Source organism: Poeciliopsis prolifica, unplaced genomic scaffold (assembly GCF_027474105.1).
Source record: "Poeciliopsis prolifica strain line A6 unplaced genomic scaffold, Auburn_PproV2 SCAFFOLD083, whole genome shotgun sequence".
Classification (NCBI taxonomy): Eukaryota; Metazoa; Chordata; class Actinopteri; order Cyprinodontiformes; family Poeciliidae; genus Poeciliopsis; species Poeciliopsis prolifica.
The window spans coordinates 1,008,951-1,081,039 of record NW_026562458.1 but is presented as its reverse complement, the minus strand read 5'-3'; the positions used below and the strand labels follow the sequence as shown (position 1 = coordinate 1,081,039).

Sequence of the window (72,089 nt, the reverse complement as noted above, 5' to 3'; positions counted from 1 at the left end):
GTTGTAACACAGTATCAACAAAGTATCAATACTTTTGCTCTGGGTCGAAATGCTTCGTGACGCTTCATTTAGCCAACACTCAAACTAAGTCTGGACCCAAAGTGGTTCTGGTAGTTTTGGTAAAATAAAAGAGAGACGAACAAATAAAGCAGCAGTTGGTCATCAGATTCAGGCTGTGGGGCTCAAACTGATAAAATGTAATAAACAGAAATCTGGTTTCACCAGGATGTAGAACATTTTACCTGAGAGTTTCCAGGTTGCAGTTTGGACTCTTCAGTCCAGCAGAGAGAAGCTTCACTCCTGAATCCTGCAGGTTGTTGTTACTCAGGTCCAGTTCTCTGAGACTGGAGGACTGGGAGCTGAGAACTGAGGACAGAGCTTCACAGCTTCTCTCTGAGAGGTTACAGCCACTCAGTCTGAGGAGACAGGGAGGAAAATATTAAATAATTCTTCAAATTATGCTTTTTATTCCAGTCAACAATATTTTTTACACAGGTTGAAAAAAATATCATATTTTCCACATCATTAAGATACATGTACTATGAAATGGTTTATTCTATATTTGGGCCTCCAGTCTTAAAAGACTGCAATACAGCAGACATCAAGGAGGCTGGCAAGAAAAACATACATTTATATAATGAGCTGCATTAATCCAGTGTCAGCTTCAATAGGAAAAATAATTTCTGTTGCTTGAACATGTAGCCTTATGAATAATCACCTATGAGAGACAGTCTCTCTTTTACTCAGCATCTGCTAGCAGCCAACATTGAGGAGACAATGCACGAGTAAACAAACTGATAAATCATGACTCAATATTTATCTCATCATTGACAGATTTTTATCAATAAATAACTACAGTAACAATTTGTGTCCTTACAGAACTTTGTTGGAGGCTTTAACCACTGGCAGCAGCCTCAGAAGAACCTCCTCTGAAGCAGAGTATTTCTTCAGGTCAAACACATCCAGATCTTTTCCTGATGACACTAAGATGAAACCCAGAGCTGACCACTGAGCAGGAGACACTTTATCTGTGGAGAGACTTCCTGAACTCAGAGACTGTTGGATCTCCTCCACTAGAGAACGATCATTCAGTTCATTCAGACAGTGGAACAGATTGATGCTTTTCTCTGCAGACACATTCTCACTGATCTTCTTCTTGATGTACTGAACTGTTTCCTGATTGGTCTGTGAGCTACTTCCTGTCATTGTCAACAGACCTTGTAGGAGTCTCTGATTGGTCTGCAGTGAAAGTCCCAGGAGGAACCGGAGGAACAAGTCCAGGTGTCCATTTGGACTCTGTAAGGCCTGGTCAACAGCTCTCTGATGGAGAGACTTCATATTTGAAATATTAAAAAACATAGAGAAAAACGATGGTGGATTTTCTTCCATCAGGTTGACTCCAGAGTTGATGAAGGTCAGATGAACATGAAGAGCAGCCAGAAACTCCTGAACACTCAGATGGACGAAGCAGAACACCTTGTCCTGGTACAGACCTCTCTCCTCTTTAAAGATCTGTGTGAACACTCCTGAGTACACTGAGGCTGCTCTGATATCGATGCCACACTCTGTCAGGTCTGATTCATAGAAGATCAGGTTTCCTTTCTGCAGCTGATCAAAAGCCAGTTTTCCCAGAGACTTGATCATCTTCCTGCTCTCTGGACTCCAGTGTGGATCTGTTTCAGCTCCTCCATCATACTTGACCTTCTTCACTTTGGTCTGAACCACCAGGAAGTGGATGTACATCTCAGTCAGGGTTCTGGGCAGCTCTCCTCCCTCTCTGGTCTCCAACACATCCTCCAGAACTGTAGCAGTGATCCAGCAGAAGACTGGGATGTGGCACATGACGTGGAGGCTTCGTGATGTCTTCATGTGGGAGATGATCCTGCTGGCCTGCTCCTCATCTCTGAATCTCTTCCTGAAGTACTCCTCCTTCTGAGGTCATTGAACCCTCTGACCTCTGTCACCATGCCAACACACTGAGGAGGGATCTGATTGGCTGCTGCAGGTCGTGTGGTTATCCAGAGGAGAGCAGAGGGAAGCAGTTTCCCCTGATGAGGTTTGTCAGCAGAACATCCACTGAGGTGGACTCTGTAGCATCAGTCAGGATCTCCTTGTTGTGGAAGTCCAGTGGAAGTCGACTCTCATCCAAGCCATCAAAGATGAACAGAACCTGGAAGTGTTGAAAGCTGCAGATTTCTTTGGTTTCACTAAAGAAATGATGAACAAGTTCCACCAAGCTGAACTTTTCTCTTTCAGCACATTCAGCTCTCTGAAGGTGAATGGAAATATGAACTGATGTTCTGGTGGGCTTTGTCTTCAGCCCAGTCCAGAGTGAACTTCTGTGTTAGGACTGTTTTCCCAATGCCAGCCACTCCCTTTGTCATCACTGTTCTGATTGGTTGATCTCTTCCAGGTGGGACTTTAAGATGTCTTCTTGTCTGATTGTTGTTTCTGGTCTGTGTTTTCCTGGATGCTGTTTCATCTGTCTGACCTCATGCTCATCATTGACCTCTCCAGTCCCTCCCTCTGTGATGTAGAGCTCTGTGTAGATCTGGTTCAGAGGTTGGACTTCCTGCTTTAGCAATCCCCTCAAACACAGACTGGAACTTCTTCTTCAGACCAGATTTAAGTTGATGTTGACAAACTGCAGCAAGACGGTCTAAATAAATATTAAAAATAAAATCAGGAACAAATAAATATTATACTTTGAAGAGGTTTGAGTAAATGTGATTCCATGTCTTCATACATCAGTAAATGTCTGATTTATCCATCTGGTCAAATCTTTTTAGAAATCCTCTTACTTCTCTGCAGACGGTCAGCCAGCTCCTCCTGCTTCATCATCCTCAGGAAGTTCAGTGTGATCTTCATCACTGCCTCTCTGCTCCTCCTCTGCTCTTCATCATCACCTTCCAACACCTCATCATCTCTCTGAATCTCTGAGCATTCTGGGTAATCTGGACTCAGAACCTTTTTAATCTTCTTCAACTCGTTCTTCACAAAAGTGACAATGTTTTCCTCCAGCAGCTGGAACAGAATAATAGATGGACACATGGGACTGAAATCATGGAGCCAAACACCAGATGGATGTTGGACAGACTGACAGTCCTCTGGTCTACAAAGTGCAGCATGGAGATGAATGTGAACAGAACCCATAACAAAATAGTTGTACATTTACAGACCATAAATATGGAGTCCAGCTGTGTTTGATGGTGCTGGGCAGATGGACCACTGGGAACCTCAGAGCTCTGCTGGTCCACTCTGTGGAGGAACCAGGAACAATTAGGAAGTCAGGAAATATTCATCCAGCAGTTTTCACAGAGGAAATCACCAAGAGTTTCACACTAAAAATACTTGAATCAGAAAAAACAGAGCATGACATGAACACAATACAAAGGAGTTAGAAACAGGAGATGAATTACAGCAGGAGTCTCAAACTCCAGTCCTTAAGGGCCGATGTCCTGCAACTTTTAGATGTGCCTCTGCTGCACCACATCTGAATGGAATAATGAGTCATGAGCAAGGCTCTGGAGAACTGATCTACACAAGGAGGTAATTTAGACATTTCATTTTAGTGTTTTGTACCTGTGGCACATCTAAAAACTGCAGATATAATTCACATGTCTGTGAATTACAGTAAAACCAGAATCAGTCAGTAAACGTAAAAAGTTGATGTTGCACTTTAAACAGTAGAAACTGTCAGCAGATCTGATGCTGGTGGAGACAAGTCCCAGAGCTTGGGGACAGTGGAAGTGAAGGCTCTGTCCACACAGGTCTTCAGGATAATGTGGGACATCAATCATGTTCTGATGATTAGATCTGAGTTGATGTGGATAATAAGGAGGACTGAGCACTTTGAGCTGCTTTCAATATGAAGGTGCTTTAGAAATAAAATAGATTGATTATAATATGTGGGTGTGTGTCAATATGCGGTCCTCTACTGAGTGTTATAGTGAGAGTTTTTATAATGTATCCTGGAAATCCTGTTGAAAATAAATAATTCTGAGTTTTCCTCCATCTCTTAGCTATTTGTATGTTTGTATTTACATAAATACACACATAGAGTTACACACATGCAAAGCTAAGGTTAAAAGAAATGACATACTAGGGATCGCCCTATTTCAGGTGTAACTTAGATAGATAGATCAAACTGGGATATTCATACTGGTTCAGTTACAGCAGTTAGAAACATCTCACCTCTCTGATGGTGGAGATCCAGGAGATATAAAGTTAATGTTCTCAAACTTTGACCTGTCACTCTTAAAGGAGACACAGCTGGGTTCTGGTTCTGGTTCTGGTTTGAGTCTCTGATGGATCCTGACAGAAACATGATGATTAAAACTTAATCAGCAAAGAGGAGCAGCAGCAGCTTCATCACCACGTCTGTTCTGGCCTGATATAGTGAACGCTGTGTGAAAAGGGCTGTGGACAGTTAGAGATGGTGACCTCACCTCTGACCTTTGCTCTGGCTCTCATCTTCCCCACACAGAGTGGTTTTAGAGGGAGGGACTCCCTCCTCTCTGTCCTCACACTGATCCATGCTGCTGAATCCACATCAGCTCACACACACTTTCTAGCTTCACCTGCAGAGGAAACACACATCATTCATCTGCACATCAACTCTGATCATCCTTTACATCATTAGTGCTGGAAAAAGATCAGCTGCTCCTCCTCTGATTGGCTCTTCTTCTCTGCTTCATATCAGTGTCAGGTGAATGCAGTCAGACAGCAGAGAGGCAGAGGAAGCTGCCATCAGCTGCTGCACTTCTACTATCAGTCCACTAGATGGAGACATGGAGCAACATTTACATTCACTGATTCAACCTGAACAGGAAGTGTTTTAGTTAATTATTAATCTCTACAAGTGGATTAAATGCAACCAGAAATTTTAACTATTCAATAATCTGACTGAACTGAACACATTTCTACATTAATAGTTTTTAATAATAGTATATTTTTTTTTATTTTGAAAGGATGCAGCAGGAAACTGTTCTGATCAAAGTTTGATTCCTGAAAATAAAATCATGAAGCAGTTTGTTCAGAGAAAACAAAGAAACATCAGATATTCATCATGTTGTTTGATTTCAGTTAATTTGTAATCTAATGATCCTGCAGATTAACTTTCAAACAGCAGAAATGAAACTTTGAGCTGAAACCAGAAGTGAATCTTCCACAGATTAGACAGAAATATTAAAGTTCCGACCAAAAATAAAACAAAAACTTACAGTTTGTTGAAATGATCTAAAGAGTTGATGAAGAAAATCTAAACAACAAATTGACTAAGGAACCGCACTGGAGTCATACTTAAGCAAATGAATTCAAATTGAAAGTAAATGTGACGGGTGTTGCGTGACTAATGACGTCAAAGGTCACTTGAATTGTAGTTTTTTCTTTCAGAGCAACAGAACCAGGAAGTAGAAACTCTGCAGTGAAATCAGAGGCAGGTTGTAAAGTTTTCATGAGGATGTTGTGAAGATTTACTTAGTTTTGACCATGAATGTAGTAATTATTGTTAAAAAAATATATCAATATTTTAGTTTATTTAGCATTTTAAACAGAAAATAATGTGGAAATGCATACAAACTAGGTATTTGTAAACACAATTTTTCAATAACTAAATATTTAGCTTAAAAAATCTTTTACAAATTATCATTTGATATTTAAATGTGATATTTATTTTAAAAACTACATATTAATGATCTTTTTCATGTCTAGTTGTTCAGTCAGACGCTCCATCATGTTGTCATGTTTCAGTTTTTCCTCCATTCAGCAACAGTTGGTGAACTGGGTTTAATCCAGTTTAGTCTAATTGTCTTTCTTGCTACCAGCAGCAGAAGGTGCAACAATATGTAACATTGATGTTTAGTGAGTAAATCCTTGGTGTTTATGTCCAGCAGAAACAGAAGAGGCTCCATGTGGAGATCTGTCCTCAGAATGTCCTCAGTCTCCTGTTTCATTTCCTCCCAGAACGTCTTTATTTGTGGTCACAACCAGAAGACGTGTGTGATGACCGACCATTCAACACATTCCTCCAACATCCATCTGTGGTTGGAATCCTGGAAATGAACGTTTTGAAAGTACCAGCTGGTGCAGGAGGCGCTGTAGTGAAAACACTGTAATATAAATGCACACCACACTTTTCAGATTTGTATTTGTACATTTAAAAACAATATTATTTCCCCAAAGTAATTTCTTATTAGTTTTCGTATTCGCTTTTATTATTGTTACGGCCCGGCTCGGAAAGCCGCAACAAAATTAGGAGGACACGGCAACCAGTCAGTGTTAAGCCCATGAGAGACGTTTATTTTTAAAAGAATGAAGTTGTCTAGGAGACATCAATAGACGGCCCAAGAGGTGATCAGTCCGCGCCCCTCCAGTCTGGACTCATCCTGTCCTGGATCTCTGGGTCGTCTGCACATGGTGGCTTCTGACAGTCACACACATGAATGGAACGGCGCTCCTTATAAACCATCCAGGTGTCTGATGGAAGCGCCTCCACATTGAGGACCTTAATTGATAGTAAATCACATGACACACATAGGACTGCACAGCAGGGCCGTCACAACCCCACCCATAAAAAAGCAGGTTCCTACACCACTCACCAGGTTATACTTAGCCAAGTTGTTTAATGTAGATATTTCCTCCTCAGCTCTCTCTCCAGACCAGCAACTGATGCACTCAGAAGCTCTTTAAGGAACATAGAAAGGGAACAGAGAGAAAAAACACAAAAAAACAAACCTGCTACAAAAGTGGAGCACGAGAAAATGCCTCGGCCATGATATTATCTCTTCCTTTAATATAATGAATATCCAGGTTATAGGACTGCAGAAACAATGACCAGCGAATCAAACTCTGATTTGGGCATTTCAGTGAAGCAAGAAACGTCAGCGGATTATGGTCTGTAAAAACCACAATGTTAGCACCACCACTTAAATAAACATCGAAATGTTTCAGGGCTAAATTCAACGTCTCCTTCTCGACCACGGAGTAGTTCAACTGATGCTTATTGAATGTTTTGGAAAAATAACTCACCGGCCTGCCAATACCCAGATCATCAGTCTGTGTAAGGACAGCTCCAGCACCACCTGACTAGCACCAACATAAAGTTGGAACAGATGTTGAAAACGTGGTGCAGCCAATACCGGAGCAGCACAGAGGAGTCTTTTCACCTGTTCAAAAGCCTGTTGACAAAGGGGAGACCACTCAAACTTGACATCTTTACGCAGCAAATCCGTCAGAGGAACCACCACAGATGAAACGTTTCAACAAAAACTTCTGTAATATCCCCAGCCCAAGAAAACGCATTAGCTTCTTCTTTGTAGCTGGAACAGGAAACTGCTCTACCGGCTGAACCTTTGCTGCAACAGGGCGGACCTCACCTTGGCCAACCACACGGCCTAAATAGGTAACTGTAGCCCTTCCAAACTCACATCTGGCCAGGTTGACCGTTAACCTCGCCCCCGCCAAACGAGTGAAAAGCTCCCGAATGCGCTCCACATGCTCTCCCCAGGTGTCAGAATACACCACCACGTCACCCAAATAGACCGCACAACCAGTCATGTCACCAACCACTCTGTTCATTAGTCTCTGAAACGTGGCTGGCGCATTTCTCAGACCAAATGGCATGACTGTATAAGAATACAAGCCTGTAGGCGTAACAAACGCAGACACTTCACGTGCGCGTTCAGTCAGTGGTACCTGCCAGTAACCCTTTAAAAGGTCAAATTTACTAACAAAGTTAGCAGAACCCACTCGATCGATGCAATCATTCATTCTCGGCAGGGGGAAACAATCTGGTTTAGTAACAGCGTTAAGCTTACAAAAATCTGAGCAGAAACGCAGCGTATTGTCCGACTTAGGGACCAAAATACACAGAGATGCCCAACTGGACCTACTCGGTTCTGCAATCCCAGTACGAAGCATATAATCTACTTCCGCATCCAAGTGCTGACGCTTCTCCAGATTCACTCTGTAAAACCGTTGCTTGATTGGTTTAGCGTCTCCCACATCCACATTGTGTTCGATCAAATGCTTGAGACCTGGAGTGTCTGAAAATAGACATGGAAATTCACTTATCAACTCTTCCAACTGTTTAGCACAACCTGCAGGTAAGTGAGCCAACAACGTGTCCAGCTTACCCAAAGTTTTTAAGACGCCCATGAATCAGAGCGCTGTCCAACCCATCCGTACCGCTGTCATCTCCCACAGGTGACAGTGCGCTGTCCGTGGTGCTGAAAGTCTCGCTCCCCCAGCAAGGCTGTTTATGGCACATGCAGGCGTGGCATCATAAACTGTGGCTGAAATAAATCATCACGAGCATGAAATGGTTTTAATGTGTTGACATGACACAACTGGGTTATATTAAATAGTTCTGATCGTCACAGGTCACTTGAATTGTAGTTTTTTTCTTTCAGAGCAACACAACCAGGAAGTAGAAACTCTGCAGTGAAATCAGAGGCAGGTTGAAAAGTTTTCATGAGGATGTTGTGAAGATTTACTTAGTTTTGACAATGAATGTAGTAATTATTGTTAAAAAAATATATCAATATTTTAGTTTATTTAGCATTTTAAACAGAAAATAATGTGGAAATGCATACAAACTAGGTATTTGTAAACACAATTTTTCAATAACTAAATATTTAGCTTAAAAAATCTTTTACAAATCTTTTATAAATTATTATATTGTCTAGGAGACATCAATAGACGGCCCAAGGGGTGATCAGTCCGCGCCCCTTCAACTCTGGTCCCTTCACACCAGGAGGTCCTGGACTCATCCTGGCCTGGATCTCCGGGTCGTCTGCACATGGTGGCTTCTGACAGTCACACACATGAATGGAACGGCGCTCCTTATAAACCATCCAGGTGTCTGATGGAAGCGCCTCCACATTGAGGACCTTAATTGATAGTAAATCACATGACACACACAGGACTGCACAGCAGGGCCGTCACAGTGGCCAAACAACATGGCGCTCAGATCCCTTCCGCCTAGAGCAGTGACGTCACGCTGCGAAGCTCTATGGGAGAAGACGAAAATGTTTTTATAATTAATCTGCTGTTTCTCTGCCTCTGACTGCAGACTGAAGCTGCTGTGAATAAAACATTAAAGTTTCATTAGAGGAAACTCTTTTCTTGGTGGCTTTTATTGGGTTTCTCTTTTTATTTGCCACCAAGCGGCTCCACGCTGCCTCCACTTCTCTCAGCTTTCTGCTCCGTTCTGCTTCCTGAAACGTTTTGCTAAAGTTATTAAAACCCAACAGCAGGAAAAAATGTGGAGGAAAATCAGAGATTTAAAACATGAGGGGATGAAGCATTTTAACACCTAAACTGATGATCCAGCTTGATTTAGTTTTTTATTCTCAGAAGAAAAATAGAAATTTTTTTGTGCCAAAAAGACCCAGATGATCTGATAATATTTCTCAGATAATATTGTATTTCAGCAGTTTTGCAAAAAAAAAAAAAAAAAGTTTCACACTAAAAATACTTGAATCAGAAAAACAGAGCATGACATGAACACAATACAAAGGAGTTAGAAACAGGAAGATGAATTACAGCAGGAGTCTCAAACTCCAGTCCTTAAGGGCCGATGTCCTGCAACTTTTAGATATGCCTCTGCTGCACCACATCTGAATGGAATAATGAGGTCATGAGCAAGGCTCTGGAGAACTGATCTACACAAGGAGGTAATTTAGACATTTCATTTTAGTGTTTTGTACCTCTGGCACATCTAAAAACTGCAGATATAATTCACATGTCTGTGAATTACAGTAAAACCAGAATCAGTCAGTAAACATAAAAAAGTTGATGTTGCACTTTAAACAGTCCAAACTGTCAGCAGATCTGATGCTAGTGGAGACAATGTCCCAGAGCTTGGGGACAGTGGAAGTGAAGGCTCTGTCCACACAGGTCTTCAGGATAATGTGGGACATCAATCATGTTCTGATGATTAGATCTGAGATGATGTGGATAATAAGGAGGACTGAGCACTTTGAGCTGCTTTCAATATGAAGGTGCTTTATCAATAAATTGATTGATTGTAATATGTGGGTGTGTGTCAATGTGCGGTCCTCTACTGGGTGTTATAATGAGAGTTTTTATAAAGTATCCTGGAAATCCTGTTGAGAATAAATAATTCTGTGTTTTCCTCCATCTCTGAGCTATTTGTATGTTTGTATATACATAAATACACACATAGAGTACACACATGCAAAGCTAAGGTTAAAGGAAATGACATACTAGGGATCGCCATATTTCATGTGTAACTTAGATAAATAAATAAATTATACTGGGATATTCATACTGGTTCAGTTTCTAAACTTACAGCAGTTAGAAAACATCTCACCTCTCTGATGGTGGAGATCCAGGAGAGTTAAAGTCAATGAAGTCATCCTTTGACCAGTCGCTCTTAAAGGACACACAGCTGGGTTCTGGTTCTGGTTTGAGTCTCTGATGGATCCTGACAGAAACATGATAATTAAAACTTAATCAGCAAAGAGGAGCAGCAGCAGCTTCATCACCACGTCTGTTCTGGCCTGATATAGTGAACGCTGTGTGAAAAGGGCTGTGGACAGTTAGAGATGGTGACCTCACCTCTGACCTTTGCTCTGGCTCTCATCTTCCCCACACAGAGTGGTTTTAGAAGGAGGGACTCCCTCCTCTCTGTCCTCACACTGATCCATGCTGCTGAATCCACATCAGCTCACACACACTTTCTAGCTTCACCTGCAGAGGAAACACACATCATTCATCTGCACATCAACTCTGATCATCCTTTACATCATTAGTGCTGGAAAAAGATCAGCTGCTCCTCCTCTGATTGGCTCTTCTTCTCTGCTTCATATCAGTGTCAGGTGAATGCAGTCAGACAGCAGAGAGGCAGAGGAAGCTGCCATCAGCTGCTGCACGTCTACTATCAGACCACTAGATGGAGACATGGAGCAACATTTACATTCACTGATTCAACATGAACAACAGGAAGGATTTTAGTTAGTTAATTATTAATCTCTACAAGGGGATTATCTGCAGCGTCAAAGATTTACTACTTGATAATCTGACTGAACACATTTCTACATTAATAGTTTTTAATAATAATATATATATTTTTTTATTTTGAAAGGATGCAGCAGGAAACTGTTCTGACCAAAGTTTGATTCCTGAAAATAAAATCAGGAAGCAGTTTGTTCAGAGAAAACAAAGAAAGATCAGATATTCATCTTGTTGTTTAATTTCAGCTAATTTATAATCTAATGATCCTGCAGATTAACTTTCAAACAGCAGAAATGACACTTTGAGCTGAAACCAGAAGTTAAACTTCCACAGATTACACAGAAATATTAAAGTTCCTGAAGACAAAGACCAAATATAAAACATTAACTTACCGTTTGTTAAAATGATCTAAAGAGTTGATGAAGAAAATCTGAGCAACAAATTGACTAAGCAACTGCACTGGAGTCATACTTTATAAAATAACTTCAAATTGAAAGTAAATGTAACGAGTGTTGCTTGACCAATGACGTCACAGGTCACCTGAGTTGTAGTTTATTCTTTCAGAGCAACAGAACCAGGTAGTAGAAGCTCTGCAGTGAAATCAGAGGCAGGTTGTGAAGTTTTCATGAGGATGTTGTGAGGATATACTTACTGTAGTAATTATTATTAAAAATATAACATCAATATTTTAGTTTATTTAGCATTTCAAACAGAAAATAATGTGGAAATGCATACAAACTAAATATTTGTAAACACAATTTTTCACTAACTAAATATTTAGCTTAAAAAGAATCTTTTACAAATTATCATTTGATTTTTAAATGTGATATTTATTTTCCAAACTACATATTTAATGATCTTTTTCATGTCTAGTTGTTCAGTCAGACGCTCCATCATGTTGTCATGTTTCAGTTTTTCCTCCATTCAGCAACAGTTGGTGAACTGGGTTTAATCCAGTTTAGTCTAATTGTCTTTCTTGCTACCAGCAGCAGAAGGTGCAACAATATGTAACATTGATGTTTAGTGAGTAAATCCTTGGTGTTTATGTCCAGCAGAAACAGAAGAGGCTCCATGGGGAGATCTGTCCTCAGAATGTCCTAAATCTCCTGTTTCATTTCCTCCCAGAAAGTCTTTATTTGTGGTCAGAACCAGAAGACGTGTGTGATGACCGACCATTCAACACATTCCTCCAACATCCATCTGTGGTTGGAATCCTGGAAATGAACGTTTTGAAAGTACCAGCTGGTGCAGGAGGAGGTGCAGGAGGTGCTGTAGTGAAAGAATTGGAATATAAATGCACACCACACTTTTCAGATTTGTATTTGTACATTTAAAAAAATAAATATAATTTCCCCAAAGTAATTGCTTATTTTTTTGTCTTGGCTTTTATTTTTATGTTCAACCTCTAAAACTTTACATTAGTTTTCTACTGACTGTGGACAATTCATAAGAAAATAGTTTTAAAAAATACTTTAATTCTTTTTGTGCCATTATTGATACAGAAAATACACAACATTATTTCTGGCCTTCTTAAAGAAGCCATAAAGTTGTGTATTTGTTTGTGTAACCGCTAGATGGAGGTGTTTTTCAAATCATGGCTTTGAAATTAAATGTTTGAAAAATTAGCAAATCCCTCTAATTTCCTCTAGGGGGCAACAGATCATTCCGGATTAGTGGATTGGATCTGGGATTCCGGGGTAAATAACCAGAAAACTGAGTAAATTTAGATCATAATTTAAAATCTGTTTGATAAAAACATGAATTCTGTTTTGATATAAGTCACTTTAAGAGTTTATATCTTTATAAAGTTCCTCATATGAAGGGAATTTCCCTCTCTATGATGGTTTCCTTTTGGGTTTCTTAGCCTGTTGAGTAATTTCTGTTTTTAGGTCACAGATCCACTGAGGTCATAAAACACCTGGAACTGAGTAATAAAACAACAAAGTCTTATTACAGTTTTAGTTATCAATCATAATAGCATAAAATTATAAAATCAAGAATGAGAAATTAAAAACAAAGTATTTGTTTCATGTTTTGCTCTTTTTATGTATTTTTCTGATTTTATTTGGGAGGAATGTAATGTTTTCAAGGTTTAAAAAAAACAAGCAACACATAGAGCTTTGGAGCTGACCTCACTGCGTTCACTGGTTCACTGGACATCACTGGTTTCATTCTTGAAACCTCGGCTCTTTACTGGATTGAGACACAGAGATCCTGCTGGTATCAGAGAACCAACTTTCTTCATCGCTGCTATCTGACATTTCTCTTTTTTCTTCAGGCAGTTTACTGGCCTGTTTACTGGCTTGTTTACTTGCCTTAACGGCAGTGACTACATTTTTCTTTTTAATAAGCCGTCTTCCTGCGGCGCAAGAACCTAACTCCATCTCCTCCTCTGCCTCACCTGTGTCTCCCCCCATTCCTTCTTCTGTCGCCATTCCTTTGTCATCTTTACCTTGAACCTGTCCATCCACCTGTTCTTCTCCTCTCTCACCCTCATCACCACTCAGTTGAGGCTCTTCCAAAACTCCCAGCTCTTCTTGTTCTCTCTGCACCTCTCCTCTCTCTTCTTTAGCCTCGCACGCTAAAGGCTCCTCATCATCCTTCACCTCCTCCTGCCCTTCCTGCATTTCCCTTCTCTCCCCCTCTACACTCTCACCCACACCACCAATCTGTCCACCACCACCGTGCTTTCCTCCGCCCCGTTCCCACGCTCTTTCCACTATCCTCCATCAAATCCTCCACAACGGCTTCCGCCAACACATCCTCTGCTACCCCCGTTTCCCTCACCGCTGCCACAGTAGCAACAGCAGCAGGTTCCCTGTCAGCAGCGGGTTCCCTGTCAGCAGCAGGTTCCCTGTCAGCAGCAGGTTCCCTGTCAGCAGCAGGTTCCCTGTCAGCAGCAGGTTCCCTGTCAGCAGTGGCTTTGCTGCGTTCAGTCTCTTCCGACTCGGTAGCAGCCGTATGCTGCTGTCTTTCTAAAGCCGGAGGGGCCAGCTCGGCCCTATCAGGACACATTTTTATAATGTGACCTTCTTGACCAGATCCAAAGCACTTCATGTTTGAAGTGGTTGCAAATAAAATGTAGTCAAAGTCATCTATTCGCACATGAAAACGTAAGTTTAGTTCTTCATCTTTGTTGTTTAGTAACATAAACAGCTGTCTCCTGTGTGAAACCACATGTTTTAATAAAGGTGACTTACATCCTGATGGTACCTTCTTTACTGGCGAAACCACCTTGCCGTGTCTTGATAATTCTTTTATCAAAAACTCATCGCTTATGAACGGCGGTACATTCGATAAAGTCACTTTTTATGCTGGCCATGTTAACGGTGACACTTGTAAAAACAAACCCTTAACCGATACTCCCACCTCCACCAGCTGTTGAGCTTGCTCGACCTTTTCCACTAACAACACCACCGCCCCATTCATGCGTGCCGCCGACCGAATCGACCCGAGCCCAATTAATTCCCCAACAGCCACGCTGCACGGAGCACCAGCACCTACTTTGATGCCATTCCTCCGTGTCAGCGCGGAGAAGGAACCTCCACCGACAACGCCCACCATGTTGCCGTCAGACGCCGGCAAGCCAGGCACGCCTGACGGCCGCACCCCAAACAACACGAACACAAAACCCCTTAAAGCGTGATAAAACTAAACACAGGAAAAACAAATTAAACTAATAAACTAGTCACCCGGTGAAAGAACAATAAGTAAAGACAAAGAAAAAGATACTCAAACACGCTCTCTTTCACTCTTCCTCTGCTCCTCTTCACACACCCTCCTCTCACTGGAAGAAGATGATGATGATGAAGATGATGATGATGATGATGAAGATGGCCAGGTGTTGATTCAGGTGTGGTTGGTTCCACACGTTGTTGGCGTCGTTGATGGTGCTCGACGCTGTAGGAATGTTTTATAATTGTGTTTTATTAAAGATGAATTTCATGTTTTTTATGTTTTGTTCTTATTTGGTAGGATCCACCGGATCGACGGCGCCAGATTTGAGCTTAGGGTGATTTGTGCCATGCAGGTCGGCAGAGTTTTTAATGTGTTTTTAGATTGACTTGATTAAAATGATTTAATAACTATTTAGTCATTTTTGTGTTTTTGCAGTGATTGCACTGCCGCCTGCTCTCTTTTTAGAGTTTTGTTTTCCTTTTGTTAGTCCGTCCAGTTCTGATTGTTTTTCTTTTGTAGCAGCTGTGAGGGCGGGCCAACAACTGTTCATTGATTGTTTGTTTTTGTTTTTTGTTGAAGGCACTCCCCTGACTTCCAACACAAGGTTTGCTGTGATCCCCACTGTGGGACACAATCACAGGATGTAGCTAGCGGAGAATCCTTGAATGTGAATCAATAAATATTATTACTGATCATCATCCAGGTATATTTATTGTATGAAATATTGTAATTACATTTTTACTTCAAATGTAATCCATTTCACCTGTTTACATGCAACTTCAAGTGCTTGAATCAAATGTTTCATGTGGGTCTGATGTTGTGGCGTTGACCTGGCAGTGACCCAGACTCAGCACTGGAACCCAGTCTGGATTGAGCTCATCCATTTCATACGTCGGTTTGCCTTGAAGAGGAGAAACCAGAACACACATCCCTATTAATACTGTACATTTGATAACACTAGTAAAATAGTTTACTACACAATAATGCAATAACCTTGTTGTCCACTGACAAAACTCGGACTATGCTACATAAAATATCAGCCCGACCTAAACAAGGCTGACCCACTTAAATGACCTCAACATAAGTGAACATGAGTAACCCGGATAAAATCAGAGCAAAACATGATGACACAAAACCAACAAAGCAAATTTAGACACTCAGCATGTCTGGAGCAAACTAGTTGATAACTTGGGATGTGATATCAGGTGATATCAGGACGTCTCACCGCTGATACCAGGACACTCGTCTCCTTTTTGTTACCTCCTTTAGCTTAGCTCTGATAGCTTACCTACGATAGCTTAGCTCCATTAGCTTGGCTCTGATAGCTTAGCTCTGATAGCTTACCTACGATAGCTTAGCTCCATTAGCTTGGCTCTGATAGCTTAGCTCTGATAGCTTACCTACGATAGCTTAGCTCCATTAGCTTGGCTCTGATAGCTTAGCTCTGATAGCTTACCTACGATAGCTTAGCTCCATTAGCTTGGCTCTGATAGCTTAGCTCTGTAGCTTACCTACGATAGCTTAGCTCCATTAGCTTAGCTCTGATAGCTTAGCTCTGATAGCTTACCTACGATAGCTTAGCTCCGATAGCTGAGCTCCATTAGCTTAACTCTGATAGCTTAGCTCCATTAAATTAGCTCTGATAGCTTAGCTCCGATAGTTTAGCTCCATTAGCTTAGCTCTGATAGCTTAGCTCCGATAGTTTAGCTCCATTAGCTTAGCTCTGATAGCTTAGCTCTGATAGCTTAGTTCCAATAGCTTAACTCTGATAGCTTAGCTCTGATAGTTTCGCTCCATTAGCTTAGCTCTGATAGCTTAGCTCCGATAGCTTAGCTCTGATAGCTTAGCTCCGATTGCTGAGCTCCATTAGCTTAGCTCTGATAGCTTAGTTCCATTAGCTTAGCTCTGATAGCTTAGCTCCGATAGCTGATCTCCATTAGCTTAGCTCTGATAGCTTAGCTCCGATAGCTTATCTCTGATAGTTTAGCTCCATTAGCTTAGCTCTGATAGTTCAGCTCCATTAGCTTAGCTCTGATAGCTTAGCTCTGATAGCTACAGCAGGAAAACTGTGACAGCAAACAGCAAGTTTGTACGTCGCTAAATTATTTTAAGTCACTTAAAATATTCAAAAATTCCAAATATCTGTGAGACAGTCGGTTTTGTTTTTTTCTCGGTTGTGTTTGTGGATAAACAACATGGCGCTCAGATCCCTTCCGCCTAGAGCAGTGACGTCACGCTTCGAAGCTCTATGGGAGAAGACGAAAATGTTTTGATAATTAATCTGCTGTTTCTCTGCCTCTGACTGCAGACTGAAGCTGCTGTGAATAAAACATTAAAGTTTCATTAGAGGAAACTCTTTTCTTGGTGGCTTTTATTGGGTTTCTCTTTTTATTTGCCACCAAGCGGCTCCACGCTGCCTCCACTTCTCTCAGCTTTCTGCTCCGTTCTGCTTCCTGAAACGTTTTGCTAAAGTTATTAAAACCCAACAGCAGGAAAAAATGTGGAGGAAAATCAGAGATTTAAAACATGAAGCATTTTAACCCCTAAACTGATGATCCAGCTTGATTTAGTTTTTAATTCTCAGAAGAAAAATATTTTGTGCCAAAAAGTCCCAGATGATCTGATAATATTTCTCAGATAATATTGGAATATTGATTGTTAGATTGTAACAAAATGCTTTATATCTGTAATATTTTCTTTCACATAGTTGCTGCAGATTAAGCAAAATTATCAAACTATATAAAATCGTACAAAAGAAAAATGCAACTTCAGATTCATTCTTTGATTTTTACTCAAAATTAAATTAATTTTCTGCACCCCAATAAGCTTCTGACTCATTTATTAAACTCTGATAAACACAGGAAGAAATTTCTAAGACCAGAAACATTTTAATCCTTTATTATTAAATCTTTTATATTCATATTTTTGGTTTTTTGCTTTTCTTGGGCTTAAATTTATATATCCAAAATTACTTTTGATTTTGTTACTTAAGGATGCAAATCCTCAGATTTTGTTAATTCAAACAAAGATGAAATTTCTCATTTAATTTCTTCATATTAATCTAAAAAACTGAATTTAAATGTATTGTAAGCAAATTTATAAAACGTGATTATCTGATTTGAAACATGATGATTGTTTTTCTGCTGTGTAAAAACATTTGAATGATTGATGAGGAAAAGCCAAAAATAAAAGAAGCAAAATAAATATTTTTTTGTTACAATTGGCCAAATCTGATTTTTATTTTTTCAGTTAAGACAGTTTAATTTATTTCAAATTAAGGTACTGCGGATTAGTTCATAGTTAATAAGGAAGAAACACTTTGTTTGAAACTTTACATTTTTGCTTGTGTGATAAAAAGTTTTTTTTTTGTTTTACATCAAAACATAGTCATGGATTGGAATGGCCTAGTCAAAGTCCAGACCTGAAACCCACTAAATCTTTTTCCAAACTTGAAAATAAATGTTTATAGATAATTTCCATCCTTTCTGAAGGAGTTTGAGATTTTTTGTAAAGCTGCTGTACTTCCTCCAAATAAAATAAGCAAGAAACTGATTTCTGATTTTTTGTTTTCCAGGTTGACGTTCTGAATGAAACAGAAAATATTAAGATTTTCTCCATTTTATTATTCAAAGCATCATCATCAGACCTTCATCAACTGGTTTCAAGATGGGAATGTTTGACTGTAAATAAGTTATTTATGAAAGTCAGAGTTGAGATTTTAAAAAATCTGTTATTGAAATTTAAACAGAAACAGAACAGAAAGAAAAGCAAATGAATAAAAAACAAAAAAAAGTTTTTATTGTTCACTAAATACATGAAGTTTAACTGCAGCAAAAATACAAAAGGATCATTTAACATTTGAATCCAAGATTGATTAAAGAACATAGAGAAAAACTGCATTAAATTAAAAGAATCTTTGATTAGAAACAGAAAAACAACAAATGTATCCTGGAATAATCCTGGAATAATCCTGGAATAATCCCAGCTTCCATCTTTAAAGGATGAGAAGAAGAAGAAATTTCCAAGGAATCTTGTTGGAGTTTCCTCAAGAAATAGATTGTAGAGACTGAACTATCTGTTCAACAGTGAGAGAGTTTCTCTGACAGGAGGAAAAACTTTAGACTCTTTAGACTCAAATCAGCTCAGAAACACTGAAGAACAAGAACTGAACCAGAACCCAAATCCAGGAATCAGAGGTTCAGTGAATGTGGTGTTGAAGGTGTGGGAGGATCAGTGAGTCAGAGGAGACTCTGTAGAAGGACAGAATGCCAACAGGACAGTCCACATACACTGCTACTCTGTTAGAGACAGAGGAGGAGGAGAGACCAGTTTTTCTATTATTGTGCCTGACAGAGTAACCATCATCATCAGAGCATCTCAGACTCCAGGAATGATCATTATATCCAAACAAACAGTCTCTACTGTTTCCTTTCCTGCTGATTCTTCTGTAACTCACTGATATATAAACTATTCCTCTCCACTCAACCTCCCAGTAACAGCGACCAGTCAGACCAGTTCTACACAGCAGCTGAGGAAGATCATCAAATCTGTCTGGATGATCAGGATATGACTGAAACTCCTCCACATATGTCACCTTCCTGTTGTCTTCAGACAGTTGGATCTCTCTGCTCACTGTGTTTGTGTCGATGGTGAGTTGACAGGAATCTGCTGGAGAACAAACACAATCCAGCTGCAGTTATTGATCATTTATTGACACTTTGACTCCTGAATGAGTGATGTGACAGTTTGAAGATGGTTGAATGTGAGCTGCTTTGTTGTCATGAATCAGATGAAAAACACACTTACATTTCCTCAGACCTGGAGTCAAGAATCGGCCTCCAGCAGGCTCCACCCTGAAAGGAGGAGGGGGGTCAGACCATCAGTCTCTTTCAGCAGCAAACATGGACATTACATGTCTCTCAGACACACATTGACCTCCACTGAGACAGGAACAGTCCAACATCTGGATTGCAAACTGCAGTGGATGTAGGAAGGACAGTTGGTGCTGCTGCAGCACAACTCATTTCTCCAAACACAGGAAAAGCTCCAACAGAGAGGAGAAAGGAAATCCCTCAGTAACAACCTGAAGAAACTCACTGAAGCCTCAAAGGACATCAGGAAACTAAGGAAACATTTCTGGAAGCTCCACCTGATTTAATAATCAGCATTAAAATACAATCAATCTAAACTCTGATCAACACCTGGATACCTGATCCATCCACACTCCCACACACAGATGAAGGAATGAAACACTAAACAGCCCTGCTGCTGAAAACCTGCTGTGGCCTCACTGTAATATCCAGAAATACAAACATTCAAAAGGAGAAGCTGCATCACATTCAACAAAGATTCAACAAGAATCAAAGATTTGAAGCTGATAAACATTCAGCTTCATACTAAATGTTTGCCAGCAGACTGACTAAAGACATTTGTCCCTCTTCCTCCTCTATCAGACCTTCTCTGCTCCTGCAGCAGGTTCCTCCATACCTGAGAGCTTCCAGTCTCCAGTGTGGATCCTTCAGTCCAGCCGACAGCAGCTTCACTCCTGAGTCTCCTGGATGATTGTAGCTCAGGTCCAACTCTTTCAGATGGGAGGGGTTGGAGGTCAGAGCTGAGGCCAGAGAAGCACAGCCTTCCTCTGAGACCAAACAGCCTGATAAGCTGCAGACACACAATTCATCACATGATGAGAAAATGAGAACATTGAGGTAGAATCCAAGGTCTGAACTGGATATTTTTACTAGAGGAACATACTCAACAAACTGCTGCTTAACCTATTAATAATTTGAAATATTAATAATCATCACAGTCAGACATTTGCTGATGTAATAATCTGATACTAAAATAAAATTTACAGAATATTTTATTGCAGGTAAATGACAGAAATCTGGTTTCACCAGGATGGAGAACATTTTACCTGAGAGTTTCCAGCTTGCAGTTTGGACTCTTCAGTCCAGCAGAGAGAAGCTTCACTCCTGAATCCTGCAGGTTGTTGTTACTCAGGTCCAGTTCTCTCAGACTGGAGGACTGGGAGCTGAGAACTGAGGACAGAGCTTCACAGCTTCTCTCTGAGAGGTTACAGTCACTCAGTCTGAGGAGACAGGGAGGAAAATCTGTTATTAAACAATTTATTAAAATGTCTTTTTTCCAGTCAACAATGTTCCTCTTTACTGATTTAATGAACTGTTTTATATGTAATCATGTTTCCTTTTGTTGTGAACTGGTTCAGTCTATATTTGGGTCTCCAGCCATGAAGGACTGAACTAAAGGCAACAAGGAGGCTGGCAAGATAAATATTAAATTCCTCTATGAACTAAATGAATCCATGTCAGTTTTAACAGAAAGAGTCCAATGAAGCCTGAGAATCAAGGCTGGGCTGAAGATCAGCATCAGGCTCAGTTTGAGGATCAGCATCAGAGCTGGTTTGAGGGAAAACAGCAGCTTGAATCAAAGCAGAGCAAATCTACAGTTTCATCTTTACATGTTTAACTGTTGGATACAGAGATGGAAAACTGAGCAGCAACTGATATAAAATATTTTATGAACAAGAATCAAATTGTTCAATAAAAGTACTGTATAAAAAAACAGATTTTTTGTTTGAGAAAAAAATTATGACAAACCTATGTGGGAAAAATTAGAAACAAATAGATACAAATACTCTCCAAAAACAATCCAAAAACAGCCAAACATTAAATACCGGGAAATTTAACCCAGTATTTAAATTAAAAAGATCTGAAAACACCAACCTGACACTAAAGTTACTAAACACATGGAAAACACACTTTCAGAATCACCACAATTAAAATTACATTAATAAATATCAACATTGAATGACCCTCCAAATATGTTTTTAAACATTCAGAACTGTCTTATTTCAATAAATTCACCTAAGACATGAAAATGAATCCCAGATCCACCTGGATAAACTCAGGTATTCAGCCATTCTATAAATTACTCAGTTGCTTTTGATCAATTATTTCACATAAATGTATTGTTTACTTCATTTATTCTACAGCAGGAGAAGTTGTGTCAAAAAGTGTAATAGACAAAATTTAAAATTTTGGAAAAACATTTTTTTTGACTGAAAATTTGTGGAGAAAAAAAACAGTGCACAGGCATCCTCAATTCCAAATACATTCACTTACAATTTCATCACTTGGTTCATGTTCACATTATTTATTGACTGTATCAAAGAATATCAAATATATTTTGAATTTAATTGAAGATAAGAAATAATGCAAATGTACAATAAAATACAATTACATGAATCTTATGTATAGACATGGTCATCAAATCAGTTCGTTAACTATGTTGCCTGTAGGGACTTTTAATCTCCAGCAGGAGAAATTTTTACTGAATTGGAAATACTGTGTTACTTTGTTGTAACACAGTATCAACAAAGTATCAATACTTTTGCTCTGGGTCGAAATGCTTCGTGACGCTTCATTTAGCCAACACTCAAACTAAGTCTGGACCCAAAGTGGTTCTGGTAGTTTTGGTAAAATAAAAGAGAGACGAACAAATAAAGCAGCAGTTGGTCATCAGATTCAGGCTGTGGGGATCAAACTGATAAAATGTAATAAACAGAAATCTGGTTTCATCAGGATGGAGAAAATTTTACCTGAGAGTTTCCAGGTTGCAGTTTGGACTCTTCAGTCCAGCAGAGAGAAGCTTCACTCCTGAATCCTGCAGGTTGTTGTTACTCAGGTCCAGTTCTCTGAGACTGGAGGACTGGGAGCTGAGAACTGAGGACAGAGCTTCACAGCTTCTCTCTGAGAGGTTACAGCCACTCAGTCTGAGGAGACAGGGAGGAAGATATGTTATCAAACAATTCATCAAAATGTCATTTTTTCCAGTCAACAATGTTCCTCTTTACTGATTTAATGAACTGTTTTATATATAATCATGTTGCCTTTTGTTGTGAACTGGTTCAGTCTATATTTGGGTCTCCAGCCATGAAGGACTGAACTAAAGGCAACAAGGAGGCTGGCAAGAGAAATATGAAATTCCTCTATGAACTAAATGAATCCATGTCAGTTTTAACAGAAAGAGTCCAATGAAGCCTGGGAATCAAGGCTGGGCTGAAGATCAGCATCAGGCTCAGTTTGAGGATCAGCATCAGAGCTGGTTTGAGGGAAAACAGCAGCTTGAATCAAAGCAGAGCAAATCTACAGTTTCATCTTTACATGTTTAACTGTTGGATACAGAGATGGAAAACTGAACAGCAACTGACAAAAACTATTTTTTGAACAACAATCAAATTGTTCTATAAAAGGATTGAATAAAAAGCTGATTTTTTGTTTGACAAAAAAATTACGACAAATCTATATGGGAAAATTAGAAACAAATAGATACAAATACAAATAGATACAAATATTCTCCAAAAACAATCCAAAAAAAGCCAAACATTAAATACAGGGAAATTTAACCCAGTATTTAAATTAAAAAGATCTGAAAACACCAACCTGACACTAAAGTTACTAAACGCATGGAAAACACACTTTCAGAATCACCACAATTAAAATTACATTCATAAATATCAACGTTGAATGAACCTCCAAATATATTTTAAACATTCAGAACTGTCTTATTTCAATAAATTCACCTAAGGCATGAAAATGAATCCCAGATCCACCTGGATAAACTCAGGTATTCAGCCATTCTATAAATTACTCAGTTGCTTTTGATCAATTATTTCACATAAATGTATTGTTTACTTCATTTATTTTACAGCAGGAGAAGTTGTGTCAAAAAGTGTAATAGACAAAATTTAAAATTTTGGAAAAACATTTTTTTTTGACTGAAAATTTGTGGAGAAAAAAAACAATGCACAGGCATCCTCAGTTCCAAATACGTTCACTTACAATTTCATCACTTGGTTCATGTTCACATTATTTATTGACTGTATCAAAGAATATAAATATATTATGAATTTAATTGAAGATAAGAAATAATGCAAATGTACAATAAAATACAATTACATGAATCTTATGTATAGACATGGTCATCAAATCAGTTCGTTAACTATGTTGCCTGTAGGGACTTTTAATCTCCAGCAGGAGAAATTTTTACTGAATTGGAAATACTGTGTTACTTTGTTGTAACACAGTATCAACAAAGTATCAATACTTTTGCTCTGGGTCGAAATGCTTCATGACGCTTCATTTAGCCAACACTCAAACTAAGTCTGGACCCAAAGTGGTTCTGGTAGTTTTGGTAAAATAAAAGAGAGACGAACAAATAAAGCAGCAGTTGGTCATCAGATTCAGGCTGTGGGGATTAAACTGATAAAATGTAATGAACAGAAATCTGGTTTCACCAGGATGGAGAACATTTTACCTGAGAGTTTCCAGGTTGCAGTTTGGACTCTTCAGTCCAGCAGAGAGAAGCTTCACTCCTGAATCCAGCAGGTTGTTGTTACTCAGGTCCAGTTCTCTGAGACTGGAGGACTGGGAGCTGAGAACTGAGGACAGAGCTTCACAGCTTCTCTCTGAGAGGTTACAGTCACTCAGTCTGAGGAGACAGGGGGGAAAATATTAAATAATACTTCAAATTATGCTTTTTATTCCAGTCAACAATTTTCTTTTTACACAGGTTGAAAAAATATATTGTCCACATTGTTATTATACATGTACTATGAAATGATTTATTCTATATTTGGGCCTTCAGTCTTAAAATACTGCAGTACAGCAAACATCATGGAGGATGGCAAGAAAAAGATACATTTTTATAATGAGCTGCGTTAATCCAGTGTCGGCTTCAATAGGAAAAATAATTTGTGCTACTTGAAAATGTAGCATTATGAATAGTCACCAATGAGAGCCAGTCTCTCTTTTACTCATCATCTACTAGCAGCAAACATTGAGGAGACAATGCACAACTAAACAAACTGATAAATCATGACTCAATATTTATCTCATCATTGATAGATTATTATCAATAAATAAATGCATTAACAATGTGTGTCCTTACAGAGCTTTGTTGGAGGCTTTAACCACTGGCAGCAGCCTCAGAAGAACCTCCTCTGAAGCAGAGTATTTGTTCAGGTCAAACACATCCAGATCTTTTCCTGATGACACTAAGATGAAACCCAGAGCTGACCACTGAGCAGGAGACAGTTTATCTGTGGAGAGACTTCCTGAACTCAGAGACTGTTGGATCTCCTCCACTAGAGAACGATCATTCAGTTCATTCAGACAGTGGAACAGATTGATGCTTTTCTCTGCAGACACATTCTCACTGATCTTCTCCTTGATGTACTCAACTGTTTCCTGATTGGTCTGTGAGCTACTTCCTGTCTTTGTCACCAGACCTTGTAGGAGTCTCTGATTGGTCTGAAGTGAAAGTCCCAGGAGGAAACGGAGGAACAAGTCCAGGTGTCCATTTGGACTCTGTAAGGCCTGGTCAACAGCTCTCTGATGGAGGGATTTTGGTTGAAGTATATTAAATAATGAAGATTTAATAGATGTTTGTTTTTCTTCCATCAGGTTGACTCCAGAGTTGATGAAGGTCAGATGAACATGAAGAGCAGCCAGAAACTCCTGAACACTCAGATGGACGAAGCAGAACACCTTGTCCTGGTACAGACCTCTCTCCTCTTTAAAGATCTGTGTGAACACTCCTGAGTACACTGAGGCTGCTCTGATATCGATGCCACACTCTGTCAGGTCTGATTCATAGAAGATCAGGTTTCCTTTCTGCAGCTGATCAAAAGCCAGTTTTCCCAGAGACTTGATCATCTTCCTGCTCTCTGGACTCCAGTGTGGATCTGTTTCAGCTCCTCCATCATACTTGACCTTCTTCACTTTGGTCTGAACCACCAGGAAGTGGATGTACATCTCAGTCAGGGTTCTGGGCAGCTCTCCTCCCTCTCTGGTCTCCAACACATCCTCCAGAACTGTAGCAGTGATCCAGCAGAAGACTGGGATGTGGCACATGATGTGGAGGCTTCGTGATGTCTTCATGTGGGAGATGATCCTGCTGGCCTGTTCCTCATCTCTGAATCTCTTCCTGAAGTACTCCTCCTTCTGAGGGTCATTGAACCCTCTGACCTCTGTCACCATGCCAACACACTGAGGAGGGATCTGATTGGCTGCTGCAGGTCGTGTGGTTATCCAGAGGAGAGCAGAGGGAAGCAGTTTCCCCCTGATGAGGTTTGTCAGCAGAACATCCACTGAGGTGGACTCTGTAGCATCAGTCAGGATCTCCTTGTTGTGGGAGTCCAGTGGAAGTCGACTCTCATCCAAGCCATCAAAGATGAACAGAACCTGGAAGTGTTCAAAGCTGCAGATTTCTTTGGTTTCACTAAAGAAATGATGAACAAGTTCCACCAAGCTGAACTTTTTCTCTTTCAGCACATTCAGCTCTCTGAAGGTGAATGGAAATATGAACTGGATGTTCTGGTGGGCTTTGTCTTCAGCCCAGTCCAGAGTGAACTTCTGTGTTAGGACTGTTTTCCCAATGCCAGCCACTCCCTTTGTCATCACTGTTCTGATTGGTTGATCTCTTCCAGGTGGGACTTTAAAGATGTCTTCTTGTCTGATTGTTGTTTCTGGTCTGTGTGGTTTCCTGGATGCTGTTTCAATCTGTCTGACCTCATGTTCATCATTGACCTCTCCAGTCCCTCCCTCTGTGATGTAGAGCTCTGTGTAGATCTGGTTCAGAAGGGTTGGACTTCCTGCTTTAGCAATCCCCAAACACAGACTGGAACTTCTTCTTCAGACCAGATTTAAGTTGATGTTGACAAACTGCAGCAAGATGTTCTGAATAAGCATAAAACATAAAAAGCAAAGAAAACAAATCTTTTTAAATTAATTTGAATCAATGTGATTCTGCCTTTTAGACAATAATTAATGTGTGATTTATCAATGAGATTATATATTTTCAGAAATCCTCTCACTCTGCAGATGGTCAGCCAGCTCCTCCTGCTTCATCATCCTCAGGAAGTTCAGTGTGATCTTCATCACTGCCTCTCTGCTGCTCTTCCTCTGCTCTTCTTCCTCACCTTCTAACACCTCATCATGTTTTCTCTGACTCTCTGAGCATTCTGGGTAATCTGGACTCAGAACTTTCTGGATCTTCTTCAGTTCTTTCTTCACATAAGTAACAATGTTTTCCTCCAGCAGCTGGAACAGAATAATAGATGGACACATGGGACTGAAATCATGGAGCCAAACACCAGATGGATGTTGGACAGACTGACAGTCCTCTGGTCTACAAAGTGCAGCATGGAGATGAATGTGAAGAGAACCCATAAAAAAGTAGTTGTACATTTACAGACCATAAATATGGAGTCCAGCTGTGTTTGATGCTGCTTGGCAGAAGGATCACTGGGAACCTCTGAGCTTTGCTGGTCCACTCTGTGGAGGAACCAGGAACAATTAGGAAGTCAGGAAATATTCATCCAGCAGTTTTCACAGAGGAAATCACCAAGAGTTTCACACTAAAAATACTTGAATCAGAAAAACAGAGCATGACATGAACACAATACAAAGGAGTTAGAAACAGGAAGATGAATTACAGCAGGAGTCTCAAACTCCAGTCCTTAAGGGCCGATGTCCTGCAACTTTTAGATGTGCCTCTGCTGCACCACATCTGAATGGAATAATGAGGTCATGAGCAAGGCTCTGGAGAACTGATCTACACAAGGAGGTAATTTAGACATTTCATTTCAGTGTTTTGTACCTGTGGCACATCTAAAAACTGCAGATATAATTCACATGCCTGTGAATTCCAGTAAAACCAGAATCACTCAGTAAACGTAAAAAAAGTTGATGTTGCATTTTAAACAGTCCAAACTGTCAGCAGATCTGATGCTGGTGGAGACAATGTCCCAGAGCTTGGAGACAGTGGAAGTGAAGGCTCTGTCCACACAGGTCTTCAGGATAATGTGGGACATCAATCATGTTCTGATGATTAGATCTGAGATGATGTGGATAATAAGGAGGACTGAGCACTTTGAGCTGCTTTCAATATGAAGGTGCTTTATAAATAAAATTGATTGATTGTAATATGTGGGTGTGTGTCAATGTGAGGTCCTCTACTGGGTCTTATAATGAGAGTTTTTATAATGTATCCTGGAAATCCTGTTGAGAATAAATAATTCTGTCTTTTCCTCCATCTCTTAGCTATTTGTATGCTTGTATATACATTAATCAAATCAAATCAAATCAAATCAAATTTTATTTGTATAGCACATTTCAGCAGCAAGGCATTTCAAAGTGCTTTACATAATAAACACAAGAATACAAAGTCATGCAACATATAATAGACAATACATTGTTACATATTACATTTCAAAAACAATTCTAAACAGGTGTGTTTTTAATTGCGATTTAAAAGAAGTCAGGGTTTCCACTGTTTTACAGTTTTCTGGAAGTTTATTCCAAATTTTTGGTGCATAGATGCTGAAAGCTGCTTCTCCTCTCTTGGTTCTGGTTCTGGGGATGCAGAGCAGAACCAGAACCAGAACCTGAGAGTCTGGCAGGTTGATACAACAACAGCAGATCTTTGATGTATTGTGGTGCTAAACCGTTCAGTGACTTAGCACCACAATATTTTAACAGTATTTTAAAGTCTATTCTTTGAGCTACAGGAAGCCACTGGAGGGACTTCAAAACTGGTGTTATGTGCTCTATCTTCCTGGTTTTAGTGAGAACGCGAGCAGCAGCTTCTGGATCAGCTGCAGCTGTTTGATTCATTTGTTGGACAGGCCTGTGAAGGTAAATACACACACATAGAGTACACACATGCAAAGCTAAGGTTAAAGGAAATGACATACTAGGGATCGCCCTATTTCAGGTATAACTTAGATAAATAAATAAAACTGGGATATTTATACTGGTTCAGTTTCCACACTTACAGCTTTTAGAAACATCTCACCTCTCTGATGGTGGAGATCCAGGAGATTTAAAGTTATAGGGTTCTACCTTTGACATGTCACTCTTAAAGGACACACAGCTGGGTTCTGGTTCTGGTTCTGGTTCTGGTTTGCGTCTCTGATGGATCCTGACAGAAACATGATGATTAAAACTTAATCAGCAAAGAGGAGCAGCAGCAGCTTCATCACCACGTCTGTTCTGGCCTGATATAGTGAACGCTGTGTGAAAAGGGCTGTGGACAGTTAGAGATGGTGACCTCACCTCTGACCTTTGCTCTGGCTCTCATCTTCCCCACACAGAGTGGTTTTAGAGGGAGGGACTCCCTCCTCTCTGTCCTCACACTGATCCATGCTGCTGAATCCACATCAGCTCACACACACTTTCTAGCTTCACCTGCAGAGGAAACACACATCATTCATCTGCACATCAACTCTGATCATCCTTTACATCATTAGTGCTGGAAAAAGATCAGCTGCTCCTCTCTGATTGGCTCTTCTTCTCTGCTTCATATCAGTGTCAGGTGAATGCAGTCAGACAGCAGAGAGGCAGAGGAAGCTGCCATCAGCTGCTGCACTTCTACTATCAGTCCACTAGATGGAGACATGGAGCAACATTTACATTCACTGATTCAACCTGAACAACAGGAAGGATTTTATTTAGTTAATTATTAATCTCTACAAGTGGATTATCTGCAGCGTCAAAGATTTACTATTTAATAATCTGACTGAACTGAACACATTTCTACATTAATAGTTTTTAATAATATATTTTTTTTATTTTGAAAGGATGCAGCAGGAAACTGTTCTGATCAAAATTTGATTCCTGGAAATAAAATCATGAAGCAGTTTGTTCAGAGAAAACAAAGAAACATCAGATATTCATCATGTTGTTTGATTTCAGTTAATTTGTAATCTAATGATCCTGCAGATTAATTTTCAAACAGCAGAAATGAAACTTTGAGCTGAAACCAGAAGTGAATCTTAAACAGATTACACAGAAATATTAAAGTTCCTGAAGACAAACATCAAATATAAAACATAAACTTACAATTTGTTCACATGATTTAAAGAGTTGATAATAAATGTCTGGACAACAAATTGACTCAGCAGCTGCACTGGAGTCACTCTTTAGCAAGTGAATTCAAATCGAAAGTACATGTGTTGCATAACTGATGACATCACAGGTCACCTTCTTCTTTTTCTTTAATGGCTGTCGACAAACAACTTTTAGTTGCATTACCGCCACCTTCTGGACTGGAGTTTGGACCAGATGTATATCCTGTACAATCTCCCAATTAAACTTGTGCTTCTAAGAAATCTAAAGACATAACTAAAAACCAAATCCCGGACGAGTTTTGTAATAGGTCCCTAATATCTAATTTAACTTTATTTCTAATTAACTCTTCAGTTAATTTCCCTCTTTCCAGATTATACTTATTACATTCCATAAAAATATGTTGAACTGTCTCTGAATTCCCACAAACATTACACAACCCCGTACTATGCTTATTAATTATTCTCAAGGTGCTATTTAACCCCGTATGTCCAAATCTTAACCTAGATATAATATCCTCCTCTTTTTTATTTCTATTTTCTTTTCTACATTCTCCAACTGTTTTTTGAATACTATAATAAAATCTTTCTTTCCTTTCACCCTCCCATTGTTCCTGCCATTTCTTCTTGTTGTACATTTTACTCATATTTCTGATCTCATTTTTGCTAAACTTAACTTTAAGTTCAACTTCATTCCTTTTAGTCGCACTCTTTGCAAATTTATCCGCTAATTCATTTCCTATTATTCCGACATGAGCTGGAATCCAAATAAATTTAACACTAGATCCATTTTTTTTCCCATTTTATAAATTGATTTATTTATATCCATCAGAGTGTCCTGTCTTTCTTCCGACTCTTGCTCCATAATACTTGTTAGTGCTTGAGTCAGAACAAATTAAAATCTTCTTTCTACTCAATTCTTCACTCCACCTTAATGCCATTGAAATAGCCATTAACTCATCCGTATATACATTCAAATTATTCGTTATTCTTTTATGTTTCATCATGTCTAAATCAGGAACTATAAACGCTACTCCTATTCTATCATTTAACATCTTTGACGCATCTGTATATATTTGTAAGTGTTCACCATCCTCCCTTCTTATATAACCTTCCACTTCTCTCTCTTCTATTTTTCTACCATCTTCCAATAATTTTAAATCAACTTCCGTCTCCTTTTGTATCCAAGGCGGAGTATATGGGATATCCATCACTGGACTAATTAAACATTGACTTAATCCCATTTCATTTATTTCTTTATTTATTACACAGCCAAGACTATTTATATTTTTGTTCTTCACTTTTTCTTGGCAAGGTTGTAAAATATTATTTATAGGGTAACTTTTTTATGTCCTTTTACGTTTGCCCAAAACACCACCGCTAATTGTTTCCTTCTAAACTCCAGTGGCATCTCTCCCATTTCTACCTGTAATGCCGACACTGGTGTTGTTTTCATTGCCCCACAGAAAATTCTTAACGCTTGATATTGATTTTTATCTATTTCTTTTAATAAACTATTTGAGGCTGAATTATATACAACACACCCATAATCAATTACCGATCTAATAAGTCCAATATATATATTTTCAAAGTTTTCCTACCAGCACCCCAGTCTTTGCCTCTTAAACATCTCATAATATTTAAGACATTTTTACATTTCTCTATGATTTTACTAATATGCATTTTCCATGTAAGTTTTTTATCAAACCATACTCCTAAATATTTAAACTGATCTACTCTTTCCACATCCTTATCATACATTTTTAACCTTACATTAGTACTTACTCTCTCCTATTATTAAAGGTAACATTTGGATTTTGAAATTTAAATTCTAAATCCCCATTTTATAGCCCAATCTTCTACATTATATAACGCTTCTTGCATTTTATTATTTATAAACTTTATGTTTTTCCCTCTTTTCCAAATTAGACCATCATCCGCATATAGAGTCACTCCAAACTCTTTTTCAATTTTACTAAAAATATCATTAATCATTTTTATAAATAACATGGGACTTATTATACTTCCTTGAGGAGTACCGTTTTCAGTTCAATATTTTGAACTTATTTTATTTCCTATTTTAACTCTTATATTTCTATCAGTTAAAAAATCTTTAATCCATTTATAAATTTTTCCTTTTTACCCTATTCGTCTAAATTTAATCAGTAATCCTTCCTTCCATAACATGTCGTATGCTTTCTCAATATCCAGGAAAACTGCCATTAAAACCTCTTTATTCACCTGTGCTCTTCTAATTTCATGTTCAAGATGTACCATAGGATCTATTGTACTTCTTCCTTTCCTGAAACCAAATTGATATGAATTTATTTTCCCCTTTGATTCTAAGAAATAAATTAACCTATTATTCACCATCCTCTCCATTACTTTTCCAATACAAGATGTTAAAGCTATTGGCCTATAACTCTCAGTTAGCTGTGGATCTTTATCTGGTTTACAAATAGGGATGATAATTGATTATTTCCACTTATCTGGCAAATTTCCTTCTTCCCATATTTTATTATATAATTCTAGTAATACTATTTTACCCTTTTCACTCAAATTTTTAAGCATAATATAATTAATCTGGTCTTCCCCAGGTGTTGAATTTTTTATATTCTTTAATGATTTTTAACTCTATCATTGAAAACTTCATATTTATAGTATCATTATCTTCTATATCCTCATTTATCCTTTCACTATATCTTCTCAACATTAATTCCCTTTCTTCTTTCTCTTTATTACGAAGATTTTCATTACTATGTACTTTAGCTAAAACGTTTACTAATAATTCAGTCTTATCTTTATTATCAATAATCATGTTGTCATTACATTACAGGAAAATATGTTCTCTTGATTTCCCTGACATTTTCTTGATTGTGTTCCACACTCTATCTAACGTAGATAGATAGAGTATATATAAAAATAGTACAATATTTTTATATATTGTACTAAGTATTGATTCGCAATACTTACCCCAATAAATCTTTTTCGCATTTCTTATCTCCCTCCTAACTTCTGCTTGTTTTCTCTTATAATTAATTAGATTTTGGAAGCAAATAGCTTTTTTAAGTGTTTTGAAAGCCTTATTTCTTGCTTTAATTGCCATTGTACATTCTAGATTCCACCAAGGGACTATTCTCTTCTTCTTAAACCCTTTACTTTTTGGTATTACTTCTTTTGCTATATCAAAAATACTCTTACTAACTTCTAGACTTAATTCATTTATTGGTTTATTTATATCTATATTTACCAACCTATCTTCACTCATAACTTTATATTTTCCCAATCAGTGTCTCTAAACCTCCATCTTCCTTGACTATTTACTTGTTCTTCTTCTATTTCAACTTCAATAAATATTGGATAATGATCACTGCCTATTGTACTATTTTTATATATTTTCCAATTACAACTATCTGCCATACCTTGAGACACCAGAGTAAGGTCAATAGCCGACTCCTTACCACTAATCATATCCAACCGAGTTCCTTCCCCATTATTTAACACCACCAATTCTTTTTCCTCAATAATTCCTTCTAAAATCCCCCATGATAATCATCTTTCTCACCCATAACGTGCTGTGTGCATTAAAGTCCCCACACCATATTAATTTCTCTTCCCTATGCCTAAATATATTTTCTATTTTTAATTTATCTATTTTCTTATAAGGTTATAATTTATAATTTTTATACTTCCATGTTTTGTCCACACTTTAACCCCATTAATCTCTAATTCCGTATCTAATTGTATCTTCACAATTTTTATCTTTTCTTTTATAAATATAGTACATCCTCCTCCATTTCCGTTTCTTCAATCTCTTCATATAATTGAATACGCACTAATACTGTAATGTTTGTTTTAACCAAGTTTCTTGAATACATATTACTGTCATGTTTCGTGTTTTCTGTTTTGTTTATTTGAGTTTCTGTGTCCTGAGTCTCCTCGTTGTCCTGTCTTCCCCTTGATTGTTCCCAGGTGTGTCTTGTCCCCCTGATTACCCTCAGTGTATTTAGTCCCTCCTGTGTCCTTTGTTCCTCGTCGGGTCCTTGTCGTTGTTTGTTGTCGCTCTGTGTTGCCGTCATTTCTCTATCCGCCTGTTAGACCAGTTGCTACTGGTGTTGAGCCCTGGCTTCTGCTCAGCTGTGCTGCCTGGCCGCCGACTACGTTGACTGTGTTTTCTGGACTGTTTTTTTCATTAAATCTTCATTTCTCACTTTACCTGGGCCTCCAGCGTCTGCCTCACCACCTCATCACTACATGACAATTACATCTGGTTTCTCATTTAATCTGATAACAAAACCTTTAAACTCTTGACCATTAGCAATTAGACTTCTAGCATTCCATAGTAATATTAAAATTATAAGACTATTTGACTTGCCTCACTTTCACCTGACCCCTCTCCTTGTCTAAGCTCATCTTGAATTCTTTCCCATGATAAGTCTTGCTGCTGCTTTCACTATGATTTTTATTTTTTCAGTTTTAGTCCTCGCTTGTTCTGAACAATTTATAATATAAGCCAAGAACGTGATCAGTTTTTCTAGTGTGACAGTATTTTGATCTTTATCTACCAAATTCTTCTTTTCTACTTTTGCTCTCTGACTTATCCCTGCACTTTTCATCTCCTTTACTGCTCACGCAGACGACATTCTCTTCTCTGTTTTCAGTTTTTGAAAATCTGCTGCCTCTTTCCTCACCATACATCCTGCATATGCTGCAGTATGATCTCCTCCACAGTTGCAACATTTTATAGGATTCTCTCCACACTCCCATAAGAATGTTCTCCTCCACACCTACCACATCTTTGCTTTCCATTACATACGTTTGCTGTATGTCCGTATCTCTGACACTTGTAGCATCTAATAGGTGGAGGAATATAATTTCTTACACTGAAACTAAAGTATCCAATCATTATTTTATCTGGTTTATCTTTAACCTCTAATAGCACAGAAGTGCTATCCACTCTCTCCCCATTTCTAAAGGCCTGTAGTCGTTTGATACCTAAAACCTCCCCTCCTTTTATTACTTTCTTTAACTCGTCCAAGTTTTCTCCTATAGGAATTTCTGATATCACCCTTTTATTCCTCTTTCCTCTCCCATTATTTTCCTCTCCATTACTTCTCTTTTACAAATCGATTGTATTTTTATTACTTTATCTTTTGTTCAGCATTCCTACAAATAATCAACAGGCTTCCATCTCTTAAAACCTTAGCTAATTCCACATCCCCAATTACTTTCTTTAAACCATTAGATAGCGTGATTGGACTCACTCCAATCAAGTCCTTTCCAGTTCTGAACTTCAAAATTACTTTAAATTCCTCCATCATTATTTTCTTTCGTGTCTCAACGTTTTCCTCCTCGTCTTCAAAGATCTTTTGCCTGTGTTTATCCCTTTTTTACCCTTATCCTTCCTCCTCCCCCTTTCTTATTTTCTACCACAGACCAACTTGTTTCCATACCATCATCATCTGAATATCCTCTACTACTACTAGCCATCTCAGTCCACTCACAGTCCAGATTATGCCACAAAACCGCTCCTCCACTTTCAGCTTCCCGTGACCAAACCACGCTCCGTCAGAGTTGCTGTATGCAGGTGCTCTCACAGGTCACCTGGGTTGTAGTTTTTTCTTTCAGAGCAACAAAACCAGGAAGTAGAAGCTCTGCAATGAATCAGAGGCAGGTTGAAAAGTTTTCATGAGGATGTTCTGAGGATTTACTTAGTTTTGACCATGAATGTAGTAATTTTGTGAAAAAAAAATTTAGTTCATTTAGTATTTCACAGAAAAAAATTGGAAATGCATACAAACTAAATATTTGTAAACAAAATTTACTAGCTAAATATTTAGCTTCAAAATAAATGAATAGAATGTCCTAAATCTCCTATTTCATTTCCTCCCAGAAAGTCTTTATTTGTGGTCAGAACCAGAAGACGTGTGTGATGACCGACCATTCAACACATTCCTCCAACATCCATCTGTGGTTGGAATCCTGGAAATGAACGTTTTGAAAATACCAGCTGGTGCAGGAGGCACTGTAGTGAAAGCATTGGAATATAAATGTACACCACACTTTTCAGATTTGTATTTAAAATTTTTTTTAATAAATATAATTTCCCCAATACTGATACTAATACAGAAAACACACAACATTATTTACTGGCCTTCTTAAAGAAGCCATAAAGTTGTGTATTTGTTTGTGTAACCGCTAGATGGAGCTGTTTTTGAAATTCTGGCTTTGAAAATAAATGTTTGAAGGAGCAACTCCCTCTAATGTCCACGAGGGGGGCAACAGATTATACGGATTCCAGGATAAATAACCAGAAAACGGACTAAATAAGATCATAATTTAAAATCTGTTTAATAAACATGAATTCTGTCTTCATATAAGTCCCTTTAAGAGTTTATATCTTTATAAAGTTCCTCATATGAAGGGAATTTCCCTCTCTTTGATGGTTTCCTTTTGGGTTTCTTTGCCTGTTGAGTAATTTCTGTTTTAGGTCAGATCCACTGAGGTCATAAAACACCTGGAACTGAGTAATAAAACAACAACAAAGTCTTATTACAGTTTTTGTTCTCAGTCATATTAGCATAAAATTATAAAATCAAGAATGAGAAATTAAAATAGAAAGTATTTGTTTCATGTTTTGCTTTTTTTCTGTATTTTTAAGATTTTATTTGGGAGGAATGTAATGTTTTCAAAAACAAAACTAGCAAAATATTGGAATCAAAGTAAAATTTGTAGAAAAAAATTGTGATTTTAAAAAGGTGGGAAAATTTGCTGCCACAGCTCAAAAGGTTGGATCTAATTTTAGTTGGACTGATAGTTTTAATGAATCTCGTCATGTTTGCAGACTTCCTGTCTTTGCAGATGATTCATTGAGACTAATAAAATACAGTAAACATTTTACACACTGATATTTCCTGTTACTTTCTGACTCCTACATGCATGCAGATGCTTTGACCTGCAAATGAACCACCAGGAAGTGAAGGAAAAACTGAGTCAGGTCTAAAAATGGAGGCAGCTGCATTCAGCTTTACCTGGGTTAAGTGATGGGTTCGTGTTTTTATTTGGTTCTGACGTCGTGTTTGAAGGTCAGTGCAGTGGGTGGGAGGACAGGTTTATGTGAGGATGTGTTGTGGTTTTGAGTGTTTCCATGTCCACAGGAGGAAGAACCGCAGCAGCACCATCATCATCGTCATCATTCTGCACCGTGAGAATATCCCAGAGTTTATCTGCAATAATCCTGCAAGTGGATGAAACGATTAATTGATTCTTGAAATAATCGTCACCTAAACTAGACCAGAAAAAGAAAGAACATAATTAGAGTTGAAATTCAGCTAAAACTTTACAAAATACAAATATACATTTTGCATTTACCCAAATCAAATTCTGTAAAATAAGTAAAAATCACATATTACACTGCAAAACACAAATCATACCAAATCAAATTTTATTTGTATAGCACATTTCAGCAACAAGGCATTTCAAAGTGCTTTATAAACACAAAGTCATGCAACATATAATAGAATACATTGTTACATATTACATTTCAAATAATAATTTAGTTGAGATTTAAAGGAAGTCAGGGTTTCCGCTGTTTTACAGTTTTCTGGAAGTTTGTTCCAAATTTTTGGTGCATAGATGCTGAAAGCTGCTTCTCCTCTCTTGGTTCTGGTTCTGGGGATGCAGAGCAGAACCAGAACCAGAACCTGAGAGTCTGGAAGGTTGATACAACAACAGCAGATCTTTGATGTATTGTGGTGCTAAACCGTTCAGTGATTTATAAACTAACAGTATTTTAAAATCTATTCTTTGAGCTACAGGGAGTCAGTGGAGGGACTTTAAAACTGCTGTTATGTCTCTATCTTCCTGGTTTTAGTGAGAACAGGAGCAGCAGCTTCTGGATCAGTTGCAGCTGTTTGATTGATTTATTGGACAGGCCTGTGAAGACGCTGTTGCAATAATCAATGAAACTAAAGATAAACGCATGAATGAGTTTCTCTAGATCTGACTTAGTCCTCTAATCCTGGAGATGTTCTTCAGGTGATAGAAGGCCGACTTTGTAATCGTCTTTATGTGGCTCGCAAGGTTCAAGTCCGAGTCCATCACTACTCCCAGGTTTTGGGCCTGATTGCTAGTTTTTAGTTGTAATAACTTGTTACGGCCCGGCTCGGAAAGCCGCAACAAAATTAGGAGGACACGGCAACCAGTCAGTGTTAAGCCCATGAGAGGCGTTTATTTTTAAAAGAATGAAGTTGTCTAGGAGACATCAATAGACGGCCCAAGGGGTGATCAGTCCGCGCCCCTTCAGTCTGGTCCCTTCACACCAGGAGGTCCTGGACTCATCCTGGCCTGGATCTCCGGGTCGTCTGCACATGGTGGCTTCTGACAGTCACACACATGAATGGAACGGCGCTCCTTATAAACCATCCAGGTGTCTGATGGAAGCGCCTCCACATTGAGGACCTTAATTGATAGTAAATCACATGACACACACAGGACTGCACAGCAGGGCCGTCACACCCCCGCCCATAAAAAAGCAGGTTCCTACACCACTCACCAGGTTATACTTAGCCAAGTTGTTTAATGTAGAGATTTCCTCCTCAGCTCACTCTCCAGACCAGCAACTGATGCACTCAGAAGCTCTTTAAGGAACATAGAAAGGGAACAGGGAGAAAAAACACAAAAAAACAAACCTGCTACAAAATGGGAGCACGAGAAAATGCATCGGCCATGATATTATCTCTTCCTTTAATATAATGAATATCCAGGTTATAGGACTGCAGAAACAATGACCAGCGAATCAAACTCTGATTTGGGCATTTCAGTGAAGCAAGAAACGTCAGCAGATTATGGTCAGTAAAAACCACAATGTTAGCACCACCACTTAAATAAACATTGAAATGTTTCAGGACTAAATTCAACGTCTCCTTCTCGACCACGGAGTAGTTCAACTGATGCTTATTGAATGTTTTGGAAAAATAACTCACCGGCCTGCCAATACCCAGATCATCAGTCTGTGTAAGGACAGCTCCAGCACCACCTGACTAGCATCCACATAGAGTTGGAACGGATGTTGAAAACGTGGTGCAGCCAATACCGGAGCAGCACAGAGGAGTCTTTTCACCTGTTCAAAAGCCTGTTGACAAAGGGGAGACCACTCAAACTTGTCATCTTTACGCAGCAAATCCGTCAGAGGAACCACCACAGATGAAACGTTTCGACAAAAACATCTGTAATATCCCACCAGCCCAAGAAAACGCATTAGCTCCTTCTTTGTAGCTGGAACAGGAAACTGCTCTACCGCCTGAACCTTTGCTGCAACAGGGCGGACCTCACCTTGGCCAACCACACGGCCTAAATAGGTAACGGTCGCCCTTCCAAACTCACATCTGGCCAGGTTGACCGTTAACCTCGCCCTCGCCAAACGAGTGAAAAGCTCCCGAATGCGCTCCACATGCTCTCCCCAGGTGTCAGAATACACCACCACGTCATCCAACTAGACCGCACAACCAGTCATGTCACCAACCACTCTGTTCATTAGTCTCTGAAACGTGGCTGGCGCATTTCTCAGACCAAATGGCATGACTGTATAAGAATACAAGCCTGTAGGCGTAACAAACGCAGACACTTCACGTGTGCGTTCAGTCAGTGGTACCTGCCAGTAACCCTTTAAAAGGTCAAATTTACTAACAAAGTTAGCAGAACCCACTTGATCGATGCAATCATCCATTCTCGGCAGCGGGAAACAATCTGGTTTAGTAACAGCGTTAAGCTTACGAAAATCTGAGCAGAAACGCAGCGTATTGTCCGACTTAGGGACCGAAATACACGGAGTTGCCCAACTGGACCTACTCGGTTCTGCAATCCCAGTACGAAGCATATAATCTACTTCCACATCCAAGTGCTTACGCTTCTCCAGATTCACTCTGTAAAACCGTTGCTTGATTGGTTTAGCGTCTCCCACATCCACATCGTGTTCGATCAAATGCTTGCGACCTGGAGTGTCTGAAAATAGACATGGAAATTCACTTATCAACTCTGCCAACTGTTTAGCACAACCTGCAGGCAAGTGAGCCAACAACGTGTCCAGCTTACCCAGAGTTTTTAAGACGCCCATGAATCAGAGCGCTGTCCAACCCATCCGTACCGCTGTCATCTCCCACAGGTGACAGTGCGCTGTCCGTGGTGCTGAAAGTCTCGCTCCCCCCAGCTGTTTACGGCACAAGCAGGCGTGGCATCAGTAAACTGTGGCTGAAATACATCATCACGAGCATGAAATGGTTTTAATGTGTTGACATGACACAACTGGGTTATATTAAATAGTTCTGATTGGAAACCCGCTTCAGAACTGTATATGGGCCAATAAATTTCGCCCGAAAAGGAGAAGTCGTGACCGGACACAAAGCCAAGACTTGATCACCAGACAAAAATGAGCGCACCTCAGCACGACGATCAAACCAACTTTTCATTTTTCTCCGCACCACAGTCAGTTTCTCTTTAACGAGTTCCCGTGCCAGATATATAACGTCTTCTAAAACCATTTACGTAATCCACCAAGTTTTTCGGTGGAACAGACTCTTTCAGCCCGTCCGCCACCACAGCCAACGGACCCTTCACAAAAACCAATTCATTTGGGCTAAACCCAGTGCTTTCTTGGGTTCCCTCCCTGGCGGCCAGCATCAGCCAAGGCAACCCTTCCTCCCAGTCGCCCGCAAGAGAGACTTCAGAGACTGGTGGAAGCGCTCTAATGCCCCCTGACTCTCTGGATGATACGCTGTCGCTTTACTGTGTCGCACCCGCAGCTGTTTCAAAACCTGACTGAACAAATGTGATGAAAAATGTGTTCCTTGGTCAGACTGTATTTCTTTAGGGATGCCAAACACCGAAAAGAACCGAGTAAGCGCACGTACAACTGACCTAGCAGTTATCGTCCGTAACGGATAAGCTGCTGGATAACGTGTAGTTTGACATTACAGTGAGTAGATATGAAGACCCAGCCTTTGAACGAGGCAACCGACCCACGCAATCTATGATCAAATGTTCAAACGGCTCAGACGCAGCAACAATTGGGCTTAAAGGGAACGGTTTCAAAACCTAATTGGGCTTAACAATGAGCTGACAGACATGACACATCTTAATATAAGACGAAACGTCCTTTTTAAGACGGGGCCAGAAAAAATGTCGCAAAACTCGATCATACGTCTTACGTACACCAGAATGGCCAGATTCATCATGAGCAACTTTCAACACTGCGGAGCGTAGCTTGATGGGAACCACTATTTGTAATACTGGCTCACCCACAACGTCAGCATGTGGTAACCATTTCCTCACCAACAATGAATCCTGCAGGAAATATCCGCAATACAATCAGTTATTTCACTTAATGGGCGAACCTGGTCAAAAAGAGTCTTCAGTGAAACATCAGCTTGTTGTTCCGTCACGAACTCACTGCGAGACAGAGACGTGGGAAAACTAGACAAAGGCAAATTCATTTTCACACATTTCTCGTCTTTCACGCTCTGACCGCGCGCAAAGGCACGAGTAACTGCGCATGCGCTAAACACATCTGCGAATTCCCCGTTCCCCTCAGTCTGAGGAATGAGTCGCTCATCTGGCTCTGAAGTAACCAGCCCGTCTAACGGCGCAGCGTCCGCCCACAAGCGAGTTCCTGCTAAACCGTTACCCAAAATCACAGAGACTCCGTCAATTGGCAAAGCAGGGCGCACAGCCAACTGCGTGTCACCAATAAACAGTTCGCAATCTAGAATCACGGTATGTAATGGAACAAACATCATGTTTAATCCCATTCAGAACTGGAACACAGGCACCAGTTTCAGACTCAGCCGAGAACGGCAACACGTCAGCTCTAATAAAAGAGTCAAACGCCCCAGTGTCTCTCAGAATCTTAATTCGAGCCTTTACCCCGCCATTTGGCAGTGACACATACCCCTCACGAATGAAAGGTGGGTATGAAACACCTACTTCAGAAGACCGAGTGTTCTTCATGTCCTCTAAAGGACTCCGCACCGGCGCAGCCAAACCAACTCCCTTAGGAGCAGTTTGAAACTTTTTTGTTTCACCCTTAAGCTGATGACAATCTGCTTTAATATGTCCACGTCTGTGACAGTGTTGACAAACCCGATCATCATCCCGAACAACCGGATTTTTAAACTGCCTCGCCTCCATTTGCTTAGTGACACCACCAACCCGATCACTGCGGCTCACATCTCGTCCAAAATAGCGTTTAAAACCCACAGGACCCGAATAATCCTGATGAGTCAGCAAGAACTCGTCCACCAACACCGCGGCCACAGAAACGTTTTTAGCTTTCTGTTCATTAATGTAGGTTGCAATGTCTTCCGGTAAGCAGTTTTTAAATTCCTCCAACATCAGATCGCGGAGCTGATCAAAGTTCTTAACATCCTGTGCAGCACACCACCGATCAAATAAAGCAGTTTTAACGCGACCTAACTCAGTATAACTCTGATGGTCGGCTTTTTTATAGCTGCGAAATTTCTGCCTATATGCCTCCGGCACGAGCTCAGAAGCTTTTTCCACTGCACTTTCACTTTATCATAACCTAAACTGTCAGTAGGCGACAGCGAGGCATAGGCTTCCTGTGCTTTACCAGTGAACACACACTGCAGAAGCAGCGGCCAAACATCCTGAGGACACCTCAGTGTTTCTGCCACACGTTCAAACAGGATGAAATATTTATCCACATCCAATTCGGTAAACGGTGGAACCAAGCGAATACATTTGTTGATATCAAACTCTGCCCCTGCAGAACTGCCATCTTGATCGACTAAAACGCGCACTGAGTCGCGCCTCGCAGCTGCCAACAACAAACTGGTTAACAAAGCCGTGTCCCACCCCAACGGTGTTGTCACTGCTCACTCCTACAAACAGGAAGAAGGTGAATGAAAACGTCACACACTCAAACCAATAATTTTCCAAATTGCAAAAGTCTTGTGTTTGACGAGCCTCCATTTGTTACGGCCCGGCTCGGAAAGCCACAACAAAATTAGGAGGACACGGCAACCAGTCAGTGTTAAGCCCATGAGAGACGTTTATTTTTAAAAGAATGAAGTTGTCCAAGAGACATTAATAGACGGCCTAAGGGGTGATCAGTCCGCGCCCCTCCAGTCTGGACTCATCCTGGCCTGGATCTCCGGGTCGTCTGAACATGGTGGCTTCTGACAGTCACACACATGAATGGAACGGCGCTCCTTATAAACCATCCAGGTGTCTGATGGAAGCGCCTCCACATTGAGGACCTTAATTGATAGTAAATCACATGACACACACAGGACTGCACAGCAGGGCCGTCACAGTGGCCAAACAACATGGCGCTCAGATCCCTTCCGCCTAGAGCAGTGATGTCACGCTGCGAAGCTCTATGGGAGAAGACGAAAATGTTTTGATAATTAATCTCCTGTTTCTCTGCCTCTGACTGCAGACTGAAGCTGCTGTGAATAAAACATTAAAGTTTCATTAGAGGAAACTCTTTTCTTGGTGGATTTTATTGGGTTTCTCTTTTTATTTGCCACCAAGCGGCTCCACGCTGCCTCCACTTCTCTCAGCTTTCTGCTCCGTTCTGCTTCCTGAAACGTTTTGCTAAAGTTATTAAAACCCAACAGCAGGAAAAAATGTGGAGGAAAATCAGAGATTTAAAACATGAGGGGATGAAGCATTTTAACACCTAAACTGATGATCCAGCTTGATTTAGTTTTTGATTCTCAGAAGAAAAAAAAAAAAAAATTGTGCCAAAAAGTTCCAGATGTTCTGATATTATTTCTCAGATAATATTATATTTCAGCAGTTTTACAAAAAAAAAAAAAATGCTGAAGAGAATAATGATTGTTAGATTGTATGTTAGGAAATTTATTATCTTAGTTCATTTACTTTTATTGAATGATTATATTTTCATATTATTCCGTGTTTTTTCATTCCCTTTCCTTTATTGTATATTCTTAACTGTCTTTTAGGGTTTCTCTTGAGGGTTGGAGATGTCTCACACATTTCTGTGTTAAGGACCCACAATGATCTTTATCTGTATCCTGAGAGTGGTCATCATTGTGTCCCAATGATGGGACATCAACAAAAGACTTCCAGAACATCCTGTAGGATAGAGTATTAGTCAATTGTTTGCATGTCTGAGTGAGAAAGCCAACTCTTTGTGTATTCATATATAATAAAAGGCAGTTGGGGACTGAGAGCCGATGGAGTTGATCTCAGACAGCGTTTGGCAGCGGTTCTCTCCGCGTCGAGCTCTTCTCCCCTTTTCTGCAGAAAAGTAATTTGTGTCTTTGGTTGATTCTTGCAGGTTGGGAACAAAATAAACCCAACATTGTAACAAAATGCTTTATATCTGTAATATTTTCTTTCACATAGCTGATGCAGATGAAGCAAAATTATCAAAACTATATAAAATCTTACAAAAGAAAAATGCAACTTCAGATCCATTCTTTGATTTTTACTCAAAATTAAATTAATTTTCTGCACCCCAATAAGCTTCTGACTCATTTATTATTTTATTTTTTGTTTTACATCAAAACATAGTCATGATTGGAATGGCCTAGTCAAAATCCAGACCTTAAACTACGAATCTTTTTCCAGACTTGAAAATAAATGTTTATAGATAATTTCCATCCTTTCTGACTGAGTTTGATTTTGTAAAGCTGCTGTACTTCCTCCAAATAAAAATAAGCAAGAAACTGATTTCTGATTTTTTGTTTCCAGGTTGACGTTCTGAATGAAACAGAAAATATTATTTTCTCCATTTTATTATTCAAAGCATCATCATCAGACCTTCATCAACTGGTTTCAAGATGGGAATGTTTTACTATAAATAAGTTATTTATGAAAGTCAGAGTTGAGATTTTAAAAAATCTGTTATTGACATTTAAACAGAAACAGAACAGAAAGAAAATCAAATGAATAAAATACAGAAGAAAAGTTTTTATTGTTCACTAAATACATGAAGTTTAACTGGAACAAAAATACAAAAGGATCATTTAAGATTTTAATTCAAGATGGATTAAAGAACATAGAGAAAAACTGCATTAAATTAAAAGAATCTTTGACTGGAAACAAAAACAACCTGGAATAATCCTGGAATATCCTGGAATAATCCTGGAATCCCAGCTTCCATCTTTAAAGGACGGGAAGAAGAAGAAATTTCCAAGGAAACTTGTTGGAGTTTCCTCAAGAAATAGATTGTAGAGACTGAACTATCTGTTCAACAGTGAGAGAGTTTCTCTGACAGGAGGAAAAACTTTAGACTCTTTAGACTCAATCAGCTCAGAGACACTGAGGAACCATAACTGACCAGAACGCAAATCCAGGAATCAGAGGTTCAGTGAATGTGGTTTGAAGGTGTGGGAGGAGGATCAGTGAGTCAGAGGAGACTTGTAGAAGGACAGAATGCCAGCAGGACAGTCCACATAAACTGCTACTCTGTTAGAGACAGAGGAGGAGGAGAGACTTTTTATGTTATTGTGACAGAATAACCATCATATCAGAGCATCTCAGCCTCCAGGAATGATTATATCCAAACACAGTCTTCACTGTCTCCTTTCCTCTGATTCTTCTGTAACTCACTGATATATTAACATCTCCTCTCCACTCAACCTCCCAGTAACAGCGACCAGTCAGACCAGTTTCACACAGCAGCTGAGGATCATCAAATCTGTCTGGATGATCAGGATATGACTGAAGCTCCTTCACATATGTCACCTTCCTTTGTCTTCAGACAGTTTGAGTCTCTGTTCACTGTGTTTGTGTGTCGATGGTGAGTTGACAGGAATCTGATGGAGAACAAACACAATCCAGCTGCAGTTATTGATCATTTATTGACACTTTGACTCCTGAATGAGTGATGTGACAGTTTGAAGATGGTTGAATGTGAGCTGCTTTGTTGTCATGAATCAGATGAAAAACACACTTACATTTCCTCAGACCTGGAGTCAAGAATCGGCCTCCAGCAGGCTCCACCCTGAAAGGAGGAGGGGGTCAGACCATCAGTCTCTTTCAGCAGCAAACATGGACATTACATGTCTCTCAGACACACATTGTCCTCCACTGAGACAGGAACAGTCCAACATCTGGATTGCAAACTGCAGTGGATGTAGGAAGGACAGTTGGTGCTGCTGCAGCACAACTCATTTCTCCAAACACAGGAAAAGCTCCAACAGAGAGGAGAAAGGAAATCCCTCAGTAACAACTTGAAGAAACTCACTGAAGCCTAAAAGGACATCAGGAAACTAAGGAAACATTTCTGGAAGCTCCACCTGATTTAATAATCAGCATTAAAATACAATCAATCTAAACTCTGATCAACACCTGGATACCTGATCCATCCACACTCCACACACAGATGAAGGAATGAAACACTAAACAGCCCTGCTGCTGAAAACCTGCTGTGGCCTCACTGTAATATCCAGAAATACAAACATTCAAAAGGAGAAGCTGCATCACATTCAACAAAGATTCAACAAGAATCAAAGATTTGATCTCTGAGCTCAGACTCACAAACCAGGGAGAGGCTTCCATCATCACACACCTCTGACAAACACCTCCAACCTTTCAGCACTTCCTCTACCAACCAGCACCACCAGGTGGCGCTGCACACATTTACAAATGAGCCCAAGAAGAAGAAGCAGCATCCTAATCCAGCTGCAGTATGGCTTGTGAAAGTAATCCTCCCTCCACTGCAGAAGTTCTGGATGAGCTGATCTTGACTTTTTATCTTTCTCAGTAAATTTATCAGAACTTTGATCTGAACCAGTTTCTGCTCTCATTTTTACATTTTCCTCATCATTCACTGGATTTATTTCCTCCTTCTGGAAAACAAGGGATTTAATTTCTTTCCTGATTTATTTATGTTTGATTATTTTCCAGATGTTGCCTTCTTTAATAGAACTTTAAACATCCATGGTGGAGGTTAAAATAGCAAATAGATAGAAATATTATACTTTTAAATTTCCATTTTTTTCTTTATGAATGGTTTTTTTCTAGATGCTGCTTCATGTGTGAAATATTTTAAATCAATTTTATCAACTTTTTGAGTTTTGCTTCAAATCCAAAGTTAGTTATTTTTCTATCTGAGATCTTTAACATCCATCTGACCAACATGAAGCTCATTTTCTTCTCATCTTTGCTTCTTGGTGCTGATTGGTCTGAAGCTCCATCCAACATGGTTTTAAAGTCTTTCTGCCATCAGTGGATCATCATGGAAATCTAAATGCTGAACTCCTCAGACTCTTTGATGAATAATGTGACAGTTTGAGGAAGAATCTCAATATTTTCATTAATATATTTTAGCTCCATTAAAGACCCTCCACTCTTTAATTTTCCTTGTGAACCGTTCTTAGTCAGGAGAATATTCCAGAAAACTGGGTAATAATCTCTGCCTCCAGATTATTTGTCTAATAATCTCATTTCACAATCAGCTGAAATCTTCCTGGACTCTATAGTGTTAAATGAAGGACTGATCCATTTCCTGGATCAACATCTGTTCTTGTTTCTCTTCCATCATTCAAACATCATCAGTTTGTTTCCTCTAAGTATTTTTTACTGTTTGTTCATTTACATGTCTTCTGTTTTCATCCCATTGTATCTGCATTGGATTATCTAAATATTTGATGTGGATTAACTGATTCTAATCTAACTTTCATAATTATTATCTCTAGATAATTTCAGCCCATTTATTATTGTCTCTATTGCTACATAATCTAGATCAGTTTCTCTACTTCAAGGGTCTCAAACTCCAGTCCTCGAGAGCCTCAGTCCTGCAACTTTTACATGTTGCTCTGCTGCACCACCTGAATATAATAACTAGGTCATTAGCAAGGCTCTGGAGAACTGATCTACACAAGGAGGAGGAAATTAAGACATTTCAGTCCAGCGTTTTGTACCTGTGGCACATCTAAAAACTGCAGGACATCAGTCCTTGAGGACAGGAGTTTGAGACGCCCTGCTCTACTAGTTTTCTCTGAACATAGAGAATCTTTTCTAGATGTTGCTCATCTCACTGAAATATTTCTACTGATTCTAAAATCTACATTTGCTTCAGTACCAATAATATCTGATTCATCATGTTATTAATCTTCATATTTTAACTTCCTGTCCATCAGCCAATCAGCTTCCTGTATTTCCTCAGTAGATCCATCAGTGGAAGCCCCGCCCAGCCCATGATGCTCCTGGTTTGTGAACAGAGAGACAAACTGAACTCTGATAAAACAGTTTCAACTGATTTTCTCTCTCCAACCTCTTGGTTCCACATGGAGCTATATTTGGCCCCCTGCTGCTCTGAATACCATGTTATTGTGGTTCCAGTAGATGGGTTGGTTTCCAGGTTCATTCAGAACCATGTGAAAGATTCTTATAGTTTAAATGAGCTGCTGTTTGAAAAGTTACACAACCAAAATTACCAGAGATCATTTGAGTTATTAAACTGTAATAAGAAAAAAATGGGTTAAAATTTATTCATTCATTTATAAATGACATGGCTGTAAACTAAATATTTAATAAGCAATCTAAACATTTAGCTTCCATCTAAATGTTTCCAGCAGACTGACTAAAGACATTTTCTCCCTCTTCCTCCTCTATCAGACCTTCTCTGCTCCTGCAGCAGGTTCCTCCATACCTGAGAGCTTCCAGTCTCCAGTGTGGATCCTTCAGTCCAGCCGACAGCAGCTTCACTCCTGAGTCTCCTGGATGATTGTAGCTCAGGTCCAACTCTTTCAGATGGGAGGGGTTGGAGGTCAGAGCTGAGGCCAGAGAAGCACAGCCTTCCTCTGAGACCAAACAGCCTGATAATCTGCAGACACACAATTCATAACATGATGAAAAAATGAGAACATGAGGTAGAAACCAAGGTCTGAACTGATCATTTTAATGAAAGGAAGAGACTTGAGCAACTGGTGCTTAACCAGTTAATAATATGAAATATTAATAAAACTTTATTTTCTGTTGTAGGTAATAAAAATCAACGTTTCCCTCATGATGGTTGAGAAAATCTAACAACTGCTGGTTGTAAAGATCTGCACTGATGCTCCTCTGTTCAACTAGGATGCAGCAATTTGTCAAGTATGCAGATTTACACTATCAGTCAAAGCCTGACCTCCACTGTAATGTTTGTCTTGTAGTACCGAAAGGATGCCGAGTCTTTTAAAGATGCTTTCTTTATTAATTAACTCCAGCGGTCATAGTACACTCATTGATAACCTAGTCCTGCCTGACTTCCTCGTGTGCCCGCGCACCCTTGCCGATCTGCCTGCATCACCACCTGCTGGTGCTGCCTATCATTACATCCCCCTTTCAAGATGGTTTGTTAATATGTCAACTGCTTTCACTAACAGAGTCACCAGTAACATTTCCACTTGAAAACATACTTTTTTTTTTTAAAATATAGACCTAAAAAAAAAAACAGAACTCCAACCAAACTACAAAATAACAGAACTCCACCATGAACAGTCCAACCTGTTATTTCCGTTTTGTCGTTTCTCTTCCTCCTTAACCTTGTACAATCAGTCTCTCTGGTGGCCTTCTTGTCCTCGTTGACCTTCTTAAGACTGGTGTTGAGCTAGTGTTATATTGTAACACATCATCACCCACACTCTGGGTGTCAGTAGTCTCTCTGGCCTTATGGCCGGCATCACTCCCTCCTTGACCATGTTTCTGTGAGTCTTGTTCCTGAGTCTTGAGTAAACTCCTCCGGTTTCTCCTGAGTACTTGTCCATCATCCGTTTGAACCTCGTATGACCTGGGGTTCACTTCCTTAAGGACTGTGGCCTTTCGCTCCCACAGGCCTCGATCCTCAACTCTCACCTTGTCATTTTCTTCCAGAGCCCTCAACCTCCTGGTTGTTTTGTCATAGTTCTCCTTTTGTTTCCGTTTGAGCTCTTTTTGCTTTCCTGTCAGCCATTTTGTGTTCTTTGTTTGTGGTAAGTGTGGCAGCGTTGTCCGTAGCTTGCGACCCATGAGGAGCTCAGCTGGAGAGAACCCGCATGCCAGTGGTGCAGTGCGGTAACTCAGCAATGCAAGGTAAGGGTCTGATCCACTGTCACCTGACTTCTTTAACAGTCTTTTAATGATCTGGACTCCCTTTTCAGCTTTCCCATTACCTTGTGGATGCAGTGGACTGGACGTGTTATGTTGAAACCCATATTCCTGCGAGAACTGCCTGAACTCTCTGCAGTTGTACTGTGGTCCATTGTCACTAATGACAGCTAGGGGAATCCCATGTCTGGAGAAGACGCTTTTCATATGAGTAATTACTCCAGCGCTGACGTGTTAGAAAGCTGGGCTATTTCTGGATAGTTAGAGTGATAATCTATTATCACAAGATAGTCTTTACCATTCAGGTGGCATAAGTCAGTTCCCACCTTTTGCCAGGGTTCTGTGGGTACATCTGTGACCAGCATGGGCTCTTTGGTCTATTTATAGTGATGTTTAAGGCACGTGGCACATGTGGATATCATATTATCAATGTCATTATTGATCCCCGGCCAGTACACTGCCTCTCTGGCTCGTCTCCTACATTTCTCAACCCCCAGATGTCCCTCATGAATGCGGCACAGCATGTCTTGTCTCATTGACTGTGGGATCACCATTCTATTGTGTCTGAGCACCAGGCCCTCTACCACACTCAGGTCAGCTCTGACTGGGTAATATTGTGGACAGCTTCCTTTCTTCCAGCCATTTTGGAGGTTGTCCATCACTTTTCTCAGAGTGGTGTCTTTTTCCGTTTCTTGTATTATCTTTTTCAACATTACATCAGACACTGGCAGACCTGACATCACTGTGTCCACATGTACACTGACATCAGCAGCACTGGACGACACTTTGGCATCAGTGTCGGGCAAAGAGGCTCTGGACAGTGTATCAGTTACAACTATGTACTTTCCAGGTGTATAAACAAGCTCAAAATCATATCTTTGCAACTTCATCATCAGCCGTTGGATTCGAGGAGACATCTCATTCAGATTTTTCTGTACAATTGAAATCAGCGGTTTGTGATCTGTCTCCATAGTAAAGGTAGGTAGTCCATATACGTAGCAGTGAAACTTTTCACACCAATAAACTAGCCACAGAGTCTCTTTCTCTATCTGAGCATAGCGTTGCTCAGTGTCTGTCATTGTTCTGGAGGCATAGGCCACAGGTTGCCAGGTGTCACCCACTGCTTGCAGTAATACAGCACCTAATCCCTCCTTTGAGGCATCTGTTGAGATTTTTGTCTTTCTTGCAGGATCGAAGAAGGTAAGAACTGGCTCGTTAGATATTGTTTGCTTTAGCGTTTTTCACTCTTTGTTATGTTTCTCTGTCCACTCGAACACGGTTTCTTTTTTTAGCAGTTCTCTCATGCTTGTTGTTTTGGATGACAGGTTTGGAATGAATTTGCCCAAGAAATTTATCATCCCTAGAGCTCTCAATACACCTTTCTTATCTGTGGGGTGTGGCATCTCCTGGATGGCTTGCACTTTTGAGTACAGAGGCTCCACACCCTCTCCTGATATCTTGTCGCCCAAGAAGACAACCTCCCTGACCCCAAACTGGCACTTCTCTTTATTAAGCTTCAGCCCACTCTCCTGGACCCTCTGTAAAAGCCTAGTAAGTCTTTCATCATGTTCTTGTCTTGTTTTTCCTCATACAACTATGTCATCAATGTAGACTCTGGTGCCTACCAGACCCTGTTATTCGCTCAATTGCCTTTTGAAAAATCTCTGGTGCTGATTTAATGCCAAAAGGCAGCCTGAGAAAACAATACCTTCCAAATGGGTGTTAAAGGTGCATAGTTTGCTGCTTTCAGCATCTAACTTTATTTGCCAAAAACCCTGCGAGGCATCTAGTTTGCTAAAATACTGAGCACCTGCCATCTCGCTGGTGATCTCCTCTCTCATCGGAATCTGATAATGTTCTCTCTTAATATTTTCATTGAGATCTTTGGGGTCTAAGCAAATTCGTAACTTCCCATTTGGCTTTTTGACACATAATTGAATTTACCCAGTCTCAACTCGCTCAGTGACCCCCAGTAAGGTCATCCTGTCCAGCTCTTTTTTCAGGCTGGCACGCAGTGCTACTGGCACTCTCCTTGGGGCATGTACAACGAGCTTAGCGTCACTCTTAAGTTGTATTCTGTATGTGAATGGCAGGGTGCCCGGTCCTTTAAAGATGCCTGGGAAGCTATCTACAATGTTATACACCCCGGCACTTTGTTCTGTCACTTCTACAGTGTCTTTGTTTAGCTGATAAATTCTCCTGACCAAACCCAGATCCTCACAGGCTTTGTCTCCCAGGAGTGACTGACCCTTAGGAACGACCACAAACATTATATTGTGCACATTACCCTTTACATTCACTTTAAGTCTGCACACACCCTCTGTTTCTATGCTTTGCTGGTTATATGCCTTGAGTGCAACTGTATTTCTTCTTATCTTAGGTTTCTGTTTAAGTTCTCTAAGATCATTGACATTTATAATATTTGCCTTTGCCCCAGTATCAAGCTGAAATGAAATCAGTGTCCCATTTACCACAAGAGGTGCCACCCATTTATCTCTTTTATCAACATTTGTTGTTGATGGAGCCCTTCCATCTTCCTTGTTCACCATACTGACAAAAAGTGACCCACTATCATCACTTTGATCACCACTATCATTTTCATCCTGAACAGTATGTACTTTTTTATCTTTAGACATACACATTCTGGCAAAATGATGTAAACCTCTGCATTTTGAACATGCTTTCCCATAAGCTGATCGGTTTATGATCACTTCCACATCTGTTGCAGCTGAACATGCCATCATTCTTGTTCCTCTTCTTGAACTTAGCTGTGGGCTTCTCTCTGATGGAGACCGCGTCCACTGCCTCACACAGCTGACTGGCAGCTGTCGTGCCGTGTGCTCTTTCGGCAAATGTCTTTGCATGTTCTTCTGCCATCTCACTGGCTTGACAAATTTTTATTGCCGTTTCCAGTGTGAGATCACTTTCTCTCAGAAGTTTTTCTCTCGTCTTTATATCCTTAGTCCCAAACACTATCTGGTCCCGGATCAGCGAGTCCCTCAGTACACCAAAATTACATGATGCAGCTTTTATTTTTAATGCTGTGAGGTAGCTGTTAAATGACTCATCCTGCAGCTGCATTCGGGATTGAAACACGTACCGTTCAAATGTTTCGTTTTTTTTCGACAGGCAGTGACCATCAAACTTCTGCAGGACCACATCCAACTTGTTTTCCTCCTCGGTCTCAAACGTGAAGGTGTTGTAAACTTCCAGTGCTTCCGGACCGGCAATTGTGAGCAACATGGCAATCTTCCTTTCATCCGGTTTGGTGTCCAGTCCCACTGCAGACACGTAGAGCTGGAACCGTTGCTTGAATGCTCTCCAGTTAGCATCAACGTTCCCCGTTAGCTTTAACGGCTCCGGCGGCTTTATTGCATCCATAGTCACGAAAAGTTCCTAACCGATGTCTACAAAACAAACCTCTGAAAAGGACCCCACTCCTGGTACCATGTAATGTTTGTCTTGTACCAGAAAGGATGCCAAGTCTTTTAAAGATGTCTTCTTTATTAATTAACTGCAGCGGTCATAGTACACTCATTAATAACCTAGTCCTGTCTGACTTGCTCGTGTGCCCGCGCACCCTTTGCCGATCTGCCTGCATTACCACCTGCTGGTGCTGCCTATCATTACAGGGATTATGTCGAGCCACTAAATATAATCTATCCTGTAACAAGTGCTTGTTGTTGATAGAGAGAGAGCTGCTGTTAACAAGAGTGGGTGTTGGAGTTATGCAGCTGTTTATGACTTCTCAACTGATTATTTCTTAACTGAAAGTTTGGTCAGTTAAGAAGCAATCAGTCATAAATTTTGGATTGTAGGTAGTTAAAACTTGATGAGTCTCTCTCGACACCAGCTTAGATAGATTATGTCTCTTAGACCTGCAGCTGGGTAAGACTCAACGATTTGGAGATTTTCTGGACCCGTTAGACGGAGAGCTGTTCAGCAGTCGGTCCATGGGAGTTTTGAGGTTTGGTGGAGGGGTTGGCTATTGCGCAATAACAAGTGATTTCTCATTTAGAAAATGATTCTATTTATTGAATATTGCAGTAGTTTTTTGATAGTTTAGCTTTAAGATTTTCCTTCCAATTTGTGGTTTATTATCATTTGCAAAAATCAGATTTCAAAAACTCATTTTATTTCAGTATTATTATGACCTTGACATCACTTTTTATTTTCTTGTTACTAAATATCAAAATGTTTCTTTTGCCATAAATTAGTGCTATTGTATTGCTTTCCATACAATTTGTTCAATGCTTGTATTTAATGGCTCCAACATGGTGGATGCACCAAGACTTGGTGCATTCAGACAATTTCATATTACAGTTCGTCATAGCTGTTGGATGTGGTCCATTAAACCCCATAGTGGGCTTAATGGACCCATGGTGGGTTCTAAAAAGAAGCTTCTAAAACGTCCCAGAGCTTCATAATGTAGAACCATCAGCAAATAAAGTAAATGTGAACCAGTTAGATTCATTGTAAATATCATTTATATAAAGTAGAAACATTTAGGACCCAGTACTCTAATAACCTCCAGTATATCTGAATTTTATCTCCTCAGGGTTGGTTAAATTTCCTTGAAACTTTGTCAAATATTTGGGTTTCTTCCACAAGGTTCTCATGAGAGCTTGTTGGAGTTCTGGTCCATTCCTCCTGACAGAACCAGTAGAACTGGGTCAGGTTTGATGACTGTACTTGTATAAATATTAATATTTTATGACCAATTTGATAATAACACGACAATCATCATTTCTCAGGTCAGAGAAGCAGAATATTTTCCTCTCTTCCTTCTCCAACATGGTGGGTCCATTAAACTGAACCATGTCTGCTGTTGTCAGCAACAAAAAGACTCAATTCATTTTATTAACAAAATCATATTTTAAAATTTCAGATATTTTTCAAAGCAATCAGACCTTTTCTGTCCAAATCTGATCTTCCAGTTTCTGGGATTTTTTCCAATGTAGAAAATGTTCTTCACTGTCAAGAAAACCCGAGATCATCCCAGTTCCTCATGCTGGAGATTTTAATTTAACAGTAACAATAGATAAAGTTACCTTTAAAGTTAATCACACAATAACATCAAGACCCAACAATAGAGTTAAACTTCAATAAAATCAATCTGGTTGTTATTGCCTCCTGTAAACTTTGCTTTAATTCTCCTTCCTACTTCTGCAGGGTGAATCCCAGCAGATTTAGGAAACTCATTTCCCCCGTTAGACGGAGAGCTGGAAGCTCATCTCGTCCTCTCAGAAGAGGAAGCAGAGAGAGAGAGTAGAGAGAGAAGGATGGGAGGAGATGTGCAGCAACAACAGCAGGTTATGAATGAAACTAAATATAACAACATGATCTCCCTGTTACTCTGCAAAGCACCGTCAACTTCAACTAGTTTCAATATGGGAATATTTAAATGTAAATGAAGAGTCAGAGTTAAAATTGAAAAATAATCAACTGACATTTAAACAGGAACAGAACATAATGAGCAGCAATTAAGAAAAATGTGTTTATTTCTCATTAAACATACAAAAAATAACACTTGTATCCAAGAAGAATTTAATAATATTGGAGTTGACAGAAAAAAAAGTGATTGAGAAAAACTGCAGTAAATTCAAAGAAACTGAAATGATAAAAGAAAGAAAAACAATCAAAAAACATCCTGAGATTCATTGTGAATCTTTGACTGAAAACATCAAAAAACAACATGATGATCCAGTTATAATCCTGGAATAATCATGGAATAATCCCAGGGTTGTGTAGAAAAGTTTAACCAAGGCACAGATTGGATCCATGAAAATATGTTTCTGAATGAAACAGACATATAGAGACTGAACTATCTTTTAATCAGTGAGATTTTCTAGAAGGATGAAAAACTTTACACTTTTTAGACTCAAATCAGCTCAGAAACACTGAAGAGGAACCAGAACTGGACCAGAACCCAAATCCAGGAATCAGAGGTTCAGTGAATGTGGTGTTGAAGGTGTGGAGGAGGATCAGTGAGTCAGAGGAGAATCTGTAGAAGGACAGAATGCCAGCAGGACAGTCCACATACACTGCTACTCTGTTAGAGACAGAGGAGGAGAGATTAATTTCTATTTTATTGTGCCTGACAGAGTAACCATGATCAGAGCATCTCAGACTCCAGGAATGATCATTATATCCAAACCAACAGTCTCCACTGTTTCCTTTCCTCTTGATTCTTCTGTAACTCACTGATATATAAACATCTCCTCTCCACTCAACCTCCCAGTAACAGCGACCAGTCAGACCAGTTCTACACAGCAGCTGAGGCCAGTAATCAAATCTGTCTGGATGATCAGGATATGACTGAAGCTCCTCCACAAGTGTCACCTTCCAGTTGTCTTCAGACAGTTTGAGTTTTCTGTTCACTGTGTTTGTGTCGATGGTGAGTTGACAGGAATCTGATGGAGAGAACAAACACAATCCAGCTGCAGTTATTGATCATTTATTGACACTTTGACTCCTGAATGAGTGATGTGACAGTTTGAAGATGGTTGAATGTGAGCTGCTTTGTTGTCATGAATCAGATGAAAAACACACTTACATTTCCTCAGACCTGGAGTCAAGAATCGGCCTCCAGCAGGCTCCACCCTGAAAGGAGGAGGGGGGTCAGACCATCAGTCTCTTTCAGCACTTCCTCTACCAACCAGCATCACCAGGTGGCGCTGCACACATTTACAATGAGCCCAAGAAGAAGCAGCATCCTGAATCCAGCAGCTGCAGTAATGGCTTGTGAAAGTAATCCTCCCTCCACTGCAGAAGTTCTGGATGAGCTGATCTTGACTTTTTATCTTTCTCAGTAAATTTATCAGAACTTTGGATCTGAACCAGTTTCTGCTCTTATTTTTACATTTTCTACTTTTTCCATCATTCACTTCAATTCTTCCTTCCTTCTGGAAAACAAGGGATTTAATTTATTCCCTGATTTCATTCATATTTTGATCATTTTCCCGATGTCGCCCCCTGGTGGAGATAAACTGCCACATAGATGGATCTACTAACTTCTAAATCTCTTTGCCTTATGAATAGTTTTCTTCACTTTTTCATGTGTTTTATATTTTAAAACACACAAATTTATTAAAGTTTAGAGGTTTGCTTTAAATTTGAATTTATTTATTTCACGCTGAGATCTTTAAACATCCATCTGATCACCATGGAGCTGCTTTTCTTCTCCTCTTTGCTTCTGGGGGCTGATTGGTCTGAAGCTCCATCCAACATGGTTTTAATGTTTCTATCCTCAGTAAATCATCATAGGAATCTAACAGCTGAACTCCTTAGACTCCTGAATGAGTGATGTGACAGTTTGAAGAAGTTGAATCAGAATAAATTCATTATTATTTCCAGTTCCTATTTAGCTCCAGGCTCTCCTCACGTTCTTAGTCAGAAGAATTTTCCACAATCAGCTGAAATCTTCCTAAACACGAGTGTTAAATCAAGAACTGATCCGTTTCCTTCATCAACATCTTTTGTCTCTTTTCCATCATTCAAACATCATCAGTTCGTATCTCTAAATGTTCTTCTGCTCTTTCAGTTACTTTCAGTTTTCTGTTTCCATCCCATTATATTCCATATGCATTAAAGTTACTACATGTTATTGATAATAATTATATCTTTCTTGATCAGTTCCTCTATTTATGTTTCTTCTTTCTTTCTTCCTGTCACTGAAACATTTAAACTGATTCTATAACCTATATTTGCTCTCAGCCATGTCTCTTTATTACCAATTATTAGCGACTGTAAACAAAGTCTCTGATCAAAACTTAAATCCAATCTGCAGTTAAGATGATTTTATTTTCCTCAACATTATCAAAGATCCAGAACATCAGTGGATAACAGATATTTGTGTCCAAAATCATTAAACCCAGATTAACAGGTTTAAACAAAGATCAGATTAAAACATAAAAGCTTAAAGTGATCAGTAAAAACTAAACCTCCTCCATCATCACTGACTAAAGTCACCAGGTGAGCAACAGCTGATCTATAATCACTAATAACACCATGTGATCCAGCAGTACATCTATACACAACACCAATAATATCTGATTTATGATGTTATTAATCTTCATATTTTATCTTCCTGTCCATCAGCCAATCAGCTTCCTGTATTTCCTCAGTAGATCATCAGTGGAAGCCCCGCCCAGCCCATGATGCTCCTGGTTTGTGAAGACAGAGAGAAAAACTGAACTCTGATAGGAAACAGTTTCAACTGATTTTTCTCTCTCCAACCTCTTGGTTCCACATGGAGCTATATTTGGCCCCCTGCTGCTCTGAATACCATGTTATTGTGGTTCAGTAGATGGGTTGGTTTCCCAGGTTCATTCAGAACCATGTGGAAGATTCCTACAGCTTTTAATTGGATGTAGTTTGCAAACTTACATAGCCAAAATTACCAGCAAAATTTATAATTTAACTGTAATAAATACGAGCCAAATACTGAATTAGCATAATAAATTTTAATCTTCAAACTAAATGTTTCCCAGCAGACAGACTAAAGACATTTCTCCCTCTTCCTCCTCTATCAGACCTTCTCTGCTCCTGCAGCAGGTTCCTCCATACCTGAGAGCTTCCAGTCTCCAGTGTGGATCCTTCAGTCCAGCCGACAGCAGCTTCACTCCTGAGTCTCCTGGATGATTGTAGCTCAGGTCCAACTCTTTCAGATGGGAGGGGTTGGAGGTCAGAGCTGAGGCCAGAGAAGCACAGCCTTCCTCTGAGACCAAACAGCCTGATAAGCTGCAGACACACAATTCATCACATGATGAGAAAATGAGAACATGGAGGTAGAACTCAAGGTCTGAACTGGATATTTTCACGAGAAGAAAACGCACAAGAAACTGGAGATTCACCTGATGATAACATAAATAGAAATAAAACTATTTCATTTTGTAGATAATAAAAAATTAAAATTTATCACTTGTAAAATTAATGATAAAATCTAACAACTGGTTGGAGGAAGAATCTGCAATAATACTTCTTTGTACTCTGATGATGCAACAATCAGTCAAGTGTCCAGCGTTACAGTAACAGTTAAAGCCTGATCTCCATCTTTCTACATTCCTCTCTTCTTGGTTCTTTCAGCCTGGAATAAACAAAAACCAGCTGAGTTTATGTGTCAAGACTTAGAATAATAAGCCTCATCACAGTCAGACATCAGTTGATGTTATAATCTGATACTGAAATAAAATTTACATAATATCTTATAGCAGGTAATGTACAGAAATCTGGTTTCACCAGGATTGAGAACATTTTACCTGAGAGTTTCCAGGTTGCAGTTTGGACTCTTCAGTCCAGCAGAGAGAAGCTTCACTCCTGAATCCTGCAGGTTGTTGTTACTCAGGTCCAGTTCTCTGAGACTGGAGGACTGGGAGCTGAGAACTGAGGACAGAGCTTCACAGCTTCTCTCTGAGAGGTTACAGCCACTCAGTCTGAGGAGACAGGGAAGAAAATCTGTTATTAATCCATCAAATGTTTGTGTTACTTTACAGTCAACAATATTCTTCTTAGACTGATTGAAGAATAGGTCATATTTTCAAAACTTTATGATATCTTTATTTTGAACTAATTTATTCTATAGTTGGGACTCAAGACTTGAAGAACTGAACTACAGGCAACAAGGACACTGGAGAGAGAAATATTAAAATCTACAATGAACTGCATTAATTCAGTTACGCTATCAATAGAAAGTAGAGAATTTCTGCTGCTTCAACATGTAACATCATGAATAGTTGCATATGAGAGTCTGTCTCTCTTTTACTCATCACCTGCTAGCAGCAGACGAGGAAACAATGTACCGATAAATAATCAGTAAATACCAGTAGATGGTTTGGTTTCCCAGGTACATTAAGGTGAAAGAATCCTACTGTTTTAATGGGCTGCTGTTTGCAAAGTTGTACAGTCCATTTAATCCCAAAGTAGTTTCTGCAAAATAAGAGCATATATTTCTGTTCTTAGACCTTCCTAACATGATATTTATGAATTAATTAGAGGTCAGTTGATTGATCGGTTCCCTATCATAATCAGCTGATTTCTGTAAAAAAGTGTCTGATCGCTGATCACTGATCACTGCCTCCTGTTGCTGATCAGATGTATCTCACTTCTCCTCCTGCATGTGCAGCTCATCTCATCTTTCCTTCTCACTGCACAGCAACAAATCCTGTCATGAGAAACTATAACACTCTGATAGTGAATGGGGAAGTTTGTGTGATGCAGCGGAAAATTACCTCGGAGGTGAAGCATGTTAAAATGCATCAATACAATGAATCTAATATGGTATTTAAAAATATGAATTTGATGGAGTTTGGCTACATTGAGGTTCAATGCAGGAGCAAAATGACATCATGAGCGACCAGACAGCAGGTAAAGCAGCTCAACTACCAACAGTCACTTGGATCAGCATCACGGTCAGAAATAAGTAGAAAAAGTCTTCAAGCTGGCAGTGAAGACGCTGGTTCTCCTCTCGCTGTTGAACCTTCACTATTCATTACTGGTAGTTATATTTCACAGACATGGTGCTGCTAAACCTCCACCTGCAGTGAACTCACTGCTTAAAGCTGCATCAGGTAATGTAAACAATGACAATAACAACAACAATTCACATATTAAAGCTGTCGCTATGCTAAAACATGAGACATAATTCATAAAAAAAAAAATAAATAATAATGATAATCAATCTCCTCTCCCTCCTCCTGTGTTCTGCAGAATTACTCAACTATGTCAGAACCAGCCAATCAGAATCAGCCAATCAGAATCAGCATTAATCAAGCTGCTCTCAGGAAGTTTAGATTTAGTAACTCAGGATTGTTGATTTTGATGCAATCTGAAATTGACTTTGAATGAATGTTTCCCTCTTTTACTAGACATTATTGACATAATAAGTGTTATGAGATTTATTTAACTAATCTATAGTTTAGGGTACAGAGAACATGACTGTTGAATATTGCTCAACTGGTTGGTTTTTCAGTTGTCCTTTAGACTGAGTAGCTGCTCTATTGTCTCTGAAAGTATGAAAGCACAGCCTTCCTCTGAGATCAAACAGCCTGATAAGCTGCAGACACACAATTCATCACATGATGAGAAAATGAGAACATGGAGGTAGAACTCAAGGTCTGAACTGGATATTTTCACGAGAAGAAAACGCACAAGAAACTGGAGATTCACCTGTTAATAACATTAAAAAGTAATAAAACTGTATTTCCTTCTGTAGGTAATAAAAATCTGAATTTATCACTTGTAAAATTAATGAGAAAGTCTAACAACTGGTTGGAGGAAGAATCTGCAATAATACTTCTTTGTACTCTGAGGATGCAGCAATCAGTCAAGTGTCCAGCGTTACACTAACAGTTAAAGCCTGATCTCCATCTTTCTACATTCCTCTCTTCTTGGTTCTTTCAGCCTGAAATAAATGAAAACCAGCTGAGTTTATGTGTCAAGACTTAGAATGATTAGCCTCATCACAGTCAGACATCAGTTGATGTTATAATCTGATACTGAAATAAAATTTACATAATATCTTATAGCAGGTAATGAACAGAAATCTGGTTTCAGCAGGATGGAGAACATTTTACCTGAGAGTTTCCAGGTTGCAGTTTGGACTCTTCAGTCCAGCAGAGAGAAGCTTCACTCCTGAATCCTGCAGCTTGTTGTTACTCAGGTCCAGTTCTCTGAGACTGGAGGACTGGGAGCTGAGAACTGAGGACAGAGCTTCGCAGCTTCTCTCTGAGAGGTTACAGCCACTCAGTCTGAGGAGACAGGGAGGAAAATATGTTATTAAAAAATTTCTCATCATTTTTTCTTTTCCTATCAAAAATATTTTTCGGAAAACTTTATTTTACTAGGGATGCTTAAAACAAATATTTTAGTAATCGAGTAATCTATCAATTATTCTTACAATTAATTTGGTAAAAAACAATGATAAAATAAAATCTTGGTAAATCTGGCATAACACCGGTCTTAATATTGCACGAAAATATCAGTCCAGTTTATTGATCATCTCTAACAGTTACTTTTTGTTAGTTTAGAAACTTAACTTGTAACAGTAATAGCTCACTTTCTAAGTTAACCTGAAGTAAGACAAAAACCTGAAATACTATTCAAATTAGACACTTTGAAGAAACAATCCACCGATAAATAATCTGAAACATAAATACATGTTAAGCTCATCAAAAGCAGATTTTTATTCACATAACTGCATTAACAATGTGTGTCCTTACAGAGCTTTGTTGGAGGCTTTAACCACTGGCAGCAGCCTCAGAAGAACCTCCTCTGAAGCAGAGTATTTCTGCAGGTCAAACACATCCAGATCTTTTCCTGATGACACTAAGATGAAACCCAGAGCTGACCACTGAGCAGGAGACAGTTTATCTGTGGAGAGACTTCCTGAACTCAGAGACTGTTGGATCTCCTCCACTAGAGAACGATCATTCAGTTCATTCAGACAGTGGAACAGATTGATGCTTTTCTCTGCAGACACATTTTCACTGATCTTCCTCTTGATGTACTGAACTGTTTCCTGATTGGTCTGTGAACTACTTCCTGTCTGTGTCACCAGACCTTGTAGGAGTCTCTGATTGGTCTGCAGTGAAAGTCCCAGGAGGAAACGGAGGAACAAGTCCAGGTGTCCATTTGGACTCTGTAAGGCCTGGTCAACAGCTCTCTGATGGAGAGACTTTGGTTGAAGTATATTAAATAATGAACATTTCTTAGACGTTTGTTTTTCTTCCATCAGGTTGACACCAGAGTTAATGAAGGTCAGATGAACATGAAGAGCAGCCAGAAACTCCTGAACACTCAGATGGACGAAGCAGAACACCTTGTCCTGGTACAGACCTCTCTCCTCTTTAAAGATCTGTGTGAACACTCCTGAGTACACTGAGGCTGCTCTGATATCGATGCCACACTCTGTCAGGTCTGATTCATAGAAGATCAGGTTTCCTTTCTGCAGCTGATCAAAAGCCAGTTTTCCCAGAGACTCGATCATCTTCCTGCTCTCTGGACTCCAGTGTGGATCTGTTTCAGCTCCTCCATCATACTTGACCTTCTTCACTTTGGTCTGAACCACCAGGAAGTGGATGTACATCTCAGTCAGGGTTCTGGGCAGCTCTCCTCCCTCTCTGGTCTCCAACACATCCTCCAGAACTGTAGCAGTGATCCAGCAGAAGACTGGGATGTGGCACATGATGTGGAGGCTTCGTGATGTCTTCATGTGGGAGATGATCCTGCTGGCCTGTTTCTCATCTCTGAATCTCTTCCTGAAGTACTCCTCCTTCTGAGGGTCATTGAACCTCTGACCTCTGTCACCATGCCAACACACTGAGGAGGGATCTGATTGGCTGCTGCAGGTCGTGTGGTTATCCAGAGGAGAGCAGAGGGAAGCAGTTTCCCCCTGATGAGGTTTGTCAGCAGAACATCCACTGAGGTGGACTCTGTAGCATCAGTCAGGATCTCCTTGTTGTGGAAGTCCAGTGGAAGTCGACTCTCATCCAAGCCATCAAAGATGAACAGAACCTGGAAGTGTTCAAAGCTGCAGATTTCTTTGGTTTCACTAAAGAAATGATGAACAAGTTCCACCAAGCTGAACTTTTTCTTTTTCAGCACATTCAGCTCTCTGAAGGTGAATGGAAATATGAACTGGATGTTCTGGTGGGCTTTGTCTTCAGCCCAGTCCAGAGTGAACTTCTGTGTTAGGACTGTTTTCCCAATGCCAGCCACTCCCTTTGTCATCACTGTTCTGATTGGTTGATCTCTTCCAGGTGGGACTTTAAATGTCTTCTTGTCTGATTGTTGTTTCTGGTCTGTGTGGTTTCCTGGATGCTGTTTCAATCTGTCTGACCTCATGTTCATCATTGACCTCTCCAGTCCCTCCCTCTGTGATGTAGAGCTCTGTGTAGATCTGGTTCAGAAGGGTTGGACTTCCTGCTTTAGCAATTCCCTCAAACACAGACTGGAACTTCTTCTTCAGACCAGATTTAAGTTGATGTTGACAAACTGCAGCAAGATGTTCTAAATAAACATAAAAAATAAAATCAAGAATAAATAAAAATTATATTTTTAAGAGGTTTGAGTAAATGTGATTCCATCTCTTCATACATCAGTAAATGTGTGATGTATCCATCTGGTTAAATCTTTGTAGAAATCCTCTTACTGCTCTGCAGATGGTCAGCCAGCTCCTCCTGCTTCATCATCCTCAGGAAGTTCAGTGTGATCTTCATCACTGCCTCTCTGCTGCCCCTCCTCTGCTCTTCTTCCTCACCTTCTAACACATCATCATCTCTCTGACTCTCTGAGCATTCTGGGTAATCTGGACTCAGAACCTTTTTAATCTTCTTCAACTCGTTCTTCACATAAGTAACAATGTTTTTCCTCCAGCAGCTGGAACAGAATAATAGATAATAATAACATGGGACTGAAATCATGGAGCCAAACACCAGATGGATGTTGAACAGACTGACGGTCCTCTGGTCTACAAAATGCAGCATGGAGATGAATGTGAACAGAACCCATAAAAAAGTAGTTGTACATTTACAGACCATAAATATGGAGTCCAGCTGTGTTTGATGGTGCTGGCAGATGGACCACTGGGAACCTCTGAGCTCTGCTGGTCCACTCTGTGGAGGAACCAGGAACAATTAGGAAGTCAGGAAATATTCATCCAGCAGTTTTCACAGAGGAAATCACCAAGAGTTTCACACTAAAAATACTTGAATCAGAAAATCAGAGCATGACATGGACACAATACAAAGGAGTTAGAAACAGGAAGATGAATTACAGCAGGAGTCTCAAACTCCAGTCCTTAAGGGCCGATGTCCTGCAACTTTTAGATGTGCCTCTGCTGCACCACACATCTGAATGGAATAATGAGGTCATGAGCAAGGCTCTGGAGAACTGATCTACACAAGGAGGTAATTTAGACATTTCATTTCAGTGTTTTGTACCTGTGGCACATCTAAAAACTGCAGATATAATTCACATGCCTGTGAATTCCAGTAAAACCAGAATCAGTCAGTAAACGTAAAAAAGTTGATGTTGCACTTTAAACAGTCCAAACTGTCAGCAGATCTGATGCTGGTGGAGACAATGTCCCAGAGCTTGGGGACAGTGGAAGTGAAGGCTCTGTCCACACAGGTCTTCAGGATAATGTGGGACATCAATCATGTTCTGATGATTAGATCTGAGATGATGTGGATAATAAGGAGGACTGAGCACTTTGAGCTGCTTTCAATATGAAGGTGCTTTATAAATAAAATTGATTGATTGTAATATGTGGGTGTGTCAATGTGCGGTCCTCTACTGGGTGTTATAATGAGAGTTTTTATAATGTATTCTGGAAATCCTGTTGAGAATAAATAATTCTGTTTTCCTCTATCTCTGAGCTATTTGTATGCTTGTATTTACATAAATACACACTGTTAAGAATTAAAAAGAGGAATAACTTGATTTTGCTCGTTAATTCATTCCTCTTATGCCGAATTTTTGTGTCTGTATACATGTGCAGGGAGAAAGAGCAATCATACGACGTCAGACTTCAGATATCCGAGTTTTATCCAGAGAAATTCAATGCAAAAAGAATGTTACAATAAGCATCTCACCTAGATCATCAAAAGTCCAAGACATGACAAAACAGAAACAATTAACTGAGTAAAAAGGGAAACAGAAACAGAAACAAACAAAAGATGCATCCTTTGGGAATCTCTCACTCAGCACAAAGAGATTCGAACTTCTGCTGTAAAACAAACAATTTTATAAGAATGTGTATTTCCCTCATTTAAATATATGCATCAGGAGGTGTGTTTTTCCTTCTTAGGCGGCCTGATTTACAGCGTGGATCTGGAATGTTATCTCTGCCTCAAAATGATTCAACAAGAAACTGTTTTGTGTTCTATATAAACTGAAACAAAATCTAATGCTAAATAATGACTATAAGTTTGGATCTAAGAACTAAAGTGTTTCCTCTTAAAGAAAAACTGTTTTTGTAAATATCAGAAATATTTTAAAGTGGTTTTCTAAATCTATTATAATATACACTGCATGCAAATAATATGATTACAAAATAACTACTTTAAAACATGTTGTCTTAAGAACATCCCTTATATATATTTAATTCTAGTATGGATAAAATTATTTGTAAAAAGTTTTAAGCTCCTAATGAACTTTTGAACCATGCTAAGGAATTTGTTAATTGCCTGGCAGACAGACTCTCTGTCTATGGAGATTTAAGGAGTCTAGGCCTTTCTTTCTGTAGAATCCTCCCTGAGAATTTATATAAGTTCAGAGAGTCAGCAGTTGTTTTAGTTTGGATCTTTATTTAAATTTATGTGATCGTAGAGTGTACTTTAACTTTCTATGGTATATTTCATATGTCTCAAAACTGTCCTGTGCGGTATTGTGCTAATATAAAATTCTATTTCAACAACACACATGGAGTACACACACGAAAAGCTAAGGTTAAAGGAAATGACATACTAGGGATCGCCTTATTTCAGGTGTATTTTAGACAGACGGACGGACGGACAGACAGACAGACAGACAGACAGACAGACAGACAGACAGACAGACAGACAGACAGACAGACAGATAGACAGATAGATAGATAGATAGATAGATAGATAGATAGATAGATAGATAGATAGATAGATAGATAGATAGATAGATAGATAGATAGATAGATAGATAGATAGATAGATAGATAGATAGATAGATAGATAGATAGATAGATAGATAGATAGATAGATAGATAGATAGATAAAACAAACTGGGATATTTATACTGGTTCAGTTTCCACACTTACAGCTTTTAGAAACATCTCACCTCTCTGATGGTGGAGATCCAGGAGATTTAAAGTCAATGCCAATACCCTTTGACCAGTTGCTCTTCAAGGACACACAGCTGGGTTCTGGTTCTGGTTCTGGTTTGAGTCTCTGATGGATCCTGACAGAAACATGATGATTAAATCTTAATCAGCAAAGAGGAGCAGCAGCAGCTTCATCACCACGTCTGTTCTGGCCTGATATAGTGAACGCTGTGTGAAAAGGGCTGTGGACAGTTAGAGATGGTGACCTCACCTCTGACCTTTGCTCTGGCTCTCATCTTCCCCACACAGAGTGGTTTTAGAGGGAGGGACTCCCTCCTCTCTGTCCTCACACTGATCCATGCTGCTGAATCCACATCAGCTCACACACACTTTCTAGCTTCACCTGCAGAGGAAACACATCATTCATCTGCACATCAACTCTGATCATCCTTTACATCATTAGTGCTGGAAAAAGATCAGCTGCTCCTCCTCTGATTGGCTCTTCTTCTCTGCTTCATATCAGTGTCAGGTGAATGCAGTCAGACAGCAGAGAGGCAGAGGAAGCTGCCATCAGCTGCTGCACTTCTACTATCAGTCCACTAGATGGAGACATGGAGCAACATTTACATTCACTGATTCAACCTGAACAACAGGAAGGATTTTATTTAGTTAATTATTAATCTCCACAAGTGGATTATCTGCTGCATTAAATATTAACTAATAGTCTGAATCAATTGAAGACATTTCAACATCAATATTTTAAAATATTTTTTTCTAAAGGAAGAAACAAGAAACTTGGTTCTGACTTTACATTGAAGACCTGAGTTTGATACCAGGAAATGCAAACATAAAGCAGTTTGTTCACAGAAGAAACTAAAGAAACATCAGCTGTTCATCATGTTTGATTCCAGATCATCAATAATCTAATATTCCTGTAGATTAACCTTCAAAGAGATTAAACTTTGAGCTGAAATCAGAATTGAACATTTTGTCCAAACATCAGAAAATAGGAAAATCAAGAAATTTCTTGAGGACAAAGTTCAAGTAGGAAACAAAGCAAACTTACAGTTTGTTCAAATGATCCAAAGAGTTGATGAAGAAAATCTGAACAACAACCTGAGACCCAACAGAACCGCAGCAGAACCAGACTGGTGCTACACCTGAACAGGTGAATTTAAACTGAAAACATTATGATGAGAAATGAGCCCAGACTGGTCTGACTGGTCTGACTGGTCAGAGTTCTTGGGGAGTCAGAAGAAAGTTTACCTGTTGACGTCTGTCATTTGGACCTGAAACTTTCTCCTGGATTTTCTCTTTCCAGATTTTAGTGCAACAGAAACAGTTTCACTAAACTTTGTTTTAAAATATATTTCTTTTTCCAAGGCTTTTCTGGGCTCTAGTGGCTTTTATTCAAAAGTAGGCTGACAGGAAAGAGAGGAAGACATGCGGCAAATGTCGCTGTGTCTGGGAATCGAACTCACAACGAGGAATAAGGTCTCCAAACATGGGTCACACAAAACCCCTGCGCCACTTTTTCACTAAACTGATCTCAGAGCTGCTTCTGGTTCAGGAACAAAAGCTCTGAAATGTTGATTTTTGCTCTTTTCCAGCTCCACAGTTTGCATTACATTAAAACTGCAGCAGCAGATTAAGAAATAATGAGGGTGTACTTACTTTTGGCTATGACTGTCAAGGTGATTGATGGTGAAAATAATTAATATTTTCATTTATTTAACATGTCATAGAGAAAAACCACATGTTAATTTTTCAGTGATAATTTACCCATGATATTCATACATTTATAAATGTCAGATTTTTAAAACAATTTTTTCTGACTGAATATTTATTTTCAAAACTAAGTAATTAATTTTGTTTTTTAAAACTACATATTTAATTATGTTTTTCATGTCTAGTTGTTCAGTCAGACGCTCCATCATGTTGTCATGTTTCAGTTTTTCCTCCATTCAGCAACAGTTGGTGAACTGGGTTTAATCCAGTTTAGTCTAATTGTCTTTCTTGCTACCAGCAGCAGAAGGTGCAACAATATGTAACATTGATGTTTAGTGAGTAAATCCTTGGTGTTTATGTCCAGCAGAAACAGAAGAGGCTCCATGTGGAGATCTGTCCTCAGAATGTCCTCAGTCTCCTGTTTCATTTCCTCCCAGAAAGTCTTTATTTGTGGTCAGAACCAGAAGACGTGTGTGATGACCGACCATTCAACACATTCCTCCAACATCCATCTGTGGTTGGAATCCTGGAAATGAACGTTTTGAAAATACCAGCTGGTGCAGGAGGAGGTGCAGGAGGCACTGTAGTGAAAGCATTGGAATATAAATGTACACCACACTTTTCAGATTTGTATTTGTACATTTCAAAAAAATAAATATAATTTCCCCAAAGTAATTGCTTATTAGTTTTTGTCTTGGCTTTTATTTTTATGATCAACCTCTAAAACTTTACAGCAGTTATCTACTGACTGTGGACAATTCATAAGAAAATAGTTTAAAAAAATACTTTAATCCTTTTTGTGCCATTATTGATACAGAAAATACAAAACATTATTGACTGGCCTTCTTAAAGAAGCCATAAAGTTGTGTATTTCTTTGTGTGATTGCCAGATAGAGCTGTTTTTCAATTTCTAGCTTTGAAATTAAATGTTTGAAAAAGGAGCATTTCCCTTTAATGTCCACTAGGGGGCAACAGATCATAGGGGATTATTGGTTTGGATCTGGGATTCCGGGATAAATAACCAGAAAACGAACTAAGTAAAGATCATAATTTAAAATCTGTTTGATAAAACATAAATTCTGTTTTGAAATGAGTCACTTTAAGAGTTTATATCTTTATAAAGTTCCTTATATGAAGGGAATTTCCCTCTCTATGATGGTTTCCTTTTGAGTTTCTTAGCCTGTTGAGTAATTTCTGTTTTTAGGTCACAGATCCACTGAGGTCATAAAACACCTGGAACTGAGTAATAAAACAACGACAAAGTCTTATTACAGTTTTAGTTATCAATCATATTAGCATAAAATTATAAAATCAAGAATGAGAAATTAAAAACAGAAAGTATTTGTTTCATGTTTTGCTCTTTTCTGTATTTTTCTGATTTTATTTGGCAGGAATGTAATGTTTTCAAGGTTTAAAAAAATCCAGCAAAATATAGAGCTTTGGAGCTGACCTCACTGCATGTGACCTGTACGTCGCTCGGCGCCATGTTGGTGCTAACTTTTCATACCTGGAATAATTGACAGTTCAACTACCTGCAGAGTCACATATACATGTAACAGGTGGCACCATTAGGTGTCGCTCTCCCCACAGCCTGAGGCTCCATAAAGGGGAAGATGGAGGATGATGGCCAGGTGTTGATTCAGGTGTGGTTGGTTCCACACGTTGTTGGCGTCGTTGATGGTGCTCGACGCTGTTAAAATGTTTTATAATTGTGTTTTATTAAAGATGAATTTCATGTTTTTTATGTTTTGTTCTTATTTGGTAGGATCCACCGGATCGACGGCGCCAGATTTGAGCTTAGGGTGATTTGTGCCATGCAGGTCGGCAGCGTTTTTAATGTGTTTTTAGATTGACTTGATTAAAATGATTTAATAACTATTTAGTCATTTTTGTGTTTTTACAGTGATTGCACTGCCGCCTGCTCTCTTTTTAGAGTTTTGTTTTCCTTTTGTTAGTCCGTCCAGTTATGATTGATTTTCTTTTGTAGTAGCTGTGAGGGCGGGCCAACAACTGTTCATTGATTGATTGATTTATTACACAGACTCAAAGTCCAAATACACAAAAAAGAAAAGAAAAACAATAAAGAATAAAAAGTGCATTAAAAAATGGCAACTAACCCGTCAGGAGGCAATCATACCAATGTCTCCAGAGTACAGATGAGTATTTTACGACACTATATTTAACATTCGTCAACAATAGAATAATTCTATTATTAGACTCATTTAAACAACAAATAAATTGATACATAAGCTTCCTTAAAACAGCCATCAAAGTGCTAACGTGAGCAGATACAAACAGTTCACTGGCACTGGTCCATCTGGGCTTTTCTTAAAGCATCATTAAAAGCCACCTTCAATCTTTGAAGACTGTTTTTTTTTTAAATTGTACCACAAATGTGTTGAATACAATGATGTACAATATGATGGAAACAGATGCAGTTTCACTTCATCAGTACAGAAGCCAAACTTACGGACCAGGATATTTGCCTGAGCATATAACATTCGAACCTGTCGGTAAATGTCCGCATCATCAGACAAAGTGTCTGTCAACACATGACCAAGATATTTTACTTCATTAGAGACATTCAATTGAGTCCCAGACAGCTTGAAATTTGCCATATTTGTCCTCCTTGGTGCGACAGATCAAGATGATGCTTTTTGATGGATTCAATTTAACATCATGTCTGTTCACCATATGCTGAACAGACATTAAGCAGCTTCTGCAGACCAGCTGAGCTTGCACTAAAAATCACTATATCATCAGCATACATTAAATGATTAATAATGGTATCGCCAACCATGCAGCCAGTTCTACACAAGTTGAGCTGCTTAGAGAGATCATTCATATAAAAGTTAAATAACATGGTGATAAAATGCTACCTTGTCTGACTCCATTGCTGACACGAAAGGATGCAGATATACAGTCGTCCCATTTGACCTGCATAGTTTTATTGGGATACCAATATGTCAGACATCTTACTATATATTTGGGCACACCAGCTTGGCACAATTTTAAAAATAATTTTCTATGATTTACACGATCAAAAGCGTTCGTGGCGTCTAAAAAACACAAAAAGACTGTAGAGTTTTTGCTGGTATAATCATTCAGTAATTCTTTTAGGCCATATATACACATATCAGTGCCATGTTTAGACTTAAACCCAAATTGATTATCAGTAGACATAACTATCTTTTCAAATTTAGGCAAAAGAATTAGTTCAAAGACTTTAGACAGTGTACTAGCAATGGCTTTAGGTCTATAGTTATCAGAGCTGCCAATTCTGCCAGCTCTGTTTTTAATCACAGGAAGCAGAAGAACATTCATCAAGGAATCAGGAATAAAGCCATGCATCATAAAACCAGTGAAGCACAAAGCAAGAAGAGGGGCGACACTAGAACTTGCAAATTTCAGATGTTCAGCTGAAATAAGATCCTTTCCTATGGATTTATTTACAGACAGATCTTTAATTGCTTGATAAACCTCGTGAGTTTTTGATAGTTTCTACAGTACTAACCTTGTCAACTCGGAAGGGTTCACTCTGTACACAGGTAAATAGCTTGCTGTAGTGATGTTGACAATAATCTACAATCATATTCGTCCCAGAAACACCATCGACAGTGCAAGGGAGAGATGGTTTACTGTTATTGATGGTTTTAACCTCTTTCCAGAAGGCTTTGGGATCCTTACCTATGACCTTATTTGCCAAGGAGTCAGCCCTCATTGTTTGTTCATTCTGTCTAATAAAGCGTAGTGCATACTTGAATTTTGCATTAGACCGCTTTTTCTGTTCAATATAGGGCCCTGCCTAGGTTTACCTGCTAGAGCCCAAGAAGTAGTAGCTTCACAGGCTTCACTGTAGTACTTAGACACATACGTGTTCTAGCCTGGTCTCTTTTTAATCTTAATATTACTTTT

At 39.3% G+C, this 72,089-nt stretch overlaps 1 protein-coding gene and 2 pseudogenes across 1 annotated transcript; all 3 read right to left on the bottom strand.

Moving 5' to 3' along the window:
- The window catches only part of LOC129353043 (NLR family CARD domain-containing protein 3-like), a 53,166-nt pseudogene extending 23,476 nt beyond the window's left edge, over nt 1–29,690 (bottom strand).
- LOC129353041 (NACHT, LRR and PYD domains-containing protein 3-like) lies at nt 18,480–26,850 on the bottom strand (annotated as a pseudogene).
- An 8,201-nt stretch (nt 29,691–37,891) lies between the features above and the next one.
- LOC129353073 (NLR family CARD domain-containing protein 3-like) lies at nt 37,892–67,601 on the bottom strand. Its single transcript, XM_055022273.1, is given in 21 exon segments — nt 37,892–38,050; nt 38,589–38,723; nt 38,832–39,083; nt 39,477–39,592; nt 39,735–39,797; nt 41,037–41,319; nt 41,570–41,635; nt 41,726–42,010; nt 42,906–42,984; nt 45,375–45,396; nt 45,538–45,584; nt 48,237–48,410; nt 58,912–59,085; nt 61,225–61,398; nt 61,870–62,941; nt 62,944–63,422; nt 63,424–63,642; nt 64,186–64,263; nt 66,464–66,583; nt 66,718–66,849; nt 67,513–67,601. Coding segments are annotated over 20 exon segments (4,086 nt in total). The 5' UTR covers nt 66,807–66,849; nt 67,513–67,601.
- Between the last annotated feature and the right edge of the window lie 4,488 nt (nt 67,602–72,089).